We start from the raw sequence: 72,089 nt of genomic DNA on the forward strand, positions 1-72,089 counted from the left end.
GCCTCAGCAACGCTGCGTGAGGTGTCCCAAGGCATGGAGCCGTGGCGCTGATCCAAGGGTGGGGGCTTCGTCTCCTCACACCATCCACGTTTTGTCATGCACTGCGGTTTTGTCCCGGAGTTGCAGATTCAGTAATAACAGCGATTAAACCATACGATTAAAACATCACTCTCAGCAAGAAGTGTGAGTTTGTTCATTTTTCTGTAGCCATGAACCGTTGTAGCAAATCATTGGCTAAACTTGACAGTGTTCAGTCATAATTTAAAAGGCCATTTTAGTTAAGTACCTGGTTTAGTCTGTATCTAAAAGGTCTTTTTTTTGCTGCATTCATTTTTGTCCATATATTAATGCACCAGTCAGCATATATTCAGTTCCTGATATGTTTTAGCTGAAGAACTCACTAATGTGGGATTTTTCTAGACAGAGGCCTGGAAATGTGTGTTGGACCTGGAGTACCTGTGTTTGTTCCATACACCTGTGCTGGAGGCTGTTAGAATCATCTGTGCCAATTCTACAATTGGTCCTCCTTCTGTGCTGCATTGGAAGCCTCATCCCCCGATGTCACTTCCTGTCACATTTGGATGATGTCAGCCCGGCCAGAGGCCTCGTGTCAGGGGTCGTCTGCAGCGGTCACAGTGCCGGGGTGGGGCGGGGGGTATGGGAAGTGTGCTTGCGTGATTGATATTGGATATTGGGAACCATGGGAAGACTCTCTGTAGGGGGCCCTCAGAATGCCTGAGAATCTCATCCATAGTCAATTTCAAAGCATGTTTCAGATCCGTTCAGGGAGCCCATTTACTGCCACATCATTCATTACAACACAGGGGATTATGGGATAGTGGACAGAGACAGTATTTCCAACAAAAGCATTATCAACATATCGGCCTGTGAGACATTCGAGGTTGATTAACGGCTAATGGAGGAGAAATCTGAACAGCGGAGTGTCTGTTTTGCCTGCCTGCCGTTTCCACGACATCATGATTAACCTTTCTTAAGGGGCTCCATTTCTATCAGCGCCTAGACCATTAGGTTGGCGATGAAGCGAAAAACCAGCGTGTCATGGTGCGGTGATGTCATCGGTGCAGGGACGCCTCCCTGGGGGAGACAGCTCCTCTCCAGCGAGCGTGCCTCCCCCGCAGCACCAGCCATGCTAATGTCCCTCCTCCGTCTTTCCCTATTTGCATTGTTTAATCTCAGTCTGATTAATGAGAACATACTCTGAGTCCGTCGACCAGCGCATCCTGTTTTGAATCTTGCTGGGCTGTCTTAGCTCGACAGGGCCTGATACAGAGCAAAGCCTCGAAGCTCGCAGTGAAACGTTATGATTAGTAGAGCCTTTGCTGTTGGGAGAAGGATTTCCCTGTAAGCCGTGTTGGTACCGGACCATGAAGTTCTTGGTGGGTGGGTTCCCCATAGGTCGATGTAGCTGAGTTGGCTGTCGTACCAAAACAAGCATTAGCACTTAGCTGTATGTTGGACATATGAGGTAATGGTCAAAATGACTCAATCTCGTCACCACCGTGGGTCGCTGGCTTGGCGTCGAGCTGAGCGTCGTGGGTGGGGTCAGGGGTGAATCGCTGTCCAGCGTTGGGACCGTGGGAGGACCCTGCAGGGGACGCACGTGTCCCTCTCACTTAATGACCATCTCTGCTCCGCATCATTACTCTTGGCTGATGACAAACGGGATGGTGCTCGTCCCGCCGAGCCCAGGGGCTGAGACATTCATCAGTGCTGGTCTCCGTGAGCTGCGCTTCTTTCCTGGCTGGGGGGCGAGCGCCGTATCCTGCTTTGGCCTGATGTTACGCTAAAGTAAACGTGCTTTCAAAAACACACGCGCAGGATCTCAACAGCACAGACCCCTTGGGGGGCATCCCTCCATTAGCTGGCCCTTCATCCTTCACAGGTTCTGCTTCATGGCAGTGAAAGCCTGGGGGAGTTTCAACTGTCTACACACACACACACACACACACACACACACACACGCACGCACGCACGCACGCACGCACCTGTAGTGCCTGTTCCTCTCTGCTGCTGTGTTGGAGGGGTGGGGAGGTCACCCATGGCAGACGTCTAGACGCAGGGCTTTGTGTACCTCCAGGATCAACTAGTCTGCGATTATATATATGTCTGCAATTCATTTCGATTAATTAATTACAAAGCTTGTAATTAATTCGATTAATTTTTTAAATTGCGTCCCACCCCTAATATATATATATATATATATGTGCACACACACACACACACTTAGGATCTGTGTACGTCAGATGCAAAGTTGTAAATTCTTAAACGGGGTGTTTATTATATGAAAACATTTACAGCTTATGAAAGAGGCCATAATGATGTTTTGCATCAACATAAAAAAAATATGTGAACTATTTGAAGTGACTTGTGATTATGCAAAAATGCGTTTAATGTATAAATGTGTTTTGAAATGTGATCTGGTCTTCATCCAAGTTACAATAAAGGACAAACACAATCTGTTCAAACAAATTACACCCAAAATAATGAGTAATTCTTATACATATTGAATACATTATTCAAACATTCACAGTGTAGGTTGGAAGAAGTATGTGAACCCACAGGCTAATGACTTCCACAGAAGCTAATTGGAGTCAGAAGTTACCAGACCTGGACTCCAATCAGTGTAATGAGATTGGAGGTGTGGGTTCGAGCGTCTCTGACTTATAAAAACTACTCACATTTTGAGTTTCTTATTCATAAGACGCCCCCGCTGAGGTGACCCATGCTTTGTGAAAAAAATAAAAATAAAAGAATGCTCAGAAGATCTACGATCAGAGATTAGTGATTTGCATAAAGCTGGAAAGCTATATGAGGAATCCTCAAGGAGTCTATGCATACAGGTTTATAGTTAGTCAAATTATTGGTAAATGGAGAGATTTAGAAATGTGACTGCTCGCTCTACTAGTGGGCACCCAGTCAATTTCAAAAGTCACATGCAGATATCTCATTGATAGAGTGAAGAAATCTAGAACCCTAACAGGTACAGGATTAAAAATGCAGCTGGGTAACATCCCTCTTTATCAGAATACCATATGATGAACAGGTAGGAAACCACAACAGAATCAGGTCCTGTTTGGAAGAACTGTCCCACCGAAACCATGCTGTGGACTGAAGAACGTAAGGCTAGGAACTGGGGGAGAACCCAGAGCATTGTGGATACCAACATCAAGACATCAATCAATCAATCAAAGTTTATTTGTATAGCGCTTTTAACAACTCAAGTTGTCGCAAAGCAGCTTTACAGGGTTTACAAGGTTAACAATACTATGGGTCCAGAACCCTAATGAGCAAAGAACCCTAATGAGCAAGACATGGGTGGGATGGTGTGATGAAGGGAGCTTCATGACCTAGTGCTGGATTAGGACCAACTACAGCCATCAAGGGTGAAATAAAACCCCAGATTAATTCATGGATTAAGAATGGACCTTATGGGCTTATCTTTGATGCAGTATTGTGCATGCTTGCTGTATCATGACAATATCTTTGTGTGTTTGCTGCCTTACATTTGCCATTTCCTCGTTTGAGAACTCAGACCGTCTTCCTTCCAGTTGTGAACCGTTCGTCCATCTGGACATCACTGTCACTTTCGAGAGGTTTGGCCATTGTTTTCTTTGATGTTTTTATCTGATTTCGGCACACTATATTGCACACATTTTGTTGTCACCAACAGATAATCAGCGCACACTGAGATGCCTGACTAAAAGCTGACTCTGATCAGGGTTCCTGTCACATGGAATCGATAGACCTATTCATAGTAAAAGCTTGTAAGATTTATTTTTGTTTGTGCCAGGCTAAGAATTCTGTCCTCTTGTCTGCTGCTTCGCTGTAACAAATTGAGCTTTGTAGCGGAAAACACAAACACACACACACACACACACACACACACACACACACACACACACACACACACACACACACACACACACACACACACACAAACGGAGCATCTCATGCCTCCCCCTGCTGTCTCTCACGTCTGTTCATCTGACAGCTGCTACGCTGCCTCCACATCGACGGTCCATGGCCGATTTGGCCAGCGTCTGTAAACTGGAGCCACTGAAGTGGAAACCCTCATGTCTGTTATCAGGGTGATGGGCCGCGTCTCGATTGCTCTTCGCGGGCTGGGCTGTGCGTGCGTTTGCTGTTGTTTCCGCTCGCGCTGGCTGTTTGGCAAGCGCGGAAGCTTGCGGGCTCTTTATCGCAGGGCTGGAAGTACCTCTCCTCATCAGGTTCCTCGGTAGGAGATGCTAATAAGACGCCCGTGTAGCCCGGAGCACCTCCATCCCCTTCTCCTGATTGGCAGGGCAGCCCAAGCATGGTGTGGTGCTGGGGGACGAGAGAGCTTCGCTCTCCAATGCGCTGCATGGCGGCTTGGCTTGTGCACACTCCGTCTTCCCAGACCACTTCTGGCTCAAAGCTTCCTACTCTTTTAACACCTCATGCATGTGATGTCGTTCCTCGGCTAGGAGTTGAACGTGACGATTTATTTCAGGCCACGAGCGATTGCAGGATAAGTTTAAGTGCAGCGATTGTGTCTGTGCTGTTCCTCTCCAGTGACCCCCGCCGTGCGGGTTGTGCCATGGGCCGCGTGTCCTCCCTGCGCTGTTCCCACTAGAGCTGACAGCAGCAAGCAAGTCCTCGGTGCAAAGAGCGGGTCACAGAGGAGGCGGGGCTGCTCGTGCCGACGCGGTCGCGCTCGGACGGCTGCGGGGAGCCCCGGGGGGCATCACCTCGCCCATGTGCCTCAGGCTGCTTCGTGTGCTTGTGTGCATGTGAAATCGCTCTGGCTCGGTTGGTGCGGTGCGTTCGTTATCGCGTGTCTGAGCCCATCTCGGTTAGAGTACAGATGAGGAAGGGAACTTGGCCGTCGAGTCTTTTGGTGTAGTGCACTTCCTGATCTGACTAAAGCCGCGTTCCATTCTTCAGGGTCCCTGAGCAGTGCACTGTGGGTCAAGGGTACTGCAGTTGATTAAAGCCCCTCATTTAGAATGCCCAGCAACACCGTCATGCTGAAGACATTATGCGTGTCACGTTTTCTTCTTTTTTGTTCTTATTGACTGCCGAGCAATTATACAGTTCCCTTGTTGGTTAATGTGGCTAGACTGAGCTGCATATATGTAACGTCATCCATGTATTTTTCACATACAAAGAATGTCTGGTTCACTGTGCTACAGTCAATATAAACCTCAGGCCTATTAATAGCTGCTACTAACTGTGTAAAAGTTAATGATGTAAATTCATTTTCCAGCTGAAAACTTTCACGACTTTCCTGAGCAAACTCATCAAAAAAAAGATGAAATATTAATCGCACTCACAAATATAAGTGAAGTCTGACTTATTCCTGTTTATCTTCTTCTCTCCAATCGGCAACCAGACGCCAGGCTCATCTCGCCAAAGCATCTTGATGAAAAACGCAATGATTGATGTGTAAACTTTCATGTCAACTTGCTGGATAGTGATACACACAACTCCCTACACAGCTGTAATATCTCTTCAAACTGAACATGTTTACTCACTACAGTTCGGAATCTCTCTTATAACGGCCAAACCTCTCGTGTTGTCCAACTTGCAGGGACCTACTACAGTGACTGGAAAAAATTGAAATAAAAAAATTTAAAGCATTAAATCTCCCAGCAGAGGAATGAAATGCTTTGACTGGACTGATTTATGCTGACACTGCACTGTGTGTCCCATCATCCTTCAGAATCCTGATTACAATAGGTGTTTCATTATCATGTCATAAAGGTAAAGTGTTTTCATGGTTCTTATTAAAAACACTTGCAGTTTCTTGCCGCCAAAGTCTAGCATTGAGGGCTGCATGTGTTTCATTACTGGATCTGAGACGTATTCACAGGGGAGGAATTCTGCAGCATAGGAGTCATAGCTGGGTGTCTGTAGACACACTGATGCCAGAGTCCTTCTTTTCTTTTCTTTCTCTCCTTTTGGTTTCTTAGCTTTTCTTTGCTGTCATGCCTGTTCCATCTCGTGTTCATCCCCTCTGTAAGCGTTCTTGGGAGACTCTCACTCTGTGGAGGTCTGTTTGCTGAAGCCTCGTCTAAGGGTAGAAATGTGTCAGTTTTTGGGGTTCCTGCCACCCCATTCTTATTGGATGCAGCAGAAAACCAATCATAGTCATTTTTCTGTCAGAAGGAGCATGAGTAGAACTCCCATGAGTGACTGTGAAAGGATGCAGTTGGATCTCCCTTCCAGCTGGCCCCGCGGGATCCTGGGAAATGAACAGGACAGGAAGAGCACCAGCATGCGATGTGACCCCACAAAGATGACGTCGACGGCACCTACTGCAGTTCCTACTGGTGGCCATCTTGTGTCTGGTTGAAGCAGGAGACTGTGTGCAGAGAAACGTCCCTTGCAGAGTGACCGATCAGACAGCAGAGAGCCGGGCCTGCTGGGAGACTTTGAAGTCATGCATTACTTCACAGCTTGGCAGTAAAGCAAACGGGCTGCTTGCTAGACTGAGAATGGCCTGTGATCACCTCTCTGATTATTTCACTCACCCTGGCAAGCTCTCTCCAGCATAAATGCTTGTTCTTGTCTCGAAGGTGTCTGTGCTGGCCGGGCTCTCTCTACGCTCTCATCTGCATGCCCAGCACAGATAATCTCGTCTCCTAATGTTCCTGCCATCATAGGTCATGGTGACTGAGCTCTGCGCTCCATCCATCTGTGGATTACTGGCTCCTGCCCGAGGGGTGCGGTGGACACCCCTGTCTGGCTCAGCCCCCCCCCCCTCTCCGCTGAGCCAGCGTGGGAGCATGGTGGGACTGCTGTCTGCTCTACATCCTCATCTCCGCAGGCTACAGGAGCTGATGAGGCACCGGGGACGTTTCTGCCCCCCTGTGTGTGATGGCATTGTTGGAGAAGCTCAGTCTGCATCTGTTACTTTAACACTGCGAAGGCTCGTCAATGTCCACATAGAGTGGATTTGCATTACTATTTGCTGATTTTGCTGGTGTACGGGAAATGCCTGTAGTCTGGGAGGAACTTCAGTAGGAACTTCAGTAGGAGCTTCAGTAGGAACCTTCACGAATGTTCTGTCACCTTACCACACACCTTAGGTGTTCCTCAGAGACCTACACGTTCCTTTTATCTCCCATTCATCTCCTCCTCTCCTATCACCTCTCCTCCATCACTCCACTTACTCATCTCCTCTTTCTCATCTATTCTCCTTTCCTCTTTTATTTGGTCTTTTTTCTACTCTTCCTTGCTCTCACTGGCTACTCTGTTGTGACAATATAATGCATGGGAGAGGAAAATACTGAAAGACAGAGAGCAGAAATGTGCATATGTGTGTGCTTGTGTGTGTGACACACACACACACACACACACACACACACACACACACACATACACGAATGTCTCAGCTGAGGAAACTCACAGATGGGTTTGATCTCCAGGTATTGTGAAGGTGTGGAAGTTTAGGATTCAGCATTATGAAAGCTGCTCATATACATAAGGGCAGAATCCTTCGTTTCCCCTACTCCCCTTTACTCTGTCTTTCTCTCTTTTTCCTTTTTTCCCCCTTCTCTCTTTCCTTCCTCTCTGCCTTTCTCTCTCTCCCTCTCTCTCTCCTTACTCCCTTTCTCCCCTCTATCTCTTTCCCTCACTCTCCCCTCCTCCCACTCATCTTTCTGTCTCCCTCTCTCTGTCCCTCCCGGTTCTCTCCTCCATCTGTCTCCCCATTTCCTGCTTCATTCCCCTCTTCCTCCGCCCATGTACTCCACATCAGTCATGATTGACACACTCTACTTGTGTACTTATTGCAGTTTCTTGATCTCTGATTAGACACTATTCCCCTATTGCTTCTCTGTCTGATGGAGAGTGAAGCATCAAAGACACCACTCTCCTTTTCTGTGTCGCTATCGAGCTGTCCTTCTCTCTCTCTCTCTCTCTCTGTGTTCACAGTGTGACGGCAGTGAGTGGAGGGACGCGCCCCTCTGCTTTGAGTGCGATGCTTTACCTCCGCACTCCTACAAGTGCCTGCCCTGCCCCTTGCGTGGCTGTCTGTGTCTGTTGTACACTAGGGCCTCTGCTGCTGCTAAAATCAATGTGTGAGAGAGCTGAGCTCTAATGAATCCTCTGTGGGCTGTGAGTGGCTTCCATCCCTCCAGCTGCATGCTAGAAAATGCAGTATGTCCATTTTAATAGGTAATTATTATATTCTAAATGATGTGACATAATGAATGTTATAACTTCTATACATTATACTGTGTGCTGCTCTAGTGAGAACTAGGTCGTGTTCACCTGTGAATATGCTGATTCGGTCTGGGTAGGCTTAAGCCACGAGACGGGCCCTTAAAATATGCCAGGGCAGCACTGATCAAGCCAAAATCACGCTGATGTTTTCCTCTGTTTCTAAGGCCTTGTAATCACAGCAGAGTGGTTACACAAGCGCAAACCCCCCTGTTTACAATCCGAGCCGGCGCTGATGTGCCAGACAGCACGCACAATATGACATCGCGATTATTATTGCGCGGAAATATGGGCGCAGCGCTGCAATTTGCGCTGGCTCGGCCCGGACCTACCGCTGATGGGACTGCTTATCCCCGTGTTTGGGTTAAGCCGCGTGCCGCCGCGCCGCCTGCTTAATCACACGCAGCCACCGGAAAACGCACCCGCTCGCGGGAGAGAATTGGCTCGTTCGAGACGGAACGGCGTACTAAACGAGCGGGTCACGTGGGCATGCGGGTCAAACCGAGGGACAACGCCGATATTTAAAAAGCGCCGAGCCGTGCTCTGTTAACGATTTGTCTTGTTCTGAATTTCGGAACAGCTGCAGTCTGTCTTTGCTGCTTTCTTGGGAGGGCTTATGTTTATTTTATGTTATGTTTATTTGTTTATTTATTTTTGTTGTTGAGGGAAAAAATGAAGCAATAACATTTAGAACAGCCTTTTTAAAGTCCAATCGTTAACTTCCTAACCATTAGCTCATGTAATATTAGGCGTGATTTTGGAAATATTTTAGCATGTACATAAAAGAGGTTTTCATTAAGACTTTGATGTAAAAGCCCAGAGGGCAGCTCTCTTAGTATTTCCAATTGGTCCCAAATATGAATATTTGGATGATTTGATGTATTTCCCTGCGTAACCTTTTCAGAGGGAAGCCAATCTCATCGGGGCTTGGCGGCTCGCCGTGTTTATTTACGCTTTCTGCTGTGAAATGCCAGCGTGCGGCCGGAGACGAGCAGCTACTGTAGCTGCTGACCCCAATTTAGGAAAGGCAAAAGAGTGACTTTGGCTCGGCGAAGAAGCGGGAATATATCACTGCTGCGCGTTTCCGCCTCCCTCTGTGTGCCGCCGCTACCTGACCCAGCACGGAAAAGTGGTTGATTTGAACGTCTGAATGCAGTTATGTGGAAAAGGTTGTGCTAGGTTTCTGTGGTGTAGCATTTTGTGTTGTTGAAACGTTTGCTCAGGGTTCGCTTCCGCCCATAAATCACAACTGCACTGGTTAAAAAAACTACCTTTTTGAATAACGGGAAAGCCAACAGTGTTATTAACAGAAATCTCATAATCTACTGCGTCTGCATTCATACCTCATATGATACGTACTACGCCTGTATTCGTACCTTATATAATAGCCTACTTATAGGGCGATTTTGATAATTTAGAGCTGCAATATACACCCTACCATACACCTAACCAACAGGGCCCTCATCTGACAGACATTTTCTCACTACTCATTCTATGGGGCTGCTTCCAAGGAGCTGAGTTTGTGTGGCCGCCTCTCTGAATCTGTCTGTGCACATCTCTCTCTCTCTCTCTCTCTCTCTCTCTCTCTCTCTCTCTCTCTCTCTATATATATATATATATATATATATATATATATATATATATATATATATATATATATATATATATATAGTCCTCTCCTCATTTCTCTCTCCATGATTCTATTTCCCTGCCTTCCTCTGTGTCCTTGTTTCTCTACTTCTCTCTCCCCCTCCCTCTCCATCTTTCATTCCCTATCTCTGTCTGCCTCTCTCACTCTCTCATCTTCTTTCTCACCTCCTCTCTCACGCCCCCACCCCCCACCCACATTGCTAGAGCAGTGGGTCGAGATGTAGCCCATCATTTGGAGTGTCTCTGCTGCTAGAGATGGTAGACGATGGAGTTGTGCCTCTCCACCCAGCAAGGCAAATGGTCCATTCTGGCCTGCTCTATCATTCTGACACCATGCCATGCCTAATATTTGAGTTTTATATTCAATATTGACTATTAGAACCAAAGACACATCAGCGCAAACGGAAACCACTGGCAAGAAGGAAACGCCTTTCATTCTTTATTTTTATTTTACTTTCGCTGCTGGGCAAAACATAGATTAAAAATATGGATAATGGTAGAATAATGTGTCACAGTCTTGTGAATCAGGAGAATTTCCATTTGTGCTATGAATTTAGATTGCGGGTGCTTGAGTGGTTGAGGCCTCCTGGCCTACATGTTCGCCCCCATCTTCGTTTGTTTTCGCATAATAAGCACATTAGCTTCCCTCACACTGGCCTTGGCTCTAAATATGCATCTTTCTCTACCATATAAAACAATTTACTGACATTATCTTACCTTATGAATTATTCACTGAGTTCAGGGAAAGTGTTTCCTGTATCAGAGATCGGAGAAGGAGCAACAGACAGTTATATTTATTTCTCTTTCTAAACACTTGATCTCTCTCTCTCTTTCTGTATATGTTTATGATTAAGACATTTTTACATTGGGCTCAATGAATTGAGTTCATTCTCATGATGGATGGCCGCATGAATATATGTAACATCCTCCAGGAATATTTTAGTGTTTGTATATTGTTATATAAGAAATATAAGAGTGTCATGACAGAGAGGGGGACTCAGAACACAAAGAGAAGCAGGGTGAAATCTTCAGGTTAGACTAGCCACAGGTACACAGCTACAAGGAACAACACCAGTATTTTATTCCATTAAAAACTGTTCCTGTTGAACTCAAAAATGCAGAGTCATTACCACCTTTGTTCCCTCGACCTTGCTGACTTTAACTAGCTGGACTCAACCACAGCCCTGAGTTTGGGGAAGATCATGAAAACCAAAAGTTCTGTTTCACACTTGTGGTCGTGGAGGTTGGCAATAACCTTTATGCTGCTTATATTTGACTTGCTTTAGAAATGGAGGCTGAGGAACAGGCCACGCCTTTGTCACCGCCAATGGCAGCCTCCGCTGAGGAAACTCACTGAGGCATGTATCATTTCGAACTGAACTTTGCCCTTTTCAGTGGTGGTGGACTAGAGCCATTTAGATCATGCATTTAGAGGGCACGTTGCTCTTACGCCTACGAACATTACCCCACATACATGCCCCTGGTTCTGTTACACCAGCAACCATTACCCCACATACATGCCCCTGGTTCTGTTACACCAGCAACCATTACCCCACATACATGCCCCTGGTTCTGTTACACCAGCAACCATTACCCCACATACATGCCCCTGGTTCTGTTACACCAACAACCATTACATCACATACATGCCCCCCAGTCCAATGTCTCCAACTGCTGAACCGATGGCTGCTGCTACATTAAAGTTGACCCGGGGAATTTGACGCATGCCTATCTGAATCATGCTGGGGACAGACTGCATCAGTTCTCTCTGCAGGTTACTGACTTCCCGCAGGGGCTACGTGACTGCACTCTGCCAGCATGTACGGTGGGCAACATCCACCTCCCCCAGCCTGGTCTGCACAGGCTGGACCAAGCTGGCCTTCATCACAGTTGCTGTGTGTCACCTTTTCACACACTCCCAATGGAGGATGATCCCTTTGACCTCTCACCCTCCTGACATGGAGCTTCCTTCAGCTGATCGGCACGGCTTTCATGATGATGACTCTACCCACGGACGTAATTTTGGGGGGGGACGGGGGGGACATGTCCCCCCCACTTTTTCAAAAGCCGGCTTTGGTCCCCCCCAGTTTTTACGGTTAAAACCAAATATTTAAATAGCGACGAATCCATGTCCCCCCCACTTTTGAAATCAAAATTACGTCCATGACTCTACCTGACCTTGTTCTCGCACCTCCAGATGGGTAGGGTGATCACTCTCCTCCTATACACCATCACAACAGGTACACAGCTCATTTCCCTTCCTCAAGAATGTCAGACATCCTTCACTGCCTTCACGTGACCCACACCCTCCTGCTCCACCGCATTAACGCCCACGCCACGCTTCATCTACTTCCCCACCCACAGCCCCATGCGATCAGCCACATGGGCCTTACCACACCCTTCGCACAAGGTTCATTTTTCTACTCCACATGATACGGCCCCAATTCTCTGCACCCCGAATCAGGGAAGCGATTATCAGCTGGCGTTGCTGACTAAAAGTCCCCTCTCAATCCATTCAGACGTTAACACAGTTCCTGTTCCTTTTATACAAATCAGCCTCTAGGGCTCTGAGCAGCATGTCCCCATTGATACTGGTTCCAGTCTCTCACTGATTAAACACAAATGCTATAATGGGCTGTACTGCAGCTCCGGTGCATACTGATGTTACATTATTGCACGTTTTCCATATCATTCACATCTCTGGTCAATCTGTAAGTTCTGGACTTTCTCACACAACACAGTTGCCCCTCTTCAGCTGTTACTACAACACTGACCACTGCTTGATCTGGGCATGTTGGGGTAATTGACTCCTCCCCAGAACTGGGCTCCTTTGGATACCTTTTTGTGTGTTTTTCCTCTTTGGTCCACATGTAGAGTGCACATTGGTCTCAGAGGTTTCCATGTCCAGTATTTCTAACCACCCAGCCCTGGCTGTAGCCATATCTGACACATTTATCCCCACATGAATTACCACAGATTGAGAGCCTTTGGAACATTTTTGCTGATATCTTCAGCTCCTGTTTCTATGATTATGGCCATAGAGGAATTTTCCACTGGTCCATTAATACAGGTGATGCTAAGCCCATTAATTTGCAGTCCTATTGTACATGTCGAGCTGCAGTGCAGTACTGCAGCAGGAAACGATCAAACTCTTGAAGCACAGTATTACTAAAGAGTTCCGCTGGCTAGAACGTGGCCGACAACCTCCTCTCTGGGCACTCAGAATGGCATCTCCCTTCCCCCATGAATTACGCTCTCAATTCCCCCACCTTAGAGTAGCCAATGGCCTCTCATCTTGACATGTTATCCACACCACCCCTCTTCTTGTGGTGCTGCAGAGTAGGTAGTTGTTCCCTAAGTGCTGGTACCCTGGGATTTATGTGCATCACATGGCCCCCCGGCTGCAGGATATTATGGCTCAGATAACACCAGACAGGGGTCCTTCTGTCTGCAGTACTTCTAGTAGTCTGTATGTGACATCTCTCATTATGGTTGGCAATACACCACCTGTCAATCACAATGTTCCCCAGTGCCCCACCCTCAGGCACTACTAATCCCAGTTTCACTTAGTCGGTCCTTTCAGATTATGGCTGCTGATATTACAGAGCTGCCCAGGTCAACCAAGGGCACTTGCTATGTGTTGGCTTTGATAAACTTTTACATGAAATTCATCAATCTCTACCCTTCTCAGACTCAAACAGCTGTGACAGATACTTGCTGCCTTTGTGAACAGTACACTCCTCAGCATGGTGTCCCCCAAAGCCCTACACTGTGACCAGGGACAGCGATTTTGAATCTGACCTCCTAAAGCACCTTTGTGGCTTGATGTCAATCCACACGCTCTGCACATCCCCTTGGTGACGATGAGTGGTACAATCATAAGCTTAAGGAGGACCTGGCCAAATGGTTATTTGTCTTCAGCCTTGAATGGGATAATCCTCTCCCTCAGGTTGCACTAGCTTACAACACCAGGCCTGCACAGGCTTTATGCCTATGTAGCCCATGTGCAGGAAGCTCGTTTCAGTGGACAGTCTGCTCAGCACTCCTGATTTTGTCTGCTCAGGGATTGCTTCTGCTCCTGCTGCTCTGAGTGCATGGCTTAAGAGCACCTACGAATCAGAAACATAGTTCAGGAACAAAGCTAAGGACGCCAGTGAAAGTACTACGATCGCCATCTCTGCTACGGACCCCATAAACCTGCCGAATCAGTGCTGGTGGGTGACCCAGCCCACCATCGTACATCATGCCTCCGTTGTCCCTTCACCCTTTGTGTCACACCCCTTCTGTGCCTCCTCCTACTCCCCAGTAGCACGCTCTAAAACGCATGTAAAATAAACACCTTTCTGAGTGTGTTCTCGTCGAAAGGCTCGAAGTGATTTTCGAGGAGCCTTTGAGGTGCCCAGGCTTTGATTCTGTAGTGGTGACCCATAAACCTTCCCAGCATGCAGCGCTGTTGGAGCTGCTGGATAGAATCAAGCTGGTTTCAGTGTTTGTCCCAAACCTACTTTTGTACACATCACATACAGCCACCTTCTCCTCAGGCTTTATGTCCCACTCTCTCTTTCTCTCTTTCATCCACCTTTTTCTCCTTTCTCTCTCTGAATCTCTCCATCTCTCTCTACATTTCTCTATCTCTGTCTATGTCATTCTCCCGTCTACCACTCGTCACGTCTACCTCTTAACTTCTCTCTACATTTCCCTTCTCCTTTCCCTCTCTGTACTTCCCTACTTCTACCTTTCTCTACTTTTCTCTCTCCACCTCTTTCTACCTCCATCTCTCTACTTCTCTCTATCTCTAGCTCATCTTCTCTGTCTCCACCTCTCTTTACCCTTCTTTATTTCTCTCTCTCTCTACCTCTCTCTCTGTTTCACTCCTCCCCCCCTCCTCCAGCCTCCCCAAGGCATCCGATTACCTCAGAAATAAAGCCACAAGGTGTCAACACAGGAAGAGTCCCAATCTGTTTTAAAGCTCTAACTGGCTAGGGCACTAGTGCTTGCGTAACTGCAACTGGCACCCCACCATTCGTGCTCTAATTGGCTGGAGCAGTAGAAGCTGATGTAACAGCTTCCTGACCCCCTCTCACATCCCCGCACCCCTGCATCCTTGCTATAACTGGCTAGGGCAATAGTGGTGGTTTAACAGGTACCTGGCAACCCCCAACCCAACCCTGCTCTAATTGGCAGTAGTGCTGGTGTAACAACTAACCTCTCTCCCCGACACCTGTTGGTTTCTGTTTCATAGTGAACAGATTGCAGTGATTGGCATTTTAAATTACATTATTTTAGTAATAGCACTGAATTAAGGTGCAGTGACTGACAAATCACAGGCTGGAATCAACCCATGGACAGACTGGTGACTGTAAATATCATTCAGTGACTGTGAACGTTTAATAACCAAAGAATTTTCATCATGGAAAACAGATTGTCGTATCTATTTGTACCAAATATCCCAGCACAAAATCATACATTTAAATTCAAATTAGCATATAATTTTAATTTTAGTATATTTAGTGATTCTTTTAAACATTCTTCTATCCATGCTCCTCCACTTATTTTGGGCTCAGGCTTCCCTCTCCCCAGCCACCTCTTCTGGGGGGATACAGAGGTGTTCACAGGACAGTGGAGAGGTATAATCTCTTCTGCGTGTCCTGTCTTCCCTGGGGTGTCCTCCCACATGCCCGGAACATCTCATCAGGGAGGCGTCCAGACATCTGGACTAGATGCCCGAACCACCTTGGCTGGCTCCTCTCTACATGGAGGAGCAGCTCCTCTCCTCAGAGCTTCTCCTGGATGACTGAACTCAGCCTCTCTCTAAGGAATTAAATGAATTGTCATCCTCTTCCAAGCAAGCTAGGGCCATGGGGCTTGGGGTGAATGCAAAATGTTCCTCTCTTTCACAAGTTACCTGTAGAGTTATATGGCTGAAGAGTTAGCCATAGAGATACTTGTCTAAATACTTACCTGCACGGTTGAACAGCTGAAGAGTTACCAGCAGATTTACTCAACTACAGACACACACATCAGTCACAGACATCAAGGATGGAACCCGTGGCCATGGGAAACACATGAACTGGGCATAGAATACTCGATCACTGCCTGAACCGACTCTGTCCACGTGGAGGGAAAATGACTTTTGTGGAATTCCTACAGTCATTCTGGGGAAATAAAGAATAGCCAAAATATGTGAATTCACTAATAGGCTATGAAGTGATGGAAGAGCTTGGATAATACAGTCCTCCTGATTCATTATAGTGCTGAATGAAGCAGATGAGAATATGTCTTCAGAGCACGAAGGGAAGAGATTAATACTCAACAGAGAGGCAATTGAAAGGATGCTGACTAAATAGACTAGTGAGAGGGAAATGTCTGAAAGGGTTTGCAGCTCAGCAAAACCAGCAGTGTTGTGGTGCAGAGCAAAGGTGACCACTGGGTCTGTCAGCAGAGTAATCATACCACAGTTTCATCTAGTTCACTGCAGGATTGGAAAATTTTTGCTATTTACTAGGAGGGCAAAAATCAAATAGTATACTTCTACAAAACACCAAACGCCATTCCTGCGGAGACAGTGTGAGCCAATTTGCTCTCATTTTCTCTCTCTCTCTCTCTCTCTCTCTCTCTCTCTCAGTTCAGTAAGCTTCATTGGCATGACCATATTAATTTACAGTACTGCCAAGGCATATTAAAACAAGAATGAATATTTACAAGATTACCTGTATGTTAATAATAATTTCCATGAAAATAACAATATTTAGCAAGGAATATGTTGTTAAGATGAGAAAAGTAATGACGAGTGAATAAAATAAAAATAAGTAAGAATAATAAAAGGAAATAAATAGTTAAATGAATGCATAACAAACTTGTTGAGTGAGTAGAGACCCAATAGCAGAGATGAGTGACATTTATTTTGAGCAAATTCACAATCAGTAGCCTCAATACAATCCAAGGTCGAGAAGCCAGCAGACACAATAACTATGGCAGAGAACAGAGCGTGGTGAGAATGTAAAGTGAAGAGAACAGGAGGGACCAGCGGGGAATAGACCTACACAGTGAATCTTACAGTAACACACATAGTCTGGCAAAGCAAACAGAAGAGCACGGGGGAATAAACACATAGCCAAATCAAGGGAAATGAGACATAGGTGAGTTCAATCAAGGGTGGAGACTTACAAGACAAGAAAGAAAGTGGAGAAAAACCTAAACAAAACCACATAGTGATCATTGCCATGGGAACCAGATGGAATACGAAATAAACAGAACCATGGTTCCCATGTGCACATGGCGCTATGGGAACTGCAGTGCCTTGGGGGGTGGGGTGGGGGTGAGGTATTGTGTGTGTGTGTGTGGTGTTTAGGTGGCTACTCACTGTTCCTCATATTGTAGCAGGTAGGTCCATATTGACGACCTAAAGTGCTGCTTTCTCTCCTACTAGGATGGGCAGTTCATCTGTATAAGACAGACATCTAATATTTGGGCGTATTCTCTCAAACATTTGCTGTATTTGATCAAATCTTTTACATTCAAACAGAAAGTACAGTTGTGTCTCTGCAGGGGCATTATTGCACTACTGGGGGAGTTTCTGCTCCCTGATTTCTTATATTGGCCAGTCTACATGGCCAGGCTGAGTGCACTGAGTCTGTACTTTGGTAGCATATTTCATATCAGTCACTGCGCACACCTAGTCTACTGTAAAGCATTGTTGCTTTAGGGCTGGAGAGCACTGTGTTTTGTTGTGTACTTGTGTTTTTGTGTTATGGGCCATGTAGGTTTTTTTTTATTAGAATTTGGTTTGGCCTGGTTGTATTTCAGACTGGTCCAGATGTGTAACAGTGCTAAACTCACTGTTAGTCATTATTCATGTTAAGACCATCTGTGTGAGGGGACTCATTTCTCCACTGGTCTTTAGTCATTTCAGGTTTGAGTGGTAGGATTGGGGTTCACTCTTAAAATGGATGCAGTATTTAGTAATTCTTTATTGAGTATGAATAGTAGTGAAATATGGCCTAACTGAGCTCTGAAAGTGTTGCTGTTTTCCTGTACACAAATTTTCCCAAAACATTCTTATAAAAATTTGGGTTTGATTGTGGTCCCTCACTGTCACACAGAAGAATTGGTTAAATAGCTGACTGAAATCATTTGAGTGAGATTTGAGTGAGATTGGTATTTGAATGTGAATTTGATGTTAATTGCACAGAATGCCCTGTGGGCTTTTCCTCTCAGCTCATTTACTGCTGGTTAAAAGTTTCTGGTTGAACTAATCTTCAATTCTAAATAATGATCATTTGTAAATTTGTGCTGGTAATGTGAAGCATGGTGTGTGAGATCTGGCTCTTTTCTTGTTAAAGAAAATGAGTTTTGGTCTTTGTTAGGTCAGAAATAGATCAGGTCGAGGTTCTGCTGTAGCCTCTGCTATTTGGTAGACAGAAGAACCAGGTCATCTGTGAAGAGCTAAAATTTGAGTTCTGAGTATTACAGAGTGAGGCCAGGTGCTTCTAAAATGTTCTAAAATTGTGGCTGATTTGTTGATGGGAGCTGATGCAATAGTCTTGTCTCACCACAAGCTTGTGAAAAAATAATATGATATTTTTATTGCAAATCTGCACTTATTGTTCGTATACATGGATTTAAGAATATGATGTGCTCTATCCCTTACATGACTTTCAAGAACTTTGTAAAATATACCATTGTGCCAAACTGTGCTGAAAGCGTGCTGAAAGTCTATGAAATATGCAAATATTTTATTTTTCTGCTGGATAACATGTAGGTCAATCAGGGTGTGCAGGATGTAAACATGATGTCATGTGGAGATTGGTATGAATTCAGTCTGACCTTGCTCAAGACACTGTTGATTAAGGAAGTGTATACGTCTCATATTATTAATAGTACAGAGCATCTTCTCCATCTTGCTGTTCACACACGTCTCAGTAGTTATTTGGGTCAAACCACTTTTGAACATCCTAAAGCTTGAGAATGGGCAATGGGGATTCTTTTATTTGTGTGCTTGATCACTGCATTTAAGATGCTGTCAGGTCCATCTGCTACGGCTCTTGTGCAGTAACAGCAAAGTCCAGGTGATTCTGGAGCTCTTTAACATTTTTCAGTTGCATGCTTTTATTCAGGAATTCAGGTATTATATTGGTGAGTAATCAGATGAGTAATCAGGTATTGTATTGGTGAGTAAATGATTATAGAGTGATTTATAATGTATTATCCATATGTCACAGTTCATTCTTCTCATAATTTTTTTAAGAGTACTCCAGTGTTCCCAAAAGCTATTTTCCTTCATGAACTCCTCTATTGTATTTTGCTTTTAGACCTTTTCTTCCCCTGAGTGCATGTTTGTATAGTTCAGTGTGTCACAGTATTGAATGCATAATTCTGCATATTTGAGCTTTTGATTTAGATTTCTTTCTCTCTCTCTCTCTCTCTCTCTCTCTCTCTCTCTCTCTCGTTTTGGTAAGGCTGTCCTCATTGACGTAATTGATCATACTGCAGTGCGTATCCACACTGCTTTATTGTGCTGAGTTTTAATCTTGATGTAATGAGGTGAACCTAATCTAGTGAGCAGCGCCACTACGTTTTGATGTCTGCTGTTGTTTAGTGGACGGGTGTTCGACAGCCAAATGAAAACAATCAGACCAAAGTGTATTTTGAAAACGATCACCCTGACAACCATTCTGCATGTAAATCATGATAAAACTTAAAGCAGAAAAAGACAGAACAGGTGGGAATTATAAAATGAGGTGACTCCCTATTCCTAGGTCCACACCTAATCCAGTCAGGCTCCCATAACCAAGATGGAGAAATCAAATGAGAAAGATGCACTTACAATAATGCAATCAAAAATGAGATTTACAGAGCCCTCTCTGCCAGAGCCAAGCTGGCACAGGGTCAAGGGGCCGAATTAAGGTGGCACAGATCCTAGAACAGGGGACTTAGTGTCCAGGTATAACGGACATGCCAACAAAGTGCAGCCAGCAACTTTAACGGACTGGACAACATGACTGCAGCACACACGGGCCCTTCATTTCTTTGCTATTATATACACACATTTGACTGGTTATGGCTACTTTTGGGAATTGACTATTTTTTACTGTCACTCTGTGTAAGCTGAAGTCACATTATTATTGCGTGAGGGGGAGAGTACTTAAGAGCTCATTTATTCCACGAGCAGCCTACCAAATCACATTAAAGCAGAGTTTTCATGGAGTGTATGAAAGGATTTTTCATACAGGGCTTAGAGACAGCTTTGACCTCTGATTTGACTGGCTGTCCTATTCACCTATGTCAGAAGATTACATTTTTTTTCTCTCTTTGTCAGTGTCCCTGTCTCTCTGTCCTCTCTGTTTCCAAGAATTATTTGCAGGGGATTGGCTTGTTCTGTGCTGAAACTGTTAAACTCCACTGTGCTGCCTGGGCTTATTGGAGAGAGACAGGCATTGAACTCAAGACTGGGTCATGTACTCACTGTGCCCAATGAAGTTGTGTGTGGCGGGGCTGCTAAAGTTAGCGCCCTGACGAGTGTCGACACGGGACTTTAGCATAACTACTACACCTGCTGCTGGTATAGCCATAGGCTACGCCAAGGCAGTTCAAGATAAAGGGTAGTATGTCCAAATACATAGTATGCATTAAACAGTAATTGAAAAGTACTTACTGAAGCCATTTTGAAGTATGTGATTGCAGCACACTGTCCTATCCCATGATTCAACTGGAACATTTAACTATGACAGTGTGATGTCATCTATCATATGACATAGGGAAAATGGCGGACATAGTATGTCATAGACACAGTAGCCGAATGTTTACTGCCCAGTCGCCTACTGAAAAGACCATACTGCATTTAAATCTAGTGTTTACTGTTTAAGTATGTCATTTCAAATTGATCCAATGTGTCAAAAGGTGTGCGTGTTGGAACCATGCAGGTAACTTCCTCAGTGGTTTCTGAAGGTAACTGTGCTGACGTCATCCTTACCGAAGGCTCATCGAGGACTCATGTTGGGCTAGTAACCAACTAATGACCTGTTTACCCAAAACACTTTCTTACAAGGACATATTTAATACTGCAAATTGTGATTTCCTCCTCCACATGCTACTAACTAACCTGCCGAGCGTTATTAGCTAACCTACATGCAGCTATTTTCCAGTTAGATGGTACATATTTGCATCTTTTAATGACCTATCTTTTATATCATTGCATTTAAAAGTCCAATTCAATGCTTAAAATTAATAAAGGCAGAATGCCTGGACGGACTCCTATTAGTCATTATTCTACGGTAAACTGATGGTTGATGATTCCATCGATATTATATCAAAGCAATTACCTGAATACCAGAATGAAAAAGAATTTTATCGATGTACCAGATCATCTTGTACCTCGCCTACCGTATAACCGCAGAAAGTCCTCGCTCTGAACCCCAGTCAGAATGCATGCAGTGGGTGAAAACTCCAAAAATAAAAATGACTCCAGTCCTCAGAGTAGGAAGAGTAGGGAAATGAATCTCAGGTCTACTGTACAGTGTGGCAGGCCTACGTACAGCCAGTAGGTGCCATGTTTGGTGAGTAAAACCTATTTATAGATCAGTTTGGTCAGCTATGTTAGCTAGCTCGGTAGGTTCTGTTTTTAATTTTGTGTGTTTAAAGTCATGTCGTCCCCTGTAGGCTGTCCTTTTGTGAGTGTGATGGCCACCCTAGTTGAGTGGCAATACTGAACTGCTGAATTTTTTTTGTAACGAGGCAGTTTTACTGTCCTCTAGGACAGTCACCTTCAGAGGGTGACTAAAACCCCAGATTAGAACCAGCAGGTCCTTATTGTTGGATAAACCCCGAGAGGGTGATAAAAATGCCAGAGGGATGCAGATGACTCTTTACTCGCTTTGGAGGGCTTTGTTTTGTCATAATGACCAGCTGTTAATACACAAGGCTGCATATTACCATCCAACTTACCAAATAAACCAATAGCAGATAATGCTTTTGAATTCATTTTATTAGCTGGTAACAAGCTTTTTCTAAGACGAGCACTCTGTCAGACATACATAGCTATGAATGGCTGGGCACTGGTTGCCTATAGCAAGTTATTTGATATACAGTTCAATAGCACCAGAGTTCTGAATGTGTTGAGTAACCAGTCAGGAGCTGAAAATTCCACAGAGCTGTGTAATAATAATGAATATAACACTGTTAGCAAGAATTTCAGTTGCAAAGATCTGTTCTCAGTTTAAGATCCCCATATAGAAAGGGATCAATTCAATGCCCATGTTACCATACTGTGAGAAGTATCTCTCAGTGTCTGTTTCTTTCCCTTTCTCTCTGTCTCTATCGACTCTATCACTCTCTCTCACTGTATGTCTCTCTTGCTGTTTCTCTCTCTCTCTCTCTCTCTCTCTCTCTCTCACTCTCTGACCCTATGCTCTCTCTTTTCATGCAGAGTCTGCACACTAATATAACTAATTGCCTCTCTGATAAAACCTCATATTACATGACAGGTCAGGTTCTTGTGGTGGGGAGGGGGGAGGGAAGAAACTATCATTCTTCACATTCATTGCCATTCCTAAAGCCACTGAGTGTAGGTGTGCACTACACAGTGCGGGAACACGGGTAGCTGTGCTGAGGCGTCTGTTCTCAGGTTGAGGTTGTGGCCTGTATTTCCAAACTCCTTCAAACTGTTTCCCTTTTACCTTCGGAGGAAAACACAGTATCCCCGGGACACACGGCTGAGACCAGCAGCAAAACAGCCGCTAATTATCTCATGGTCTTGATCTTCTGTGCACACGAGTCTGCAGCTGGAAGGGAGGGGAGAGCTTCTCTTTTTTAAAGCTGTTATTCCAAGCAGAGCCGAGTGTAGACACGAGGGCAGCAGAGGGAGTGGGGGAGAACGCAGACAGATAAAACATCCAGCCCTCACCCCCCCCAGTAGGCCCACCCTCGCAGGCCTTCCAGCCTCGTCCTAATCACAATCACTTTCTTTTTTCAGCAAGAAAAAGAGTGAATGTCTGTGCGCGCATGTGTTTTTGTGTTGGAGGGGATTATGCTTAAACGGTCCAAGTAAAGTATATAAATGCTCTCACCAAAGGTTAAGATTGGTAAGTGAGGAGAAAGGCCTCCTCAGTTCCTCCTGGGTGGGGCGTCTGGATGGATGGGCGGTGGGTGAGGAGCCTTGGGTTGGAGGCACAGCAGGATGGAGGTGGGCACGGCTGCTCTCCATCAGCACCACCCACTGCTCCGGTGGCACTCCCAGGCCCGGCTGGCACCCCATGCTGCCCGTTTGTCGCACCTCGCAGGGCCTCATTACGCCGCCGTCAGCCGCCTGCACCAGGCCTTCTCGGAGGAGTGTGGCACCTTCGCACACTGGTACCCACCGTGACAGTCCCTCACCCCCAGATCAATTAATCCTAATATAATTAGAAAGTGGCAAGGAGCAAAAGGGTCAGGTATTAATACCCACGCCATGAGCTCCACTCCAGCTCTCTGCTGCCACACTAGGCCTCACCAGACCCTCCACCATCACCCACCAACACCACCTGCTTCACACTTTATTTAATACGAAATTCCGTGCATTACTCCTTGGCATCCGTTCAAGGAGACGTCCTCCACCAAATGACGGGGCGGTCCGGGCGCCATTTGCGGCTGCAGACTGAGTCCCGCACCAGCGGGACCGGCTCGGTGGAAAACAGCTGCGGTAGCGTGCGCCTTTGGGCGCACAGCGCTCGAATGGTGTGTACTACAAGCTGAAATTAATTGTTGATATAAAATATTTACAGCATTTTGGGACCTAACGAATGCTGCAAAAATATTGAAATAAATTAACGAGCAGGCGGTGCGCCTTGGACAGAAAACGTGGAGGTACCCAAGGCCTGGTACAGTCAGTAAGTAAAGTCATATCGCACCATTTCATCGAACAAATTATCACCTCATTTAAAATGCATCACTATATTTGCATTAATGAGGCATGATTTTGTCTGCAGTAAGTGTTAATGGAGGGATGACACAGGGCAGCCTCAGTATTCTGGGTTGGTGCACACGACTTGCAGGCTGCTGGGCTGTGAGTGCACCACGGTGTCATGGCTAAAGGTGCATGGGTGCTAGTAGGATCAGTTAACACAGCCTTTGAGCTAATGTCACTCAAATCTAACCTCGGAGAGCGCGTTATTGCTCAAATGAGCATTTATCATGCTTTTACGCATCTGATTCAGTTTACCGAGTAGTTATTAGAACACGCAGAAACTGACATTTCCACACTGAGCATGCTCCAGTACTGTGAACTAATTTCGGTGTCCCTCAAAAAAAAAGCACATTCACATTAGCAAGGGCATTGCATTTGTGTTGGTTTCTTTGAGAAGAGTTTGACTGTTTCTCTGTGCTTGTTCTTTTTTATATGTGGAGCCACGCAGGACACTCACTATAGGCAACAGGAGCCCATACCACCAAACAGGGACTCTGGGATTACTTCAGCCGCCGCCATACCGAGCTGCTATGAGCCTCTCATCCCATTTACCCTCTGTTGCCAGAGTTGCCTTTGTCTCTCTCCATCTCTCCTCCTGTCTGTCCATCCATCCTCTTCTCTGGCCCTCTGTCCTTCTTCTCCCTATACGTCCATCTGTTGTGGTTCTTAGTCCTGGTCCAGGTCGTGTCCGTGGAGGAGGGCTGTGATTCCAGCAGGCCCAGAAGTACTAGGCTGATAGCAGCATGTCCTGCCCCGGCTGGAGCCTTCACCCCCATCCCTCTGTCACCCCCCCCATGCTAGCCGCAGGCTCCAGACATCCATCCCTGTACCTCTCAGCCTGTATCAGCGCTAGCAGGCAGGTGGAGGCTAAAGACCACCACCTGTGCACCATGCCTCTACAGACACTGTTCATCTGCTTTGTGCACACCTTCCATCTTGGCTCTGTGCACTTTCCTGCTTGTACTGGGAGAGACTCTGTTCACCCCCCAAATCAACCCCCACCCTCCCCCCGACCCCCCCGTGACCTCTACGGCCGTCATCCTCAGCACAGCCCTCGATCCCACAGGTCATTTATCATGCTGTTTGGACATCTAGGTTCCCCCTCCACTGGCTAAGGCATGATTTCCAATTAAACCTCCTAACTGGGAGGTTAAAAGCCAATTTCATGCACTGTACTTCTGATAAATAGCTGATGGAGTCAAGACTTTCAGGACTCTTGCTGTCTTTTGTACCTCTGACATCACATGGTTGAGAGACATGGACGAGGAGCAGTGGGGACACTGATTCACCCTCCTCTGTCTCCTCTGTCCTACTTTTTCTTTCATTGTTTTCATACACACATATGCTTTCAACGTGCTATTTAGAACAATGTGCCTTTAGACCAATCATTAATTTTCGTTGTCCAGTCTAAAAGTTAATAAAAGATCTAAGCATGTGGCTGTACTGAGAGGATTAACATCATAAGTAGTGGCTGATTCGTGAAGGACAGTCTGGCTGAGGAAAGTTACATCTCTCTGTTGCTTCACCATTCGTTTAGTTCAAGGTAGCAGGAATTCTTGCACCAGCAGCAGACGATGTGTGACAAGACAGCGTTATGGAGGACCAAGAAGTGAAATTAACAGTTTCACGACCTGTGAGCATCCACTGATGACACAAATGTTTACTCTTTTCAAAGTAAGTTTCAGGAAAGTGGATTGAGGGAGCTGCTGGAACTGTGTCCAAGGTGAAATGTGTCCAGAGAATGAGGTGTTGTTCCAGCCTGCAGACAGAGTTGTTTGCTATTCCTTCAGCAAGGCCAGTGTGCAGGTGGCATCTCCAACTCTGTAGCTTTTGAAGCAATTAAGCAAACTGGTGCCAAGAATAAATCTCACTATAAAACACTCACTTGCCATTTCAATAGAACCTTGTAGCAGAGATGGGGACTCGAGTTTGGGACTCATACTCGAGTCGCACTTAAGTCGCATATACAGTGACTTCAGACTCGACTTAGACTTGCATTCAAAAGACTTCCAAATCGACTTGGACTCGTGATTTGAGACTCGTGAACAATCTTTTATTTGTAATGTTCTTTGGTGTTTCATTTGACAATCTCTTCTCCACCTGCCTGTATGCTTTTCACTTCCCGCTGACGTAACGTTACGTGACACAAATGTGTGCGCCGCAAACCATCACGATCATGGCGGCGCCAGTGAGGATGCTTGCTTCTGTTCCACCATTCATAATAAGATTTGTGTACAAAGCCTTTGCACAAGTAGCAAATAGAAGAGCAGCAACCTGCAGCGTGTGTGGCATAAAAATACAGGACACTGGTTCCACCACATCTAAATTTATTCGCCACCTGAAAACCCAGCCGGAAAGGTTAGTCACTGCCTGAAAGGTTATTAGCATCTGCTACAAACAAGCTTAGCGTCACAGTTGGTGTGTTACTTATAACAACCTAATGTTTACCCAGTTACAATAGAATACAATAGAATGCCTTTTATTGTCACTATACACAGTACAGTGAAATTGTAGCAGCTCCTCCAGTGCAGTAGCAAGTACGACATAAAAACACAGTAGATAATACACAGTAGGTACACAGTAAGTACACAATCTTGAATTTACAGTATAAGTATAAATATAAATATAAGTATTAGCTTGGTATTGACTTGCCACCAGTGCACCAGTAGAGAGGGTGTTCAGTCACGGAAACCTCATAATGCGCCCTCACCGAGCCAGGTTAAGTGCAAGTGCCCTGTCAATCTTGATCTTTTTAAAATGTAATACATAAACATTTTCCTTGTGTTGAGACACTGAAAGAAACCTTGAAGTTCAAATAGATTGTGTTTGATCCAGCTCATTAGGAGACAAAAAGTTGTTGCTGCAGGGCTTTTAGTCAGAATGTCAGAATCATTATTATTGTAAAATTAAAATTCAGTTTTTTATTTTTATTTTATAATAACTTATTTGTTTGCTATTTTCTTTATATGCAGACATTTTGATCGTTAGAAAAATTTTGATTTTTTTTATTTCACAGCCCTCCTTTATATAAATATAGCAATATGTTACATATAGCATATATGTTCTACTGAAAGTTTTGTAAGAAAAATACTTTTTGGAGAAAAATACAGATACAAAATGTATCTGGAAAACATTTGTGCGTGTGCGTGCTTTTTTAAATTGTATTTTTTCATTTACCAGTTTAAGCTATTATACATCAGAAATGTCATAACAGACCACTACAACTACAAAGTGATTTGCGACTGCAGTGTTACTCAAATATTTGGGACTTGACTTGGACTTGAGACCAAAGACTTGGTGAGCATCTCTGCCTTGTAGGCACACTTTAGTAGAGCATCTACCTTGTAGGCACTCTTCAATAGAGCATCTACTTTGTAGGTGCACGTTAATAGAACTAATGTGGAGTGAGTAACAGGTGGACACAAATGCCACAAAGAGCCAAATATTTATTAAGGGAATGTCCAGAATTGTGGTCATAAAAAGGTCCAGGGTGAGAGCACCAGCACAAAACAATCTATAAGATATTATAAACACAAACATGACTAAAACAGGCTACAATGAAATTTGGAACACAACATTCAGACTTAGACCACACAGGCTTAGGTAACAATAACCAAGGCTAGGAAATAACATGACAGCTACGTACAATGACCAGCACAGGAGAAAGCACTGTCTTTATATACCAAGACTACAAGAAAGAAACAAGGAGCAGGTGATAATGATAATGGGCATAACTGATGAAATCAGAACAAGGAAACACATGGAAAATGTATACAAACAAAGACAGGACAGGTAACCAAGGAACTTGGGAAGGCACACTTTCAATAGAATATTACCTTGTAGGCACACTTTAATAAAGCATCTACTTTGTAGATGCTCTTTAATAGTGCATTTACTTTGCAGGCACACTTTAATAGAGCATCTGCTTTGGAGGCTCACTTCAAAAAGTGTCTGCCTTGTAGGCACACTTTAGTAGAGTGACTACCTTGTTGGCGCACTTCAGTAGAGTGTCAATCTTGCCAGCACACATCAATAGAGTGTCTACCTTGTAGGTAAACTTGAATAGAGCACCTACCTTGTAGGTGCACTTTGCAGCCTCTAGGCAAACCGTGGTCTGTAGTTCATCTACTGCTGTGCACGGTTTGTGTCAGTCATCACGCCTGGGTGGCACGCAGCTCTCATCAGAGCAGTGACGCTGATTCATGTGCCTCAGCAATACTTACACACTTAGAAAGAGCCAGAGTAGCCTGTAAGCATGGCATAACGTTGTCTGTGTGTGGGATTGGCCACAGCCCGAGATCATAAAATGGGCTATACCATAGACATGTCTGATGTCGGCCTGCTGAACGGTTTCACACGATTGAGTTATTTTACTGGTTGAGTTATTTCACCGGTTGAGTTATTTCACTGCATTAGTCCATGAACCCTGTCATATATTACACAGTCCAGTCCAGACAGGATAAATCCATTTATACGACAGGATATAATTCATTCAGAGGTGCCTTTAAACATGTATGTTTGGGTACTAAGATTGTATAAACTCTAAGCTTTACAGAATTATGTTTATAGTGTTTGTGGATGTTTTTATCCAGAATGACTTGCGTTTCAAATGTACATTTGAAGATTCAGGACTATACTGTATATAGCAGTGTCCAGCCCCGTCGACAGGGGGGGACAACCGGGTCTGTTGTCCCGGGCCCCAGGGCCAGGGGGGCCCATCAAAGAGCCCAGCAATTTATTTTTTATTTCAAATCTATAATTTTAAATAATCTTGAAATCTTTCATTAATATAAAATTATGTACTTAAAATAAGCTCAATGACTAAAAATATATGTTTTTTACCTATCTGCATATTTTCCATTAAGTGCATACACCCCCGCTTCCCACTGAAAAATGGTTTGATCCAGCACCGATCGTAGCCGGCTGGTACCCGCCCAACAGCGGGAAATACAGTGGCGGATAGCCACTGAAACAGAAATCTGTAGCGCAGAAAAGAAAGGAAAAATATTTATCTGACGAATTTTAATGTTGCATTGTATTCCAGGTTTGAAAAGTGCTAAAGTAAGCTAAAGTACTTGTATTTTAAAACTAAATCTCCTGTATTACGTTATACGAGCCTCTTGTAATTCCAGGACGAAAGATGAGAGAACGTGAAGACGTTTGGGCGTTTTGAAAATGAACAACCATTAAATAATGTGATTTAAAAAGCGAATTATTTCGAGTATATGTATAAATATTTACAGGGTTGCCAACTTTTGACGTTCGCTTGGAGTGAAATTTTACACTGGAGCCGGTGGCGAGTGTATTTTGTTGAGCGGGGGGGGGGGGGGGGGGGTGGCGAACGTAAAATGGACACAGATTCAGTGTTATATCGCCGGTGGATGGAGCCAGAGCTAGCGAACTAGTAACGTATTGAATCATATATGTGGATCTGAGGTAAATAAACTGGATATTTTTTTTCGGCGTGAGATATCGGAAGTGTGGCGTGAGAGCGTGTGAAAACGGTCAAATGCGTGTGTCTCACGCTCAATGCGTGAGAGTTGGCAACCCTGATATTTAACTTAATTAGGTTTAACGTTCTGGGAAATATTGAAATTGACCTTTAAAGTGACGTACAAGTGCTTTAATTCCACCTTATAAAGGTGTATGGAACCGGCAAACACGACTTTGTCCATCGCGCTGAAGCGCGGCGCGCGCGAAGTTACAAAATTCGAGAGGTGCACGACCTCGCGAATCGACAGCGCGTGAGGCCCTCCCGCACGGGCGGTGCCACTGCGATTACGTCATTTTCGCCGCGCGGACCCTCGCGCCGCGTCAAGTATAAACCAGTCAGCTGTCAGAAACAGCTTTGATGTGTGGCTATATTATATACTATATATGACCTAGCACAAGGATTGTCTGCTACAGAGGAAATTCAAATGACGTAAGCGGGGGGGGGGGGGGGGGCGGGGGGGGGGGGGGGGGGGGGCACATGAAACTTTCTTGTCCTGGGCCCCAGCAAGACTGTCAACGGGCCTGGCAGTGTCCACAGTAATATTTAATGTCCACAGTAATAAAGTGTACAGAGATGTCCACAGTAATCTTTAATGTCCACAGTAATAAAGTATACAGCGATGTCCACAGTAATATTTAATGTCCACAGTAATAAAGTATACAGCGATGTCCATAGTAATAAAATATACTGCAATGTCCACAGTAATATTTAACAGCTCACTGGATACACCTCACTCAGTGTACTCAGAGTTTCCGTAGATCAGATCATTTGTCAGTTCTGTATGTATGTGTGATTGTATATGATAATATAGTGTACATAGTGTGAATGATAATTGATGTATTTTGTGTACTGTACTGTATCATTCTGCTGTAATACAGAGTGATAGGAAGGAAGACACACAGTGAACAGAGTGAGATTTATTAGGAGCAAACCCATAATCATGATCACGATAAGAGTCCAGAGTCAGGGAGCCAAGAGGAAGAGATGCAGAAGACACGGCGACAAACCGAGAGCAAGACACGATAGCAAAGAACAGATAAACTGACAGAAACACAAGTGAGAACAGGTTGCAGGGGAAATGGGCAATGACGTGGAATATGGAGCAGCAACCACACGAGCAGAGACGACGGACAAGCTACGAGTGACCAGCATAGAGCTGCGGCCTACACAGGGCTTGTGTTCACTTACTAACGAGGAGAAACGGGTATAAGTAATGACAGGTGGGGACACCCAATGAGGGGGTGCAACAGAAAAAAACACAAGCACATGGAAATGAAAACCCAGGAAGTAAACAAAACAAAGAACACAAGATTGAGGCTCGAGAGAGGGGCCACTGATGGATAAGGCTGATCACCCGAAGGGTCACTCACCTTCATTCTCGTGTAAGTGCGATCTGACAGTAAAAGTAATGCCATTTGGGTTGAGGTGTGTGTGATTTCAAAATGGCCCAGTGTCAAGGAGGTTCCAGGGGTCAAGCTGATATACATAAAGAAATGACAGGCCCACAGGTCTTCAGCAGTAGTTCTGTTGTGACCAGTCTCGTGTAAATGACCCTCAAGGGCTCTCAAAAGGACTGTGGAGTGGGGCCACAGCATACCCCTCGCCCCTTGTGCAGTAGATAAGGTAAGTCCCGAGTCCGCTGTCAGGCCGTCAGGCTCAGAGACACAGTCCTTTTGTTTTGTCGATGAGCTTTAATTCTCTCACTTTTTCAGGGTCAAGTTGAGACAGTCAAGTGGAAAGACCTGCACACTTGACCTGCTCACACAGCACAGGTAAGTGAAGCATTCCAGAGGAAAATGTTTTATTGCGGCAACTCAAATTTTGTGGTGCTGAATGTCAACCATAATGAGAGTAACACAAAACAATAATTTTCCTGCAGGTTTTTACAATTAGTGTATATTTTGTTCTCTTCTTGAAATAACAAGATCAAGTATGTGTGTTTTGTGTATGTGTTTGGTATTCCCTCAACTCGGATGATGGATTCTGAATAGAGAGCAAAGTGTCTATCTGGTGTCCAAGTGTGGGTGCCATGTGGGTGGTGTGTGGGCAGTCCTGGACTGGGTGCTGTTCAGATAGTGGTGTTCAGATGGTTCTAGGGTGTGGTCATCCCTGCTTCTCCTGCTGCGTCTGTGCTGAGTGCCCAGGGAGGAGCCGTCGGTCGGTCACCTCCGCGATGCTGCACTCGCACAGAGCTGATCCGACAGAGCTTTAACCATGCGGATCACACGGGTGGATTTTGGAGTCTGGTTTGAACTTGATCCGTGTGGTGTCCGCGGATCGTTATCCGAGCGCCGCTCACCCCGGGCTGCCACGGGAAGAGCGTCGTCCTTGCGGCCGCGTGTTTACTTGTTCATTTATTTATGTTTTTCAAACCCAAGCACCATCGCTGGCCATTGGAGAGGCTAACAAACAGGTTCAAGGCTGCTGCTCCACAGCTAGCTGGGCATCAAACGCCTGCATGCTTCATGCACCCTGGCATATCCCCTCCACCGCCACCCTGCCTGCCCAGGGTTATTGTGCAAAATGTTAATTTCTGAAGAGTACCACTGTATATGTGATCTGCTGGGCTGCCAGACGTTGGGGGAATTTGGGGGGGGGGGGGGGGGGGGGTGTTGTGAGGGGAGGAAGGAGGACGAGCCTGAACCCAAGAGACTTCACAGCCAGGGGTTGTTAAGATCACAGCTTCAAGCTGAGTCTGAGGAGAGCGTTTTCTGGGAAGCCATTCAGAAGATACGGGAAAGTGCAAGTTAACCTGGTACTTCAGTAAACACTGCCTTTTTTAGGTTGAATGTTTCTGGAGGAAGGTCTGCTTTCAATATAATAATGACAATGTAATGATACCTTAGGAGCAATTCTGCTCTGCTTTAAGCATCTACCTCTGAAGCATCTACCACAGCCTGAAGTTCGTTTTCTCTTAAATGGATCTGCTGGACCAAAATTGCCAAAATATGAGCAGTTTTTAGACCATAAGAAGGACTAATTAGCTATCAGAGATGGATTTACTCCGGATATTGTGCATACTTTGCATGTGTTGTATTAATTGATGCATGTATTAATGAGAGCGGCTTCCTTCCACAGCTGATCCATTGCCGTGTTGTCTGCTTTAAAAAATGAGTTTCAAGCATCCTCCCATATGAGAGCCTGGAGTGTAAGATGGCTTGCGTGCAGTGTGTCCTTTGACCACTGAGGGGCAGTAGTGTGCTTTTGCAGTCAGACAGTTGCACTAGTTGCTGCAATCCAATCTGAGAGAGATTGAGAAAAGGGGAGAAAAAGAAAGGGAGAGAGGAGGAGAGAGAGAGCATGTGGGTGGTGATTTGGAGGAGCCGCTCTCTGTCGTTCCTCTCCTGCGCACTTCTCCCTCGACTACTGCCGTCCCAGAAACGAGGTGGATGCGTCTAATTGCTCTAATGGCTTCTCCTCCTCATTAGACTCTCGACCTTGGTCGTTGGTGATAAGAGCAGGCCACTGTGGGTTACAGCCGCCCTCAGGGTCCCGCCCCTTCTCTCCCATTACGTGCGCGTGCCTCTCGTCACCGTTGCTCACACGGACTCCGGCTCCATTTCAAATCCAAACCCGGGGATGTTTCCGCATCTCTAAACGCCTCTTCTTGCTGCGAGTGTGTGATGGTGTGTTTTTGTGGGTGCTTCTGCCCTACTGGTGAATTTCCTTCACGTTTTGGCACTATACATGAATGCGTGTGACAGGGTAGGAGAGACAATGGGAAATAGAGCAGGCTTAATTATAAATAGGCCTTGCGTTGCTCCTGTCCCGGCTGGAAATGTGGAAGGTGGCTACAGGAGTGCAGAAGATGGGGGAGGGGGGTGTCGTGAGGAAGAGGAGGGAAGGACGATCACGCTACTCATTTATTAATGCGCTCGGAGACACTCCGTACCGCAGACAGCGAGCTCCTTCCACCAGGAGAGTGGATGCGGGCCTGTCTCTCCACGCAGGTGCGAAGGCGGGGGTGGGGGCACCCGCGTCTGCCCATGACACCGGAGCGTCAGAGTTGTTTGGTTTCGATATGTGAGTCGCTGCTCCTCCACCGTGGGAGAGTGTGTCACCGCACCCATACTGGGGCAACTGTCACAAGGGTGCAGAAATCTCCATCAGGTAGAAATCAATACTTGGCTGAGTGTGTTAAATTCTAGTTAACCACTAAATGGGGCACATTTATTGTAACCTAAGGCAGTACTCCAGAGACTCCGGAAGCTTCTTGAGTCAGAGCTCAGTGCCTCAGTGCCTCTTCTCTGTTCATCTGTATGGGTATCTGTAAAGCGGATTCAACAGGGTTCTAGAACAGGACATGACGGATGTTGGGTTGAAAGAACGCTGTACCATTACAGCTCTAGAAAAGGTGATGTGGTGAGATCACCAATTTTAAGTAAATGAAACACGTCTGAACCCACGGGGGATTTAATCTTCAGAAATCATTGTTGCTTTCAAACCTGCATAGAATATTTCATGAAACATATCAGTATGCACTTCACAACAAACCCAGAGGAACACTATAGTAGATGAAGTCACTCAAATCTTTAAATGCCTTTTTGCATTTGTGAGATATGAAATCAGGTAATTTCACAGTTTTGTGGAGAGCATACGTTGAACTCTCTCACTCTCACAAGCACACATACACACACGCACACACAAATACACATACACACGCATACCCAATGCCAATCCTCTGGTCGATAATTATGAGTCTTTCGGAGGGGTCAACAAGTCCTCTAGATGGGGATATGTTCAGAGAGTGTAGCTCTCTCTCTAGTCTCTTTCCAGCTCTGGTGTGGGCCAGCGACAGGCCAAACAACACATTATCAGAGTCTGCATCACTCACAAACAAATTAAAATTCACCCTCTGAAACCACGAACAGCTATGCTCTGTGAATACACGAACAGGAAAAGAGGAAGGGAGGGGAAACATGTCACATATTCAATGCCGGAAATTCAGGAAAACTAGGAACACCGTTTGTGTAGCGAAGAATCATATGACTGATGTCATTTATATCAGCACGCAAAGCAGCACGTGTCTGTATAATTTAACATGCTCAGAAGGTTTGAGACAGATGTAGAAATGTGAGCTCCGTTGAGATTTTGCTTGACATGTTTGTACACTGTGCTGCAAAAACCGGCGCCTGCATAATAACGTGGGGTTTATTAACGCTGGATTAGCACATGGAGTCTTGTGTGAGCTCAAACTGTGGGAGCCCTCCGAGGCTCACGAGCGCAACAGCAGAGCATCGTATTTTCATTCAGGAAAACGTTAGAATTCAAGGTATAAAAACAATTGCGATAGAAGAGCAGGACCTGGTGGCTAATCGACTGGTGCCAAGAGCGTGTGATGTGAGCCTGGCCAATTCCTTTGTACTTTGATGTTGAATGATGGATTATGTGTGATGGATTATTTATGCTGGATTATTTAATGGGCAGCATTGAGAGGTGAGGACTGGGTGTGATCTTCTCAAGTTCTAAACTGTGAATTCCTTAAATCTCCTGTTTGCCCCAACACTGCACACACTGCACCAGTACTGTACACACCACTGCAACACTGCACACACTGCACCAGTACTGTACACACCACTGCAACACTGCACACATTGCACCAGTACTGTACACACCACTGCAACACTGCACACACTGCACCAGTACTGTACACACCACTGCAACACTGCACACACTGCACCAGTACTGTACACACCACTGCAACACTGCACACACTGCACCAGTACTGTACACACCACTGCAACCCTGTACACACCGCCTCAATACTGTACACCAGTGGTCCCCAACCGCAGCCCAGTACCAAATGACCCATGGACTGGTACCGGTCCGTGGCCCGGTGGTTGGTGACCACTGCACACATTACACACACTGCCCCAATACTGCAAACATCGACTACACTACCCCAGCACTGACCACACTACTCCAATACAGCACAAACTACTCCAACACTGGACACTGTACCTCAAGTGTGCACACACTACCCCAACACCACACTGCCCCAACACTACACACACTGCCCCAACACTGCACACACTACCCCAGCACTGACCATGCTATTCCAACACTTCACAAATTACTCCAACACTGCACACACTACTCCAACATCACACTGACCCAACACTGCACACACTACCCCAACACTGCACACCAGGGGAGAAAAAGTGGCCCGGGAGTTCCGGACAGACTGGCCCACTATATTTTATATATACATACAACTTGACCCTGACAAAATACAGGGGAAAAAGAACTGGAAAGCTACTGAAACCTGCCTCTACAGCTTTTCTTTTTTTCTCTCTCAGCTTTTCAGTGCCACCTTCATGTTTCGTAGTTTGTTTACACCCTGGCTTAGACTGCTCCATCTTTACGGCAATGTAGACTTATTTTTTCACGTTTCAGTAGTGTCAACTCAGTAGTGTGAACCGTGTCGCGGAGGGATCACATGATGAGTTGGACCCTCAGCAGTGTCAGTGTGCAACTGGCGTCTCTCTCTTGACTTGTCACTCGTGGGAAACAAACAGGGAGATGCAATTAATGTGGCATTAGTACGGACAAGGCTTTTCCAGCTCATGACTACTTGTATTACTGTAATAAGTGACACAGCGGCTGTATGTTTTCGTAGTCCGAATCGGATTTTCTGGGACAAGTTGGTTTTTTTTCTGATCTATGCTGCATACCGTCAGCCCGCACCAGCTGGCCCAGTCCGCGACCACGGTCCAACTAGTTCATGTGTTTACAGGCTCAGTCCGCGGCCGCGCGCTGAGCAGGTTTGGCTGACTGGAGGGGGGGAGAGGTAATAGACACCGTTAAACAGCAGCATGACTACGGGCCGGGCCGCAGTGCGCGTCAATGGCTCCTCCACGGGCCGAGTTAAACCACCGGCGGCCCGGTGGCCCACTAACCCATCAGCCCACCGGGGTAATCCCCGGTAGTAATGTATGCCAGTCCGCCCCTGCTGCACACTGCCCCAACACCACAGTGGCCCAACACTACACACACTACCCCAACACTGGACACACTACCTCTACACTGCACACACTGTCCTATGACCACAGTACACACTGAACCACTCCAGCACCTCGCAGTACTGTAAAAAAGGAATGTCATGGAACACAGGTATGATATTTCTCCACCACGTGTAAGGAACCTGAGCATAATATGTTATAGAACAAACAATTATAGAACAAACAATCAGATACAACAACAACCCCGTCTCGGTGAGAACTCAACATTTGCAACTTTCTGCATGACCTTGCTTGTATCCTGAATGTAAATTAGAAATTGTGGCATTGTGTAGATTTACTGGATCCGTGGCCCATGGGTCAGATCTTAGACCACCTGCAGGCTTCAACCCTCTCTGTGTTCTCCAGACACTAATCCTTAGAACAGCAGGCCTACAACTCCCAGCCTGCCGCTGACTAGGCCTGAGGCACATTTGTCCCCATCTAATAAAGCGCTGTTTGCAGTCTTTTTGCAGGGCTTGTGTTAGTAGTTACGAATTGGTATGGAATATGTTACTTTTTTAAACTCTGATTCAAGTCTCTGATTCGAAGCTATTTTTTCACTGTAGGTGAGACAGACTCTTCATCTTCACTAGTTACATTGTACAAGATCGTCAGGCCAGTGCAGAAAGCTTAAAAAGTGTGTGTCAGGTGGGCGTGAGGGATGATGAGGTTGCTCCGCTGTGCGACCACAGGTTTGGGACCCTCCTCTCTGACGGGCTGTGGTGCAGACCCAGCTAATGAGCAGTCTGCTGCTGACGCCGGCCATGCGGTTCAGGTGATTAAACTTAAACCCGTCCTCTGGCCCTGGCTGTCATTAAAGAGCCAATCCCATACGCCCCGCTCCAGTGTCACTCATGGGGCACACGGGCAGAGAGGGGAGCGTGCATGTGAACGTGTGCTAAGCCACTCCACTTCCTGGAGAGAGAGACAGGGGAGAGGTAGACAGGGCAGAGGCAGACAGGGGAGAGGCAGACAGGGAGGAATGAGACAACCAGATGGGAGAGAGGCAGAGAGACAGCTGAGGGAAACATGGGAGAGGCACACAAGGGATAGAGAAACAGGCAGAGAGGGGAGCGCCAGAGAGGGAGACATGGGAGAGGCAGACAGGAGAGAGGGAAAGCAGGCAAATATCTTAGTTTTACATAGCAAGCATGCTATTTGTATCAGTGTGATAAGGTATGTGTGTTTCTCTGAGTGTATGAGAGAGATTAATAATATGTTCCCTTTTCTTTGAGACCAAAAAGCATTGTACTTGGAAACAGCGATAGCCAAATGCATATATGCTACCATATAAGTGATTTTTAAAATATTCTGCGCACATCGTTTTGAAGAAGAAAACCTGCACACGCTCTGAGGATGTAAAGCATTAGGAATGAAATTGAGGACTGAAAGGGGAGAGAGAGGGAGGCTGATGCATTAATCTACATTTGCTGAGACCTTTTACCACTTTCTGTGTTTGCCACAGAGCTCTGGTGGAGGGAAGAAGATTAGAGCACATCATTTTGCATTATTAAGCACACAGTCCATTCAATGAAAGGATGTGATCGATCCAGGCCAGAGAGGCCAGGCAGGTGCTGGGGCCAGACATGTACGTCTGACCTACTACTGCACAACTCTGACCTTTGTTTATGTCAACAGGGCATGAGAATAGAGCAGACCTAGCATCGGCCTACTTTAACCAATATGTATAAACTAAAATAAAATGTTTAAACCAGCTCAGGCACAAATACTAGTAGGTAGAATTCCTGGGGTAGAATTATAGTTCTGAAGGATGATCTTATAGGGTGTTGTGTAGAGTGTTGAGGGTTTTGAGTGTTTGACCACATTCTCTCACAGCGCGGTAATTAGCTCTGTGTGCCTTAAACTGATTGACACACCGTAATCACAACACTACCTCTTTCATAAATTCATTGTATTGCGCATGCATGGTGTGTGTGTGTGTGCATGCGCGTGTGTGTATGTGTGTTTGTGAGGGTGCATTATGTTTTTGTTTTTTTTTCAAGCTATTAAAAACGGGTTTTCAGGGGTTGTTCTTCAGGGAGTTTTTTGGTTACTGGCTATATGTAGAAAATGTCTCACTAAACAAACCTTTGGAGACTTTTGGGAGCAACTGGGAGCCTTTTAGACTTATAGACTCAGCTAGTCACCTTAAGCAAAGCTGCCTTGTACATGTGTATTTGTTATTACTGTCCACCACAATCTCTGATATGTCTGGGTCCTTTTCATATTTTAGAAGATGAGCTCAGTTTTGGTGTTACAATGGGTTCTGAGTGCAAGAATGTAAGGTTTAATTACCCAACTATAAGGTCAGCGGGCTCCTTCTTCTAGGTGTTGGAGATTCTCAGCAATTTTCTATCCAGAGAAGATTTTGATGGGTTTAACGTGCACTGTATATAGAAAGATTGCGGAAAATGTAGCAAAAATCTTCTTAATTTGTTACAAGTCAAATTCCCTACCTGAAATCATTATGATAAATAATCTGGTGAAGTTTTTACAAACCTTTTTTTATAACATCAAAATGCTTAGTGTTGGTGTTACTGTAATTCCAGGTTTGCAAATTCATCAATCATGCAGTCTTTGGTTTCTGCTTATAATGCTTATTTCAATAGGCATCATAAATCATACACTCAAACCTAACCTAAATGTCATTTTATTTCATTTTTTTAATCTAATGGATCTGATAAATTTACTCTTGGTTAAATGTAACTGAAGTCTATTTTGGGCTTTGGTGTTTTAAGTAGTTTCTGCTGTGTTTTGAAAGTTGAGGTTCAGTCAGGGGCTAACTCTGAGTCTGCTGAAGATGTTGGAAAACCTGTTCAAACCAACGAGGGGTTATTCTGTCTCATCTTGCTTTATGAGCAGAGCATTGCAGAACTGAACAGAATTTGCCCTCCTGAGCAACGAGACGGCAGACAGATAAACAAACGCCCAAGCAGAGAGCTTATTTCATGTGCTTTAATTCCACAGATGGAATCCTGTATCCTGTGTGCTTCACATTAGCAAGAAAAGCGTGCCTGGAAAAGACCATTCACCACACGTCTCAGAGGAAGCTCATTAGAATCTACCCTTTTGCTTGTTATGAAATGTGTAAATTGAAAAATCATCAAAATGTATCATTTGCATTTATCTTGCATTGTGCAGCAGTGACATGGCTCTTTTGTCTGCTGATTGTGATAGTTGTCAGTGCTGTCTCTCTCTTCCTCTCTCTGTGTGAGTGTGTAGAGTACTTTTTCGTAACCCTCTGTAACAGTATGTCCAAACATCCATTAAAAATGGAAAACGTGGGTTGAAATGTGTCAAGACTATTTTACATTCACCATTAACATTCTGAACAAATGTTATTAATTTACCCTTTCTCTTTCATTTCTGAAATATGTTTTTCATGTACAAATTAGATATGATACTAATAATTAACATTTGCTCCCTGGATAAACACCAAGTTCCCTAATGTCATGTGTATCTCACCTCTCAACACACCTGCACAAAACCTTAGAGAACACTGCGTACCTGGTTCACGTGTGCTGGGAGCTGGCTGGGAGGAAATGTGGACCATCTAATGCACTATGTGAGAAACACTGGCTGTGGAGCTAAATGATTTTAGAATAGTTTCTACAGAATTGCATTCCCCTTATACTCAAAGACAACATCTAGCTAGCAATAAATAGCTAGCCCCACTTGTAAAAACTCCCTATGCCTTTCATGTGTAAAAACTCCGCATGGTTGCATCACATGTACACCTTGACATGACTGCTTCATGTCTAAGACCTTCATGTGACTGCTCCATGTGTAAGACCTTCATGTGATTGCTCCATATGTAAGACCTTCGTGTGACTGCTCCATGTGTAAGACCTTCATGTGATTGCTCCATATGTAAGACCTTCGTGTGACTGCTCCATGTGTAAGACCTTCATGTGATTGCTCCATATGTAAGACCTTCGTGTGACTGCTCCATGTGTAAGACCTTCGCGTAACTGCTTCATGTGTAAGACCTTCGCGTGACTGCTGCATGTGTAAGACCTTCGTGTGACTGCTCCATGTGTAAGACCTTCGTGTGACTGCTCCATGTGTAAGACCTTCCTGTGACTGCTCCATGTGTAAGACCTTCATGTGATTGCTCCATATGTAAGACCTTCGTGTGACTGCTCCATGTGTAAGACCTTCCTGTGACTGCTCCATGTGTAAGACCTTCATGTGATTGCTCCATATGTAAGACCTTCGTGTGACTGCTCCATGTGTAAGACCTTCCTGTGACTGCTCCATGTGTAAGACCTTCATGTGACTGCTTCATGTCTAAGACCTTCGTGTGACTGCTCCATGTGTAAGACCTTCGCGTGACTGCTGCATGTGTAAGACCTTCATGTGACTGCTCCATATGTAAGACCTTCGTGTGACTGCTCCGTGTGTAAGACCTTCGCGTGACTGCTGCATGTGTAAGACCTTCGTGTGACTGCTCCATGTGTAAGACCTTCATGTGACTGCTCCATGTGTAAGACCTTCGTGTGACTGCTCCATATGTAAGACCTTCATGTGACTGCTTCATGTCTAAGACCTTCGTGTGACTGCTCCATGTGTAAGACCTTCATGTGACTGCTCCATGTGTAAGACCTTCGCGTGACTACTCCATGTGTAAGACCTTCATGTGACTGCTCCATGTGTAAGACCTTCGTGTGACTGCTCCATATGTAAGACCTTCATGTGACTGCTTCATGTCTAAGACCTTCGTGTGACTGCTCCATGTGTAAGACCTTCGTGTGACTGCTCCATGTGTAAGACCTTCGTGTGACTGCTCCATGTGTAAGACCTTCATGTGACTGCTCCATGTGTAAGACCTTCATGTGACTGCCCCATGTGTACAATAAATGTTTCTGAGTGCTGGCCCCGTCATCTCTCACAATTTAGAATTGCAGTTTAGATCTATAAAACACCACTTAATCATCATACAGCCTACTGATGAACGTTTTAACAGCTCGAAAAGCCACGTTTTGATGACAGCAAAAAAGAAAGTGGTTAGCTGAGGAAGTGAAAGGAAGAAAAAACAGATGGAAATAAAAAAATAAACTGGAAGAAAGTGGATGGAGTCTAAAATCCCCTCAGATCGAGAGTCGTCTTGCATCACTCCCAGTGACTGGAGACTGCCGGAAGATTCCGGAGAAGCAGGCATACCTGTGCACCAATGGCTCTACATCCACAGGGCTGGTTATCTGTCCTGACAGAAGCAATTTACAGACATGCCAAGTCAAACAGCTCAGCACCTTAAAAAAGAAGCTAGCCAGAGCGGAGGGAGAAGGAAATGAAGAAATGAACCCACAGCCAAAAGAAGGAAATGATTCACATGGGACTCTGTGATTGTTCAAAATCCAAACCAGACCATGGACACAATCCCCAAAACCACGTGCACACAATTCAAACCCGACCATGTGCACAAACTCCACAACAGTGTGTGCAAACTCCCAACTACATGCACACAATCTCCAACATACAAACCAGGCCGTGAACACAAACCTCAAAACCGTGTAAACACAATCCAAACCAAATGTGTATAAAGCATCAGAGGTAGGCTGTGTTTGAAGATGATGCATGGATGGTTTGGGAAGCACAAGTAACAGAACATTCATTCCAGAAACACTCATTTACAACATAGTCTCCCAGAGACATGGTGCAATATTTGAAACTCTAAAGGGAGAACGAATGAGATCATTTTAGCAATAACAAATGTTAAGGGCTCATTTATAGTCTAGTAAACAAGTGTTTCTCGAGAGGAGGTGAAGGGGTCAGCAGACTGCAGAAGGTTTGGGCTGGTTATTTTATGCCACCAACACCACTCTCTCTCACTCTCACTCTCTCAAGTAAGGCAGCTCCAAACTTGCATCTCAAAATGTTCCCCAAGCAAGCTTACAATGTCTTAGATTCATATATTTCTTTAACTAGAAGGATTAATGTAATAATGTCAATTTGTTTGGATAATTAGAAACAATAACTACAGAAGATGGAGAGATGGAAGGATGGATGCACAGGCCTTTGTGCCCAATATATTTAATGTAGCACTCAGAGTTCACCGGTGATATCAAAGTTCACAGGAGGACACCATTGTGCTGTGTTCCCTCCTTCAGAATGATCTAGCTAGGCAGGCGATGTCTGGTAGATTTATTACTAACTCAATATACATTAGACTTTAAATTACATTTTTTAAGTAGGGAAGTCTGTTGTGTACATATCTCCAGTAGTTGAACCTTGCAAAGTGACCACTAAGACCTGTCAAGCAAAAATCATTGCGGGACACAGATTTGTGATTTAGTCCAAAAGCTGAGTCCACTCTTTGCTCCAGAGACGGACAAACAAGCTTCTGTTGCTGGAAAATGGAGGCGGTTTTACACTTTGGAGATAAAGGGATGATTCATGGTAACATTTGTCTAACATTTGGCCATTTAAGTGGATAGATACAACGTTCACTCGGCATGATGTCTCATCACTGTTCATTACTCTCTGTTTTTGCTATGACCCTAAATCCAATTTTAAAAAGAATTTATGTCAGTTCAGCTTTCCTGTGCATTTAATGCATTTTTCTCATATGTACCTTTATTTTATGAGTTGCATTAGCATTGAAATGAGATTCGATTTAGCGTAGATGAAAGAGTATCAGTGAGCTCATTGAAATTCACACAAAGGCACAAAAACTGGCCACAAGGTTAAATAAAAAAGATCTAAATGCCTTTTTGCTATGTGTAGCAGTTGTAAAAATAAACCCAAATCTCTTGTGTTATGAGAAAGCTAATTTACTGTGGCTGTGAAACTGTCTTGATGAGTTTCATTACATCAGTAAAGCACTAACAAGCACTCCAGTGATAATGTCCATAGAAACCTTCACTCCCCTTTCCTCAGTCTCCGAGGAGATGCGGTGTAACAGCTATCACAATGGTTTAAATCACTTTCACATCTACAGAAAGCACCAGGACGCTTTCTGTAACACTGCAAATAACCACATACAGCAGAGGATGGAGACAAGAACATATTTCTAGAATGGCAAGGGCTTTCTTGTAGGAGAACATGATTAAAAAGGAGATGAAACAGAATTCTTTCTGCTTCATCACTGCATATTCTTTCCATACAGAACAAACAGACATAAAGAGCATTATAGTAACAGCTATAGAATATAATTGTTGAACAATGTAAAAAAATACAATTATGGAATTATAATTGTAGAATCAGAATGACTGGAGCTTTGGCCATTGTAGTGTTCAGAATGGAGGTTATATGACATCGTTCAGTTTCCACAAAATGCACAAAGTATAAGGATAAAAACACAGACCTGCTTCCATTATGTTCAAAGGAAAATATGTAACCTACAAACTCTAAAGAAAGAGGGAAAGAGAGACAAGATGACTATTACAGACTATTAGAGATGTGTGTATGTGTGTGTGTGAACAGAGGCTTTCTTTATTCAGGTGTGAGAGATGTGAATGAACTGTTGAAGGCTCCAGTTAAGCACATGACTCAGTATGGAAGAGAAACTCTGCAGAACGTTGCCTCTTCTGCACCGGTCAGTCATATTTTCTCTTCAGGGTTCTCCAGCAGTGGCTATTTTAAGTGTCAGACAGCAAGATTATCTGCTGTAATAATCTTGCAGATGCTGGTGATTTGACAGCTTCCTGTGGGGAAAGGAAGGAATTTAATAAAAGCCTTCTCCACCCTTTCATTTCAGATTTTAAAACAAGTTGTCAGCTCTGGCCTGTCTTATGAAGCCTATGCTTTATACTGGGCACTGCAGGACACACAGAGAGGCAAACCAGTCAACACATGGCCAAATCCTCTCATATACAAGTTCTCTGTTTACAGTAGCACTCTCATCTCCCTCGCATTCTCTCTCTCCCGATAATACGTCAAACGTGAGTTCAGAACAAGGAAGTTAGGAGTGTGATCCCAGAATCATGGCGTTCCTTTTATGAGGATGACTAAGATAATAATCCTAATTAGGGAAGCCATGCATATCAAACACAATGCTGTTCTTTGTTGGTGGGATTGTTGAGTTGGAATGAAACCTTTGTGTCAGCGTAGAGAGAATGTCGTGAGAGTGGGAACCATATTCTTGTACTCTTATGTTTTCATGTCTTAATGAGAATGAGCATGTGATAACGTATCCGCTCCCTCTTTTGTCCCATTGTTTAAGCTTAAGGGGACGCAAACCTACAAAATGAGTGGACGTGCCCCCCTAACTAACACAGTCTAACAACTAACAGTAAAGGCCTTGATTTAGTTCCGCTGGACTTCTCTAAAAATCTACCAACTGTTAAACCCAGAAACAATCAATAAAGCAGAAACATAACTTCATTAAAGCACTCTAGAGGGCAAAAGCAATATAGCACTGTGGTGCAAATATCATCTGTGTGTAAAGACTCACTCCTATAAATGAGGGATGTGGTGCTGTTACAGTGATCTTACTCATCATAGGATAAACTATGCGTTTGTAAGTCTATATGGGGACTTCCAAGAGACACTACAGTATTACACATTATTGAAGGGTCTGTCCTAGAGATAGAAAATAATCATGTGTAGAAGGACAAAACTTTTTTTCTCATTTTCTTCAAAGTGAGTAAAAAAGCCAGTTAGCCGAAGGTCTGGCAGACGACCCCGACGGTGGCGGGTCAGGACGCCAAGCCAAGCTGTGGCGGGGCAGATAGCGAGAAATGGAAAATGACGGGGGAGGAGCCGGCGTCCATGAGAAACGGCTGACTGGGGGGAAAACAACCCTTCAAGACGCCGACACCCATCTGAAGAGTAAAACAATATCAAGGCAATTCCATTTCTAAAATTAAACTGCCCGCCCGTGCCATTTTCACGGTGGAGATACCATCTGGAGAGCATGCGCGGGGAGGAAAGGTCAGAGATAAGACGAGGCGCTCCTGACTCCTTGTGGCGGGGCGCGGACGTTTCTCTCGAAAGATGCACCCTTTTCGCACAAGTCATTATCTTTTGTTTCAGCCTGGCCCAGGAGCCAGCAGACAAAGCAAGTTCCTTCTGGATGTGTCCGGCCTGCGCTGTCTCCACCGGCGAGCGGAACAGGGCCACGGGGCTCCAGGGGACTCTATGCCACGAGCTGGGACCTCCGCTTGCTTCTTGGAGGACGCTAATGAGGCCTCCTGCAAATTTAGATGCATGCAGAGACTTTAATTAATCATAGCAAATGAAAGCCTGACAGGGCTTTGTTCAGATTAAAGCGTTCATCTGTGATCTCAGATCAAAGAGCAGGGCTGGAGATCTCATCGGTCCCTCCCTGTAGCCTGTCTAGCAGTGCAGTGGTTACACTTACGCTGCATATATACAGAGGGCCACAGTGACACCTTCCTGGTCAGTCAGTTTCAGTATGTCCTCTTCATCTTGCCGTAGCTTCCTTTCTATTATGGGCTGTATGCTGGACTGCAGGAGTGAGTTAAGCATTACTTTGTTGAATTAAAGTAGACTCTGCACCTGTGGAGTGTCGAGGTTTGAACCTCGTACAGAAAGGATTTGATGTGACGTGGACGAAAGCGGCCAAGGTCTTTGAAGACTTGTTTTGGAGAGAACGGCGTTAAGAAGAGCCGTTTGGTAAATGAGATCGGCGGGTGGCTAATGATATGGTCCACCAGTGTCCCTGTTACAGAGCGCAGCTCCCCAGGCATGGGTAAACCTCTGAGTCAAGCTGCAGCAACATGCTAGACAGCTGAGAGAGGCTCTAAGATTCTCTTGGCAGCGTTTGAGAAGACGTGTGGTATCCCAGTGTGAAGTCATGTGGGGGAAACAGGAAAAAAAGGCCATGTAAAATTGCATGACGAATTATGAACTGAAAATTTTTTTGGTGAATTGCTAAGCTGTGAATAGGTCATGTGACTCCATATGTACTTTTTATGTAGCTCCCCAGTCGCTAATGCAATCTGGCAACATCGGGTATGTGTGGAAACGGGAACGTGGCTTTTCTTACTGAGAATGCCCAAATCTGCCCTGTGAAATGCACGACTCATTATGCTGGTTTGATTGATATCCCTATTCAGGTTTTTCCCTGAGCTCGTGCTCCCGGAGTGCGTTTGAGCAGGCCTGGCGGCTCTCTTCTTATGAACAGAACAAAAGGAGTGCTGATGGATCGCCACCTTCCTCCCTCAGCCACGCCCGTGCTTCAGCCCGACAGCCAGACCACTGCCGCAGGATGCAATGAAAAGCCGGTGTGAGCTCGTTGCATTAATCCCTATTAGAAACGGTAGTAAAACACAACCGCAAAGCGATGGATCAGAGAATAAAGAGATTTACATCACGCCATCCATTTTGTGGTGGTTTTATGCAGGCCTGACACTTGTCCTGATTCAACACATTAGCGGGGGCTGTCGCCGCAAGCGCCTGCGGAACTGGGCCACTCCCGCTCTGAAATGTCAGCATGTGCGTTACTGTAAATGCTCTGTGGAGAACTTACAGAGATGAAATGCACTTGGGAAAGAGGAGGCAGTCTGGCCGACATGTCTTTATTCAATTGAGTCCTGAAGTAGAGAGACATCACATCTCTGAGGAGTATAGATCAATAAGGGAGCTCTCTGATAGTACAGGCGAGTAAACAGAACTCTGTGAATAGAATAAATGAATAAACAGAACTCTCTGAGTATTAGAGCTGAGTAAACAAAACTCTGAGTTGTATAGTTGAGTAAACAGAACTCTAAGTAGTATAGCTGAGTAAACATTACTCTCTGAGTAGTATAGCTGAGTAAACAGAACACGGAGAGGGCACATCACGGTACAATGCAGACATGGCTAATGAGGGCTGGAGAGACTAAGGGCCTTTAAGGACAGGACACATTCTTTGGTTCTGTAATAGCTCACCGACATCAAGTTATCTGAGCCTGTTCAATCTGACATTCCTTCCATTAAGCCTGGAAAAACATTTTTCATTCTGTTCTTTAATTTTTGCAGAGAAAACAGATTATATGCCATGAAAGTTTTCATTCCTATCAGAACTGATAAAATGCCAAATTGGATTTGTCTACACTGAGACACTTACAGCCACTGATGTGATAATTCAAAATTTAATTTCTAGACTCCCTGCCCCCATACCTCTATTCATTTTTTGGGAGTGTGATAAGCTTTTTGTGTGCAAATTATTGCTAATACTATGGAATTCAATCTGGAATATACAGCAGCCAATTCTCTTTCTATAATGTCAGATTTATATGAAGGAAATGCCATTTACACCTAGAACAACTCTACAGTCTAAACCCATTAAAAGTTTTTTTAGCATATAATTAGCAAAGGTCATTTGAATCTCTCCCCCCTTGTTTTCCATATAAGATGAACTCCAGCAATGAAAGGTTGAAAGCCCCCTCCCTCTCTACCCCCCCCCCCCCCCCCCCTCTCTCTTTTTTTCCCAGGCACTGTTGAGGATGCTGTGGTTTCACTGGAACACTAATACTGACTAACAGTTTCTGTATTAGCAGAATGAGATGCTAAGACTAAGGCATATTTGGAGGATAATTCTTTATGTCCTTTACCACGAGTAAAGTCTGGAGTTTTAAGCCTCAGCATCAGTCTTTCAGTATAATGTTACTGCACAAAATGTCTTCACGTGGAACACGAGTATTGCATATTGCTTTCCTTTGGGAAAGATTGCTGTGCTATCTCTTCTTATAAAAGTATGTTAGTGGATTGAAGTAACATTTACATGGGACTCCAGGGACATAAAACTTAATAAAACAATGTATATGATAATGTAATACGAGAACGTAGCATTATCATATCTCATGGACGTTAATTGTTAATGAAGTAAAATATTCGAATGACTACAAAGTCCACCAATTAACAGCTTGTAATGATCAGCGAGGCGAGACGGCATGCAATATCTCAGATAAGCTGGTAACGTCAAGGCCAGGGGTTCACTTCCCTAATAGGGTGTCACCCTAATCAATGTGTAAATCACTCTGCATATGAGTGTTTGCCAAATGATGCATATGTAAATGGATATGCAAAACATGAGACAGGGCGGGGACTAAAACCACAATGTATATGTCTCCAGTGTGCAAAGATTCAGGACGTGAACCCTGTCGTCCTGCTAAGTGCAGCCAAAGTGGGTCTTACTGCAAAGCCATGTGATTATCAGTGCAAATGCTGAGTTACAGCTGTTTAATACTGACAGAGGTGGTAGTGGGCCCGAAATGGCTTTGTTTGCATTGGGAACGCTACACAATCAACGACAGCTGCTATAATAGTTAACAGGATCTTTGGATCATTAGACTTAAGGCTGATATCTGCCAGGTAAATTAAGGCAAGTGCAGCATTAAGGCAAGAGACGTGTGTGGGTGTGGCTGAAATGTTGTTTGTTATCTTCGTGACTGCCGGCAGAGACATTAATCTGGTGCAAGGAAGTGCAATTCCAAAAAGAGGTTGAGTTAGACCGACCACATGATCAACAGGTGTGGTTAGGCATGCCACCACCACATCCAATCAGATTAACTCCACTCCTTCCCCTGAAGAGCCCAGCGTGAGTCATGGGCACAGCGCTGTGACAGTCTGGTCAAGGCAGTGAGCACGCAGGAAAGGCAGCACCACAAACAAACAAACAAACAGATAAATAAAATTCACAGATGAAGAAGCAAACACACTTGTTAGGGAAGTGTGCAGGTGCAATGCCAAATGCCATGTCTGAGGTGACTTAAATCACCAACTTCAGATTCATTTATTTTTTAATTATTATTTGCATGATGAGAATACAATGCATATTCATACAGTTATGATATGACTCATTTTACAATTGTCACAGATCCGTTTATTTCTGGCCACCAAATTAACAAATGGCATTAAATGTGCATGCACCCTTCAAACTGAATCAAATGCAGTGTGATACAGTTGTAACACACCAGCACAGCTGCGAATTTAGAGCCTGGAATGCTTTAAAAAGACATAAAAATGAAAGAATACCATTAGCATGTATTAGCACAATATCGCCTCAGTCCTGTTTTGCCCTGCGTGGAGATGCAGAACATTTTTTAACAAGAATTTGGATCATTTTTGACATTGAAAATTTTTTTTTGATTCAAAATAACAATAAAATATGCCTGAAGTGTCAGTAAATCCCTGTGTGGTAAACAGTATGACACAACATTACCTACAGAGAAAAACAGATTAATAGGGAGGGAAGAACACTGAGGTCTGGGTTAAGGCATAACAAGACAGGGAACGTTTATTCATATAAAACCTTTCACACCCAATAACAAATCAAGGTCGTTTACAAAAGCATGGAATGAATGAGAACAAAAGTATTAAATAATAAAGGCAATTACATCCTGAGGTCACCTCAGAAATAAAAAAAAAACCTGAAAAACAACAGTGTTATAAAAGATTAAAAATAAAATTACAATAACATAAAACCACAAATTACAAATAGGAAATGTCAAAATAAAAGTTAAACATAAATGACATAAATAACATAATATAAATGCTAAACGTGTAAATGCTGAAAGAGCTACAAAAGAGTTACATTACAAAAAGCTAATTAATTAAAAACATAAAATGTGACTGTAGTGATAATTAGTATTGTAAATTGCAATGCAAGTAATAGTATGAATTAGAAGTATAGTGGTAGACAAAAGGCACAAAGAACACATTCAACATGGACTCGACAATGGTGACAATGGGCTTGTCTAACATCATGAGTGAAAGTGTTCCAGATTGTGCAGTTGCAGTCATCATAGCACAGTCATCATAGCGCAGTCACCCTAGTGTAGCCACCATAGTGTAGTCACCACAGCGGGGAACCGTCAGGGCCCTCTACGCCCTCTCAGAGGGCCTAAAAATATTCTTAAAACATAAATATATATAACATAATTTATCCAATTTAATTTTATCTACTTACAGTTTGACAATCGACATCTAAACAATTACAAAAATATAAGCAAGTAAATTATTCAACCGTGTCTTTTCAATCTGTGTTGGAACGTGAGGGGTTAAGTGGAAGCCTGTGACCCTGTGTCTCCCCCTATCAGGACTGTGATGCCTCCGCAGAATGTTGCTGATTGGTGGGCCCGCTGTTCATTTACAGAGGGTCAGGCAGTTATAATTCAGCGCAATACCAGTTTCAAATGACAGCAAAATTGACCAATTTTCCCTCTTAGTGGGTGGACTTAACTGTATGATAATTTCCGCCCGCTGTAGCGACGCTAGCTAGCTTTAGCGTACCACCGCTAGCTAGTTTCGATTCATTCCTTTGATGCCATCATGCGCGTTGTTTACCTATTCCACTCCCAAGGAACATGGAGCTGTGGAACCTTATTTTGTTGGAACCTTATTTTGCTTAAGAAGTTATCTAGTACAGATGTTATTGCTTATTTCGTTTCTAAAGCTGTACTGTCGTCTCAATTTTTTTTTTCTTTATTGCAGTTAACTAGGAGAGGAAACACTTTTTTTTGGGGGGGGGGGGGGTGATGGGAGTGGGCCCAGGTTTAATGGTCACGGTTCGCTACTGAGTCACCATAGTGTAGTCATCATAGCGTAGTCACCATAGTGTAGCCACCATAGTGTAGTCACCATAGTGTAGTTACCATAGTGTAGTCATCATAGCGCAGTCACCCTAGTGTAGCCACCATAGTGTAGTCAGCATAGTGTAGTCACTATAGTGTAGTCACCAGAGTGTAGTCACCATAGTGTAGTCGCCATAGTGTAGCCACCATAGTGTAGTCATCATAGCGCAGTGACCCTAGTGTAGCCACCATAGTGTAGTCACCAGAGTGTAGTCACCATAGTGTAGTCACCATAGTATAGCCACCATAGTGTAGTCACCATAGTGTAGACACCATAGTGTAGTCACCATAGTGTAGTCACCATAGTTTTGCCACCATAGTGTAGTCACCAGAGTGTAGTCACCATAGTATAGCCACCATAGTGTAGCCACCATAGTGTAGTCACCATAGCGTAACCACCATAGTGTAGTCACCGTAGTGTAGCCGCCATAATGTAGTCACCATAGTGTAGTTACCAGAGTGTAGTCACCAGAGTGTAGTCACCGTAGCGCAGAGGTGAACTCATAAATGTTCTAGGAGAGGTGAACTCATAGACGTTCTAAGAGAGGTGATCTCATAGACGTTCTTAGAGGTAATCTCATAGATGTTCTAAGAGTGGTGATCTTAAAGATGTTCTAAGAGGTGATCTCATAGATGTTCTAAGAGACCTGATGTCAAAGACGTTCTAAGAGAGGTGAACTCAAACATGTTTTAATGGTGCAGGAATGAGTCCTGGAAGTAGCCATTCATTCACCACTCACAATAAGTTAAGGGGTTAAAAGGTTAAGGGGTTAAAAGGTTAAGGGGTTAAAATGCCAAGGCGTTAAGCATTTATGAGATTATGTGATTAAGCCACATAGCCTGCCATAGTCAAGCCATAGCCTGTCAAGTTATAACCTGATACACCCCTGGCTATAGGTGCCTTATTGTTTACAAATATCTTAGCTTGGATGCAAATTTAGTGAATGACATAGGACTGGCAAAAGTATGATTTACATACTATGCAAATTATAGTGCAATAAAAATATTAATACTTAGAAGATGACATGCTAACACTTTATGCTTGAACCCTTTGTTTTGCAATTAAGTGCAGTTATGCTATTAAGTAGCCTGGACATCACACAGAATCAACAAAACTAGTAGAAAACTAAATAGTAAAAAAAGCAAAACAAACTTTACACAATAACACAGACTATTTCCGGTTTAATCAGTTCTGCAAATTTATCTTAGTCTGATCTAAGTCCATTATCAGCATGAAGCTAACAACATCTGTTCTCTTGTAATGGAAATCTTAATTACACACATTAATTATGCTGAAAAAATGCAAATGAAATGATATATGAGCCATTATCATTAGAATCAATTGAACCATGCTGCTCCTCCTAATGCACTTGCATACCGCAACGCTGAATCCCGATCGGATTTCCATACGCCGGCCAACTCGTGCACATCCCAATAAAACTCCACTCCAAAGGCTCTTTATGATGCCAGAGAGTGAGAGAGAGGGGGGAGAGAGAGGGAGAGAGACAGTGAGAGGTAGAGAGAGAAGTAGAGAGAGAGGGATAGAGAGAGGGAGAGAGAGGGAGAACTTGAAGCAAAAGAGCTGCGAAAATGCATCGCAAGCATGGCTTTGTTTTCTGGCTGTTCTCACCTGGGCATCGAATGATGGGATTTTTATCGGCAGACCCAAGGGAAGAATCTGTTGGAATAGCATCCAGACAGGCTGAGAGACAGCCTGCCATTAGCCCCTTCTTCAAGCTCATCAGCAGGTGCCAGTCTTCTCCCCGTGCCCTGTTTACACGTCTGGCTCTCACATCAGTACCGAGCCCTCATCCTGGGTCCTTTAATGGAGTTACTGTAAACTGCGCTCGTCTGCTCCTCTGTGCTCTCCTACTGATCATGGAAAGCCTGCGAACCGATCAGGGTGAGCTCACGAACTCATCAGTGGCTAGGGGAGATGTCTGCCATGCTGCACTGCCCTGAGCCTGTTCATGGCATGTCATGTCCATGTCATGTCCACATCCACGTCCATTGCTGATTCTGAAGGCCTTCCTCTCATGTCTGACCGCTGTTTCCAAAAGCCTTCCTGCTGCTCCGCCCTCCACCTCTCTGTCTTGTTTTGTATGCTTTAATACAAAAATTAATTATAAAAAAAAAAATTAATTAAAAAATTATTTTTTGGTTTCCTTGGTTTTCCTACTGTCTGCCAGTCTTGTGTACTTTGTGTCCTCACCTTTGCTTTTCACTGTAAGCTGTATCTTGCTTAGTTAATATATTTCCCTCTGGATAAGAGCGCCTGCTAAATGCCATAAACGTAAACATAAACGTATTTAAACCCTGTGTTTGTCTTCCTGGTTGTCGATTTGTGACGCGGGGACAGAGGCAGTAGGAGGCAGAGCCTGTGTGCAAAAGTCTTTATTATCCATGGTTCTAACCAAAATACTCAGGCCACTAGGCAGATCAAATACAACAGTATACTCAAGTTAATGCAGGTAAGTAAAGCAGCCACAGGCGTATGGCAGGTCTGGTGCAGAGCAGGTCTATCCCACGTAGCGAGGCGAGGGGTGCAGACTGAATGTGCAGCACTGGACGGAGCGACCTGTGGGGATTTAACGAGCCCGAGTCCAATTAGTGCCAGGTACTAATACTCGGGTGATTGGGAGTGAGGGAGTGTCCGGGAGTGAGAGGGCGTGCGCAGTCGGAGTGTGTGTGCGCGCCCTCTGGTGGCATCTGGGCTGACCCATCGTGACACGATTATTGTATGCTATTCCCTATGTAAGTTTTATTCACCTAGTAGTTTGTTTTCCTTGTCCCTAATGCTCGTGTTGTCTAGCCCTGGTTTCGCGTTTGTGTTGCTCCATGTCAGATTCCTATGTACTGTTTAATGTCGCTGTATTTGATTTGTTCTCTGTAGTTTGGTTCGTTGTTTCACCTTTAGACATCAGTGTCAGTGTCTTTTGTTAATTATCTTTATTAAATTTGTAATCTGCACTTGCGTCCAGTCTGCCCAAATCGCACGTGACACACACCTGATTCCAGATGCCTTCCTCTCACATCTGGCTGCTAATTCTGAAGGTCTTTCTCTCACATCTGACTGCTGATTCTTAAGTCCTGCTTCTCATGTCTTACTACAGATTCTGAAAGCCTACTTCTCATGTATGACTGTTGATTCTGAAGGCCTTCCTCTCACGTCTTACTTCTGATTCTGAGGGTCTTCCTCTCACGTCTTACTGCTGATTCTGAGGGTCTTCCTCTCACGTCTGACTGCTGATTCTGAAGGCCTTTCTCTCACATCTGACTGCTGATTCTTAAGTCCTTCCTCTCATGTCTTACTACAGATTCTGAAAGCCTTCTTCTCATGTATGACTGCTGATTCTGAAGGTATTCCTCTCACGTCTTACTGCTGATTCTGAAGGCCTTTCTCTCACGTCTTACTGCTGATTCTGAGGGTCTTCCTCTCATGTCTTACTGCTGATTCTGAGGACCTTCCTCTCACGTCTGACTGCTGATTCTTAAGTCCCTCCTCTCACATCTTACTGCTGATTCTGAAGGCCTTCCTCTCACATCTTACTGCTGATTCTTAAGTCCCTCCTCTCACGTCTGACTGCTGATTCTGAGGACCTTCCTCTCACGTCTGACTGCTGATTCTTAAGTCCCTCCTCTCACGTCTGACTGCTGATTCTTAAGTCCTTCCTCTCACGTCTGACTGCTGATTCTGAAGGCCTTCCAGTCACGCCTGGCGCTGCTTGTTCACCAAATCTAAGCTACTCTAGCTGTTTGTTCTCCTCTGCCCACGCTGCCATCCATGCGGTTCACTGAGCCTCTGCTGAGGAGATTACAGGTGTTCTTTCGCACGGCACAGATAAGATGGGTCTCAGGGCGTCTTTGAAGCCTCTTTATGATGTTCGCCGTGTGGATTTGCACATCAAGCGCTTCCAGGTATGTGATTTTGGCCAATCTCATCTCTCTCACGAGGATCCGGCCTATCGATGGTCTGCTTTAAAGTAATGACACGAGGGAATAAAGCCTGTTCAAGGTCAGGAGCCACTTCTGTCCTTCATCTGCGCCACTCTGGGTCTTAGAACAACAACAAAACCTCATTCCTCTCGATTATGGAACACTGCACCAATGAAATGCTTGTTGGCGATGAGGTCATCAAGTCAAAAGTGTTTGCATTATCTTCCTTGTTGATGTGAAATTCTTGGTAGCGAAGTAACGGCAGGAATTTGTAAAGGTGGAGATGGCAGAAATGTCTAATGATAGAGGTATCCACTAATGTCAGGCCTGCTGCAGCCTTGGAGCTCATACATCTCAATGAACAGTATCAATACCAAATGTTCAGTTAACGCAATTGCACCGTTTGAATCACTATTGGAATCATTATTACGTATTCACTCCAATGGAACTTTGAAGCACTGTTGCACTACAGGTCTACAACAAGTTTATATGTCTACATGTTCATACATTATATGTATGCATATGTGTTAATATACTGTTTTATTATATCAGAACCCTGTAAGCCTGTTATGCTTTGTACTTCTTTATACTTACTATGCAATGACAATAAAGCTTTTCTATTCTATTCTATTCTATTCTATTCTGCTCCTAAACATACTGCTGTGGGAAAATCAGTATAGGAACATGGCTAGTGTCAGGAACAGCACATGATCACCATGAGATGCGTTTCACCTGCCGCTCATCGCCCCTCCCCTTTCACGCTATTTAAGCTTCCTCCTCTATCTTCCGGGTTGCGAAGTATTGTTGGCATGCCATCTACCAAGCGTTATCTCCTGATTGCTCTCCTGTGTTTTGACCTCTGCTCTCATTCCAGACCTCGTCTCCAGCCTAGCCCCTTTGTACCTCCAGCCATCTGTCTACCCGGCGTGAACTCGGACCGTCCTGACCACGACAACCGCACGCACACACTGCACACACCACACGGAGTTATTCACCTGTGCGAGTACTCCGTATTCACTCAAGAAATAAAAACATCAGCAATCCGCATTTGGATCCGTGTCTTCCTGGCCGAAACGTTACATAATACTTCGCCACGTTCAATGGATCCAGCGGACGTACCTGCACTCCTGGCCCAACAAGAGAACACCATCGCCGCGCTCCAGGAAGACGTCCGACGACTCACGGAGACCATGCAAGCTCAAGCCGCGCAGTTACAGACGGCCCAACAACAGGTGGCACAACACCAGGCGATACAGCAGCAGGTATTCCAACAGCAGGCTTCTCAACACCAGGCTGCTGCCGCCGTCGCTCCTCCTGGTTTTCCTCCTTGTATTCCTGTTGCAGTACCGGAGCGGTACGACGGTTCTCCAGAGCGGTGTCAGAACTTTCTCATGCAGTGTTCCATGTACTTCGACTATCACCCAGTCCAGTTCCAGACAGAGAAACAAAAGATCCACTTCGTCCTGACACACCTTACCGGGGAGGCTGGTGCCTGGGGTACTGCACTGTGGAACAGTAAAGACCCGGCACTTGAATCCGAAGCTCAGTTCTCCATGCTGTTCAAGTCCGTGTTTGATCACCCAGCTGCAGGAAGAGACGTGGGCACTATGTTATGTGAGATACACCAAGGACAACGCAGTGCAGCCGATTACGCACGAGAGTTCCGCACCTTGGCTGCCGGCAGCGGATGGAGCGAACCCGCCTTGACGACAGTGTTCCGTAGAGGGCTAAGACAAGACCTTCAGGTGGAGCTCGCCTGCCGGGGTGAAGGAAAATCGCTGTCGGAGTTCATCCAAACCGCTGTCAACGTAGACAAGCTGCTGCTCACCCGCCGTCCGACGTCAGGGAGAGGTCCTGCCTTCGCTGCTTCGAGTCGCCCGAATCAACCGACGTCTGACACTACGCGTGAAGGTGCAGAACCCATGCAACTGGGCAGAACACCCCTGTCTCTACACGAGAGGTCTCGGCGTCTGCGAGAGGGCTTGTGCCTGTACTGTGGTGAGAGAGGTCACTTCCGCGATCGCTGCCCTGTTCGCCCTACTCGCGCTGGAGAAGACGGCACGAACAAACGAGTAAGCAACCCAGTGTTTTGTTTGAACCGTAAGAACCAGCTTAACTTGCCTGTACAAGTCACATGGGGAGGTATATCCACTCACCTTTCTGCACTGTTAGACTCGGGGGCTGCAGGAAACATCATTGATGTTGACCTGGCGCATCGGTTGCACATCCCCACGACATCTGTCAGTCCTCCGTTGCGTGTTAATGCCCTGAACGGCCAGCCTATTGGTGAAGGGCTTATTACTCAGTGTACTGTACCTGTTGTACTCCAGGTGGGGCTGTTCCATACCGAACATATCCAGTTCTTTCTCCTGCCGTCACCCCGCGATCCGGTAGTCCTCGGGTTTCCTTGGCTGTCATTACACGACCCCACTGTTTCCTGGAAAGCTAGAGAAATCACGAAGTGGAGTTCTCACTGTCTTGGGGGTTGTATGCACTTACCTCTCCGATCCACGTCTGTAGAAAGTCCTGACTCTCCTCTCGAGACCGCCTATCCCATGCAATATCAGGAGTATGCCGACGTCTTCAGTAAGGACAATGCCAGTCATCTGCCGCCACATAGACCCTGGGATTGTGTGATTGAGCTGCTGCCCGGGTCGCCGCTTCCGCGTCGTACTAAGCCTTACCCTTTGTCCCGTCCTGAAGATGCGGCTATGGAACAGTACGTCGACGAGGCCCTCCAGAAAGGTTTCATTCGTCCGTCCACATCACCCGTAGCGGCGGGGTTCTTCTTTGTGGAGAAGAAAGGGGGAGGACTACGTCCTTGTATTGACTATCGCGCACTCAACGCCGTCACGTCCAAATTCGTTTATCCCCTTCCATTCATCTCCGCTTCACAGGAGCGTCTTAGAGGAGCATGCATCTTTACGAAGTTGGACTTGCGAAGTGCTTACAATCTCGTTCGCATTCGAGAGGGGGACGAGTGGAAAACTGCTTTTGTCACTGCTCGAGGTCATTATGAGTATCTAGTCATGCCGTATGGATTAGCTAACAGCCCCTCAGTCTTCCAGGCGTTTATGGATGAGATATTCCGAGACATGATAGGACAGTACGTCATTGTTTACATTGATGACATTCTTATATATTCCTCGTCAGAGGCCGACCACGTCCGGCACGTCTCCGCTGTACTGACCCGCCTACGGCAGCATCGCCTCTACGCAAAAGCTGAGAAATGCGAGTTTCACCGGACTTCCGTGGAATTCCTGGGATGTACTCTGTCTCCGAGGGGAATCTCTATGAATATGGACAAGGCGTCTGCAGTCGCGCAATGGCCAGTGCCTCGAACGAGGAAGGAACTCCAGCGATTCCTGGGATTCGCGAACTTCTACCGTCGCTTTATCAGGGGCTTTGGCTCCGTGGCCGCTCCGCTGACGAATCTCCTGCGGGGCGGGCAGCGTCTGCGCCTTGACTGGACGGCTGAGGCTGACCGGGCGTTTTCGTTGCTCAAGGGAGCGTTCTCCTCCGCACCCATTCTTCACCTCCCTGACCCCCATGTCCCCTTTGTGGTCGAAGTCGACGCCTCTGAGGTGGGAGTGGGAGCGGTTCTCTCTCAGCGCCAAGGAAACCCCCCTAAATTGGTCCCTTGTGCGTTTTACTCGAGGAAGTTGCAACCAGCAGAACAAAATTATGATGTCGGCAACCGTGAACTCTTGGCAGTCAAACTCGCCTTAGAACAGTGGAGACACTGGTTAGAGGGGGCGGAGCACCCTTTTATTGTTTACACCGACCACAAGAATTTGGAGTACTTAAAAGAAGCCAGGCGACTTAACCCTCGCCAAGCCAGATGGGCGTTGTTCTTCTCCCGGTTCCGTTTTTCTGTCTCCTATAGACCCGGCTCAAAGAACACAAAAGCCGATGCCCTCTCACGCATTCACGATAAAGACCCCGTAGAAAAGAAACCGGAGTACATATTGCCACGCACCTGTTTCGTAGCTGCCGTTCGGTGGAATTTGCAAGGCGAGATGGAGGAAGCACTACGCACAGATCCCCGTCCAGACGATTGCCCGGCAGGAAAACAGTACGTCCCCGTGTCTATGAGAGGACGACTCTTACAACTGGCTCACGATACGGCGGGTACAGGTCACCCGGGGATTACACGCACCATACATTTCATATCACGGCTCTATTGGTGGGCATCTTTGAAAGACGACGTTCGCGATTACATATTAGCTTGCAGCATCTGCGCGACGAGTCGCACCCCCCGTACTCTCCCTGTAGGAAAGTTGCTTCCACTCGCTATTCCTCGCCGACCCTGGTCCCATATCGCGATGGATTTCATCACCGATTTACCGAAGTCCGAAGGCAACACTGTCATTCTAGTTGTAGTCGATAGGTTCTCCAAGATGTGTCGCTTAATTCCTTTTCCCAAGTTACCCACTGCCTTGGAAACCGCCCTAGCTGTTTTCACGTTCGTTTTCCGAGTCTTCGGGTTGCCCGAGGATATTGTTTCTGATAGGGGTGTCCAATTCACGTCACAATTGTGGAAACAATTCTGCAAACTGCTCGGGGTCACAATTAGTCTCACCTCCGGCTACCATCCTCAGGCTAACGGGGAAGTAGAACGAGTAAACCAGGAGATAGGGAGGTTTTTGAGGCAATATTGCGTTTCCCAGGCGGGCTGGAGTAAATACCTACCTTGGGCGGAATATGCCCGGAACTCACTAATGCATTCCTCCACCAAAATGACCCCCTTTCAATGTGTGTATGGGTATCAACCGGCCTTCTTTCCCTGGGACGAAAGTCCGTCAAACATTCCGGCGCTGGATCACTGGTTCGAGAACAGTGCACGCACTTGGGAACGGGCCCACGTGCACCTGCGACGCGCTCTTCACACCCGGAGACTCCACGCGGACCGCCGCCGGTTGCCTACACTGGTCTACCACCCGGGGCAGAGGGTGTGGCTGTCCACGCGAGACTTGAACCTGCGGCGACGATGCAAGAAACTCAGCCCTACATACGTCGGTCCATTCAAGGTCCTGCGGCGAGTCAACGCCGTCTCGTATGAACTTCAACTGCCCCCTCAGTATCGCGTCCATCCGGTGTTCCACGTTTCTCTGCTTAAACCGGTGTTCTACAGTCCCATGTCTGCGGCGCCGTCTCTTGCCAAGCCACCTGAACCACTGGAGCTCGACGGGCGCCCCGCTTACCTTATCCACGCCATTCTGGAGTCCCGTCGGCGTCGGGGTGGGCTTCAGTATCTGATCGAGTGGGAGGGCTACGGTCCCGAAGAACGTGCATGGATCCCCGCGCGGGATGTGTTAGACCCCCCTCTTCTCGCCGAATTCCACGCTGCTCATCCTCACTTCCCTGCTCCCAGGCGTCGTGGCCGGCCCCCTTCTAACCGGTCTGTTGCGGCTGGAGCCGCTCGTCGGAGGGGGGGTACTGTCAGGAACAGCACATGATCACCATGAGATGCGTTTAACCTGCCGCTCATCGCCCCTCCCCTTTCACGCTATTTAAGCTTCCTCCTCTATCTTCCGGGTTGCGAAGTATTGTTGGCATGCCATCTACCAAGCGTTATCTCCTGATTGCTCTCCTGTGTTTTGACCTCTGCTCTCATTCCAGACCTCGTCTCCAGCCTAGCCCCTTTGTACCTCCAGCCATCTGTCTACCCGGCGTGAACTCGGACCGTCCTGACCACGACAACCGCACGCACACACTGCACACACCACACGGAGTTATTCACCTGTGCGAGTACTCCGTATTCACTCAAGAAATAAAAACATCAGCAATCCGCATTTGGATCCGTGTCTTCCTGGCCGAAACGTTACAGCTAGTATCTTTTCTCTGTATTAACAGTGTGTGTGTGTGTGTGTTTGGGTGTGTGTGTGTGCGCACGCCTTCTGTGAGAAAAAGACCACAATATAACTTCCCCAAATCTCAGCATGAACCCTACTTGTGAATTTTGGGGTTTCGAGTAGCACTGCGGCACCAGAGACGTCGAACAACACAATGCTCAAATCCCATTCATCTTTAGACATGCATAATGAAGCAGCTGAAAGTCACAGTCATATATAATTAAGCCACTTCTCACACTAATGGAGTGCAGCAGCTTTCTAGATCAATCTAAGGCCTTCTGTAAAGACATATGTCTCCTGCTATAAGGAGGAGCACGTGTCAGCCCAGCCATCCAGTGCAGAAGGAGAGACGACATGGGGGCACTGTGGTGTAACTAAATTGGTTTTATTACTTTGCATATTACAAAAAAACCTCTATGCTCATGCAGGGTCTAGGTTAACTGTGCCATAAGGAAGCGTCTAGTGTGAACTCCGCCCATCTAGAGGCACACTGAATGAGATCTGCCTCACTAGAACCATTTTCCAAAATATTAAATATCCATTCCCATGAAATATTCATTGAAATTTCCCTACCAGTAATGCCCGTTTGTATGAGAAACCCAGACAGAATCCCCAAACAATCTCTCCCTTACTGAGATACTCAGATTTGCTCTGGGTGGCTACCAGGCTCTGTGGCTTTTTAGAAATTAAGCGTTTTACAGAGATGGGTCTTATGCAAGAACCATTTGTATGAACAGACTCATAAGATCCAATTTTAGTCACAAACAAAATGTATGCACTCTCTCATCTGTTTTCCCTTTGACTTCTTCCATATTAGTCATGCTTTCGTTGGGTGAGAATTGTTTCCCTAGTTTTCCATCAAACCACATCTTTGTCTCTCAGACGGTAGAGACGTCAAGAGGCAGCGTGAACATACCGATCAGACAGGCTTGTTCACTGCCAGCTCTCATTAGCATTAATACGAACCGAGCTGTTTATGTGGGTCATTTACGACAGCTCGATGAAATTTTGCTTTTTTGCTGAATCTGACATGGTACAGTCAGACTGACTACAGACTGACTTTACAACAAACATGAGACGTGAGACAAGAAAACGTCTGAGACCTGTTCTTGCCTGAGGCTTCGTGTATCGCAGCAGCAGTGTATGCAGAAGCACCTCAGACATTACACCGTGGTGAGGCTGCATGGAATCAACCTGCTTTGATACTAATTGTGGCTATGAAAGTTTTCACAGCATTGCAAAGCAAACTTATACCTTTTCTTTTTTTCTTCTGAAATTTGTGAGATGTCGATTAGTGTTCGATATTTAGAATGTTGATTCAAAAGTTTAGTAACACTTTACAATCGTCATGGCCCACCCCTGACTCCTCGTAAACTGTAAACTTTAAGGTGTAAACTGTAAACTGCATTTGAACGTGTGTTAACACGTGCGTACTAAAGGGTAATTACTCTTCGACACTAAAGAGGTCTTAGTATAAATAACGTGATGTCACAACACAAGAGTTCTGTTTTCTGTAGTTGCTAATTATCAAATTTATCACACAGGAGCCATCCGGTCATCAGGAAACTGCAGTGTCTCTTGTTTTCATCTCTTAAAGTGAGTGTGTGTGTGTGTGTGTGTGTGAGAGAGAGACAGAGAGAGAGAGAGAGAGAGAGAGAGAGAGAGAGAGAGAGAGAGAGAGAGAGAGAGAGAGAGAGAGAGAGAGGCAGAGAAAGATGCTATAAGTCTTACAAGGCCATTCAGATGGCATGAGACATTTGGTGCTGGACACCAAACCTGATAGTTCACAGGACTGTGCCAGTTTTATAGTTTCATTAGTGTCATAGCCTACAAGGCCACATCCTGAAGTGTTGCTCCTCTACACTGAGACAGCAGAAAATGATTTCAAATTCTTATGTTATCTCAGGTCATGAGAAACAAAAAGAAACCAGATTCAAACAGTGCTGCCTTCATAAAGGCAGAGTATATCCCAGAATTCACTGCAGTTTTCCTGATTCTGACCAGGACATATATGTTTGTGTGTGTGTGTAAAAGCTAAAAATGTATGTGTGGTTGTATGAGTAAGAAAGTGAGTTCATAAGTGAGTAAGTAATTTCAGCATGTTTTAAGCCTATGCAGATTTTAAAATGTCATAGCGAGTTTTGGGCATGGTGTGTGATGCAACATGTCTTTTGTGACCTATGCTGTTAATGAGGGTTTCTGCATCTTTCACTACATGACTCTGACACACACCACCACTTGTTATGTTGGTCTTTCCACCAAAACATCCAGTTGGTGTCGTTGTGCAGAGACATGTTCAAAGCCGTACACATCCAACCATTGCGTCCTGCACACTGTACGAGCTTCTGCATGTGAGGACTAATTCCTAATCTTTAATTTTTACTGCCACAGAATAATAGAGCAATCACGCCTAACCTGCTGACCATTTACTATCAAATTACAGAAAATTTGCAACCTGATTTTGAGCTATTGTTAGAATTCTATTCTTAACAGCCATAACTACTTCATCAGAAAAAAACATTACTAATCACTTGCCTTTAAATGTAAAGTAGTCCACAATGACAGAAAATATAATGCAGTTATTTGATATATTTCTAGATGACTCAGCAAAGCACGTTTGCAGTGATGTTTGTGGGACATTTCCTGGGTCACCTTGGTGCGGTTGTGCTGATCGTCTTCCTGCTGAAAAACACAGCGATCCCACACGTAGGAGGAGCCAGGATGGCCGAGCCTCTGTCATAGCCGTGCTCCATCCCAGCTTCCAGCATGTGACAAGGAGACCCAGGTGTGTGTGTGCTCCCAGGTGGGCGGGTGCTCCCAGGTGTGCGGGTGCTCCCAGGTGGGCGTGTGCTCCCAGGTGGGCAGGTGCTCCCAGGTGGGCGGGTGCTCCCAGGTGCGGGTGCTCCCAGGTGGGCGGGTGCTCCCAGGTGGGCGTGTGCTCCCAGGTGGGTGTGTGCTCCCAGGTGTGCGGGTGCTCCCAGGTGGGCGTGTGCTCCCAGGTGTGCGGGTGCTCCCAGGTGGGCGTGTGCTCCCAGGTGGGTGGGTGCTCCCAGGTGCGGGTGCTCCCAGGTTTCCGTGTACTCTCAGGCGGTGTGCATGCGGCGGTCCTGGGCGTGACACCCATGCACTTCCCCAGTTGGTGTCAGACTCCTCTCATTTCTCACTTGGCACAGAACAAAGATTACAAGGCTGTCTCACTCCGTTTGTTTCTAACACAACAATTGCCTTCAGAAATGAGGATCTGAAGCATGAATCAGGTGTGTATGAGACAGTGGAGCGATGCTGGAACACATCCAGGTGTCTCTGTACAGGTCGCTAGTCTTCTACTCCTTCTGCTCAGCGCACTGAAATGAGATCAGAGTCTCCATATACAGCACACTGATGTTATGTTCAGATCAGCCCCGGCGAGAGCCTGGAAAACGTTCCCGGTCGCTCCGACCCAGCGCTCGAGAAGCCGAAGGGTCCAGATTTTATGGAGCACCTCACTTTCCCTGCTCATTGTCTCCTCATTACCCCTGTGCCTGGTTTAAAGTGCGTTAACAAGGATATCAGAGCCAAGAAACCGACACACATCCAGTTTGGATGCTCTCTCTCTTTCTTTGCTAAGGCTGTGTTCATGAGTGTGTGTGTATGTGTGTGTGTGTGTGTGTGTGTGTGTGTGTGTGTGTGTGTGTGTGTTTGGTCAGTCAGATATGCAGTAACTCTTTGTTCTTTCCTTGATGGGGGTCCATGAACTATGAAAACCTTTTATCCAAAACAGAATTTTCTCTCAGTCAGCGTAGAGGAAAACAAACAAGCGTACCAGCAGCTCAAACGAGACGCTGTGGAGAGTCGCGGGCGGGGCTCTCTGTGCTGGTGCAGGACAGTGAGGATGCAGGAGACAGCAGCCTTTTGCGCTCTGCTTCAGGCCTTCCAGTTCGCTCATCACGGCAACAACGTAGGACAGCTTCCTGCGCTTTACCATACACCCAGCTCCAGCGTACGAGCTCCATCTCAGAAAGCGAGCCTGTTTACACAGGCAGATTCCACAGGTAGGAGTACACCGATGAAAAGGACATCACAGCCCCATCATCATTTTGCTAGCTCGTACACACACAGAGCTGCTGCCTTTCATCTGCCTTTCATCCTCATTTGAAATCACTTTTAGTCACAAATTTAACATTAAAATTAGTAAAAGTTCAAATGACCCAAAGACACACCTAGGAAAGACCCTAGAGGTGTATTTACTTCGGCTTTAATGTCCAGTGATTAAAATTTTTTATTAATCATCATGAATCTCCCCACGTTCGAAGGTTAGTGTCTGTCGTCTGGGAAGGATATCATAAATGTGCACGGCTTTGAAGAGCTTCCTAGCCAAGCTTGTCTTGTTGTGGAAAAACCTTCTCTAAAGCAGCTTTACTCGGGTCCTGTCGGAAAAGTTCTCCAGTTCAAATGACATATTGTTTCAAGTGTGTAGAAACGGATTCCTGCCATTTATAAACCTGACATTTTTATGCACTTCAGGCTCAGCTGAAACGTTGGGTAGCATTCCTCTTTCCGAGTCCTGCATTACACTGTCATATTTCACCCATGACAGACTGCTGTAGATGCCCCCCTCCTTCCATTATAACAGAAAGGGTTCCTCCCCCCACTCTTGCAGTGAAATTTCCGTGGTGTCATCCCCTAATTTGCCGCTCTCGCATGTCTTCGTTGTCATGGCGTTATTTCAAAACAAGTCCCATCTGGCACTTCCTCCCAACAATATTGCCCAATGATCTTTCATTTTCCTCCGCTGTTAAGCAGAAATGAGACTGGCCTCAATCACAGGTGGAAGGCGAATCTAATTGACTTGTGTCTTCGTCCCGCTATGCCGGCTACACCTGAGCACCTCCGCCCTGTTTATCATCGCGTTTCAATCCATCTCCAGGTACCACGCCGCCAACAGTCACATCTCACGCTGCCACATGCACTCATCCTGACTGTCTGATTGCAAAAGCACGTCGTCTCCGCTTGGCACCGCAACGCGTGGTTCGCGAGGACTCAGAACGCCGACGAGTTACGCTCCGCACGGCACATTTTCGGGAGAAGCGATTTCCTCGACGTGCGTGTACCTGCGATAGATCTGCACACGCAGCAGAGACTTCGCTCCTCTGGGGAAAGATTAGACTGACAGCAAAGTGCTCACCAACAGTGTTTAAAAGCACTTTCAGACAGAATACATAAAAAAGAACAATCCTTCCGAAGAGGGAAGTTAAAGAAGGAAGAAAAAAGCTTGACCTTGGAGTTTTTAATGGACAGTTATAGACAGAAAGTTTGGCCTGAGCATGCTCAGTGCAGACATGCTTGTCAGGAATGTGTGTGCAGGCAGAATACCTTCACTGCATTGCTCTGACATTCAAGGCAGCGTAACGCTGGAGATTTTAAAGGTGACTTGACAGCTCCCACTATTGACACACACTCGTGTGCTGGGTATTGGCAGTACTCTGTGTGATTGAGCAGGGGAGTGAGTGTGGTTGCAGCTTCACAACAGTAGCAGCCCTTTGATCTGCCATGCACTGCTCTGAGGGGCAGGAGAACAGGCAGGGCCCTGGGGCCCTTGACCCCTGACCCCTGGTCCAGCCATGAGCCTGAGCCTGTAGAGGAGCCCTGGAAATACAAGCTCCATTGAAAGAAAAATACATACATCAAAGCATAAACAAACAAGTCTATGGTTGTACAAGTCTGTGCTTGTACGGTAATTCATTGTACAATATACATGTAATACATACTCTGCTTGCCATGTGTGTTGCATCTACAAATAATTGTTATATAATGAGATTTGTGCCACTGCAGTATAGAGCAGAGCTATTCAGAAGACTTGCAGGTACTAAACACTCCAGATTCCTGTTCACACTGCTGCAGAGAAATCTGATTTGACACTCTGTGCTACACACATTCTCACTCAACAGAGATCAGAGAGAAAGAGAAATTAACCAGCTGTAAACAAACCACAGAGAGAGCGAGAGGGAAAGTGGGAGATGGATTGATGGATGGATGGATGGATGGATGGATGGGTGGATGGATGGGTGGGTGGATGGATCTGGACGGATGGATGGATGAATGGATGGATCATTCAAATGTATCTGTCTTTGTAACCTTGACCTCTGCTGTAGACACACATAGCATAAATGCTCCTTACATCCACACTGTTTGTAACAACAAGAACAACGATAATTACTGTTGATAACATCAACAACAATCAGAAGAAATGTGCGATTTCCAGTCTGAACGACGGCATATACAGTGAACAAAAACAGCAAACAAATCAAACTCCGTGCGATCTGTCACGATGATTGCTTCACTGGCAGACCTGAGTTCTGCCGTACATCCTACAAATATGATTCTGACAGTGTATACTAACAGACAACCTCTCACAGTCCATCACTGTCAGTTCTGAGGCATTAACTGTCCAGAACAATGAATGGTCTAGCTGCAGAGCTTCTGACTATAATCTTGATGTTATATGTCAGACGGATAGAGTTGTGAGGTGAGTTAATCCATAAGAGCAACAACGGCCTACAATATATTCTTTTCTCTTCAGGCTCAGGAATGCACGGTGGTGTCCTCTCATAAGGTCATAGTAAACAACTCCAGCAGATTCATGGGCAGTGATAAACACCCCTTTGTTTCCATGTCAAACCACATGGACTTCGTTCCACTTCTGGCACTAGCTTGGCCTCTAATCACTGTTATCACTCATTCATTTATATTTATGACACGTGAGGCTTGCCATAACCTTGAAGCCAGTAAGAGGTGAGTTACACTTGGCCTCAGAAGCCTACACCAGCCCTGACACGTTGTAACGGTTGCTGAGGAAGTCAAAGGAAAACGTTTGAAAAGATGTCTGCAATGGTGCGGCTCGCTGGTTATACAACGATGACGGCACACGACCTCCAGGCTGAAGTGGTGAAGAAACACTCGATTCTTAAGATGTTCCGAGCTTTTTGGCTTCAAAGTTTTTTCCAGTCTTCTCAGACAGGAGAAAGTATACAGTTTGTCAACTTTGAAGTACTAGACATCTTTTTAACCTTGATATTTTCTTAATCTTTAAGACAGGAAAATTCATTCTTCTATTCGTTTGGTAGTTCCTTTGTTACTCTGTTCATTTGTTCACTTATTAATTTATTAATTTCAGAAAAGAATTGTAGAAACCAACTTAAAAAATCACTGTTCCTTTCCTGAAAGCCCAGGGGTCAAGCACTTTGAGGCTTTTAAGTTAAGAATTTGATGAAGTCAGTCAGTAAACAAGGATTCCCATTGGTTGCAATAGTTTCTGGAAAATCTCTTCCTTTGAACTCTAAAAAATAAAAGGAGGATGCCAGCTTTGTCTATTAACAGTACATTATAAAATGTACATAATTGCTTATTTTGGAAATTGCTTTTGTGAACAACACCCCATCCCCCAAAACACACACACACACACACACACACACACACACACCACCAGGGCACTACATGGGTGCAACTGTGCAGGCAGTACCGACCATTAAAGGAAAACCTAACCCATCACTGTAACTACAGTATCAGCAGCGGTGGAGGAACAGGAGACGTTTCTGTTTTTCCTCCTTTCTTTCTTTTCAAAGAACTCGCTTCAGGCTTGAAACCGGATGAAAACCTTGGTGACTTTTACATAACAGCTCTCAAAAGCCAGCGGCTTACATAAAATATAACACGGCTGGCAGAAGTGCTTTCGGTTGGCTTTTCCTCTGTTCCATACGGTTTGCTGTCTTGTCCACTTGCATGCACAGGCCTGCCAAATTACTTTGAAATACACTCAGTGGTGACTTGGCGTCCACTGTTCTTCGCTGTGTTCGTCCCCCCTGTCCTTATGTGCTTAGGTGAATTATAGTGTACAGAATATGGATCTTGGCTGTATATACGTTATGGCTCCAACCAGAGAATTGATTCAAACTGTGAGTCGTTTGCTCATCTTTTACACAGTGAATGTATCAAAGGGTCTGTATTAGTCACGTGCTTGACTTCATAGGGACTGACCTTTGTTTAAAGGACAGATCAGACCCAGGGTATTGTCTGCCCAGGGAGATTAGATACACCTGCCATCACATGAGGATGAAGGAAAACAAAAGCATGGTGCCGCCACTGAGACGGGTCAGGGCGGGTCTTCCTGCTTTGGACCAGTCCTGTGTGCTTCTGCTTCGTCCTGATGTTCACACGTGACTTGCTCAAGTGTAGAAAACAGTGTGTGCACGGTGGCCTCATGCACGTAGTAGATCCGCTGACGTAGAATAAAACGCGGCATGGTTTTTGGTTGTGGTTTTACTGGAGGCAGCGCAAAACCAGTGTTCCAGCTTGGAGAATATCTCACTTCTGAGATGTTCACCCTGCAGCTACGCATGCAAGCACTGGTATGAGTGGGCGTGTAATACGTTTTCCACCCTTTTTCCAACCCCGGGAGGTACAAGGTTCTCCGTTCCTCTCCACAGTTTGGATCCTTGCTAAAGTTAAACAATCACGGTCATTTATATAGCCAGGGCTGGAACACATTACAGAGGAAAGATCCTATGCCTCTCACTTTCACAGGGGCATATTTTCAGAAGGCATTGTGCGTTTTCCCCTCTAGTAGGTTTCTATGCAGTTTTCACACAAAAAAGTGAACTTGTGATGCATGTTTAGGTGAGCAAAAACATGAAATAGATTAAAGGAGATTACAGTAACTGCAGCTAGTTTGGACATTAGGTAGATCTGGAACTGCATCAAGAAGATCAGCAAACACTTCACTCTGTATTCTAACACAACATCTCCGACTGTAATGGCTAAATGTGTTTTTCTCTCATTCTCTTATAATGGCTGGAGCAGAGGGTAAACACGCTTTGACATTCACAATTCACAAGGCAAAATGACTCCTTATCAGGAGAAAAAAAAGTTATAATGATCCCTTTATGTTTTGGTGAGGCACAACTGAATATTTATCAGCTAATTTATAACACGGGGCGTGTTTGCATTGCCTCGCAAATCCAGTTCCAGGCTGTACGACAGAAGTATGTGTCTGCATGTTTCATATTGAGTCCACCGCAGATTTTGTGTTTCTGACTTAATTAAACCATTAAAGCCTGCAGTTTCAAAACAGGCTCGTTTCTAGACAACTGACACAAATCCAGCTTTGTATGTCTTGTAAGTCCTATAGGTTGTCAGTGTTGTCAGTGTCAATGGTGACTGTGGTGACTCTTGACACTAAAGGTGGTGGGGTGGGGGGATTACAGATTTAGGATTTTCTAGTAAGGATGAATTAGATCCTTCGTGTACTGTGGCACATTTCCTGAAAGTCTGCACTGTCTTATCATGTGGCTGTACAGACGCGGAGGGATGGGAGGGGCTTAGGGGGGCGTGTCTGAGATATTCCGTCTGAGAGAGAGCAGTTCTACTGCCACCACCTGTTTCTCCACGTTTCTCCCCAGCGCTCGAGTTCGGGCAGAGAAAAGAAGTAAACGTAAAAGAAGTCTGAACCCCCTCACATGAGATGTCCTCTTCACGGTTTGTCTTTGAAAACTGACCACGGCATTCCAAAGAATCAAGGCTCGAGACATGCATCATAGAAATGTTAAGAGTTTATATTTCCTTCGCATGGTGGTCAGGGGACGAGGACACAGACATGAAAGATCTAGAACTATGGGCCCATTCAGCAATGGCTGTACTGCAAGCATAGAGAATTAAGTTTTTCAAATCCAATTACGTTTTTCTGTATGTAATGTGATGTTTTATTTGCTAGTGCCAAAGAATATTGTATTTTATGTAATTGGAAAAGACAAGGTATTCTATTCTATTCTATTCTATTCTATTTTAAGGGAACAGAATGTACACTGTTTGAATCCTTCTAAATCTGGATTTACTACAGTTTTCTATCTGAGTAAAAATAACATAGAAATAAAATGTATGGCGATAAATCCTGATCTTCACATCAAATAGTCACATTTTCCTTCCACTGAGATGGGCACGGCCGTGACATGACTAGAGGAATGGGCCTGCCCCCGTGCAGGGCTTGGGAGACAGAGCCCCTGTGGTCTGACCACGAGCAGCAGAGGTGGTCTAATCCTGCAGGGACTCTCAGAGCATCTGTGCACACGATCCCAGAGCTCGGGTGAGGTGCCGGAGGAGAGATTTGGCCCACTTTACCGAGCTTCACCCGGGCTAACACATGCTGTCCTCCTCCCACTCTGCAGGAGGAGATTTGGAACCAGAATGCCTTCCTGTTTGGACACCGATCAGCAGTGTTTCCAAAGCAGCATGCGGCAGTACTGAGGGCCTGGTCTTCATTCACTGCTGTAGACAGTAAGTGACCTGGATAGGTTATTGTCTCGGTCACACGGTATCCACGCAGCGTTACCTTGGCCTCTTTCAGTTCTCAGAGTTCCATTGTTGCCAGGATATTGCGCGGGGGGCAAGAGGAAATGGCTTCTAAATGTTTTTCTCCATTTCGACCACGTTTCAGCACAAAGAGATAATTCCTCTTCAGCGTGTCTGAATATGAAGGAGAGAGAGAGAAAGCGTGATAACTCTCGCAGGTAAATGACAATGGATTCACTGATGTGTGTGTCTGGGCCACGCCCCTCCACTTGGCTGAACCAATGAGCTGAAAGGTGCAGAGAGACCCCCACAATCTAATGCAACGGATGTGCTGTATATGAAAGGCACAGATATAAAACCCAGGTTCCAGGAGAGAGAGAGAGAGAGAGAGAGAGAGAGAGAGAGAGAGAGAGAGAGAGAGAGAGAGAGAGAGAGAGAGAGAGAGAGAGAGAGAGAGAGAGAGAGAGAGAGAGCAAGAGATAGAGCCAAGGGATGAAAAAAAAGCTGCAGACACTGATCAAAATAAATAAATAAATAGTGGCCTCATAAATAGTGAATCAAATGTGAAATGATTTCTTTTATAGTCTGCTAGCTGAAGCACGGTAGTGGCTGCCGAGCGCCGTGACAGCGGTTCGCAATGAGCAGCGTGGCCCCGCCCACTCTGGGGGAGCAGGAAAAAAACTGCGTAGAGAACAAGCACATCGGCGCGTATCAGACAGGCAGTGGTCTTCCGCTTTCTCATTAAGGGTGACTATATATATATATATATATATACCTGTAACACTAGTCTGTTTTTGTACCTATGAACATGACTTTACCTGACCGATTTTAACAAAAAGAAGATCTGGTTTCTGTACTTTTAAGCCAAACACACCATGGACCTTGCATTGACCTATGCGGGGTGAAAAGCCACGATCAAAAATGCACGCGCTCGACACAGACGGCCGTATGCATCACCGACCTTCCGTGCTCCTGCCGCTGATTACCCGACTGTTTGAAGACGCATTTTCCCTTTGTGCTCAGGCATGGGTTGTTATAGATGGGGAGGAGGTGTGGGTTTATTGGGTTAGCTTTTCAAAGCTGGACCCTCTCAGCAGGGGTGTGGGGGGCAGAATCTGCTCAGAGGTCTTCCTCTGCTGTGTC

At 45.4% G+C, this 72,089-nt stretch overlaps 1 long non-coding RNA gene across 2 annotated transcripts; it reads left to right on the top strand.

The window, feature by feature from the left end:
* Window positions 1–28,784: 28,784 nt before the first annotated feature.
* Window positions 28,785–39,611, top strand: LOC143508850 (uncharacterized). 2 transcript variants are annotated; one of them, XR_013129515.1, is made up of 3 exons: window positions 28,785–28,879; window positions 30,191–31,084; window positions 39,281–39,611. It is a non-coding gene; the product is annotated as an uncharacterized LOC143508850 (long non-coding RNA). The 2 variants fall into 2 exon arrangements; XR_013129516.1 differs by lacking the exon at window positions 28,785–28,879 and having other exon boundaries at window positions 29,806–30,935; window positions 31,025–31,084.
* Window positions 39,612–72,089: the final 32,478 nt, after the last annotated feature.

The sequence above is a fragment of the Brachyhypopomus gauderio genome, chromosome 2 (genome assembly GCF_052324685.1).
Source record: "Brachyhypopomus gauderio isolate BG-103 chromosome 2, BGAUD_0.2, whole genome shotgun sequence".
In the NCBI taxonomy this organism is placed as follows: domain Eukaryota; kingdom Metazoa; phylum Chordata; class Actinopteri; order Gymnotiformes; family Hypopomidae; genus Brachyhypopomus; species Brachyhypopomus gauderio.